The sequence below is a fragment of the Pristiophorus japonicus genome, chromosome 1, assembly GCF_044704955.1.
Source record: "Pristiophorus japonicus isolate sPriJap1 chromosome 1, sPriJap1.hap1, whole genome shotgun sequence".
Classification (NCBI taxonomy): domain Eukaryota; kingdom Metazoa; phylum Chordata; class Chondrichthyes; family Pristiophoridae; genus Pristiophorus; species Pristiophorus japonicus.
In genome coordinates this window covers 258,759,342-258,831,430 of record NC_091977.1, presented here as the reverse complement: position 1 = coordinate 258,831,430, position 72,089 = coordinate 258,759,342, and positions in this window count along the sequence as shown.

The window sequence follows — 72,089 nt, the reverse complement described above, 5'->3', positions numbered from 1 at the left end:
AATTTGTTTCCTTTGAGTACTCGACACCTCCCCCCGCCCACCCCCCGACTCCCTTACCCTCTCCCATTACTGATAGAAAAGTGCGAGTGCCTACCATTGAATGAGACTGTGTGTGTGTGTGTGTGTGTGTGTATAAGTGTGTGTATGTATATTTATGTTTGTGTGTGTATGTGCTTCTGTACCAAGGGCGTAGCCGGGGGGGGGGGGGGGGGCACTTGGACCATGGCCACCCCCAATCCAAAATAATAGTATTAAATTGTTCATGTGAAAAGCTTAAAATGTGATTATTAATTTAGATGAAAGAAATGAAAGACGAGTCTAACACATATGCAGTAAAAAGTATAGTTTTACTAGTCAAAATAGTCAAAAATTATTGAATTACATTTAACCACGTTCTTATTTATATTTTGTTATTTTTGTTTATTGATCTGCAGCTTGATGTGTGGCTGGGACTGGCGGCATCTTTGACACTTTGACCTGATACAGCACCAATTAGTGGCTCCTTTGATGTATGCGGCATCCAATTTGACCCGGCCTAGCCGCCCTAGCGGTTCCTTTGATTTTTGAGAATTGGCTTTTAACATATTTTGACCATAGTCAAAACCAAAACTTCCTGTTCAACTCTAGGTTCATTTCTGTCTGGACTCTCTGGAGTTTGGAAATTGGAAGACTCAGTTCGTGTCTGTCTGGCGTTTGGATCACTCAGACAAATAAAGTTTGTCCCCCCCAAAGGACAAATTCATCATAAGAAAACATAAAAATGAGCAAGGGGATATCAATGACAGTGGCACTAGTAGGCCTACAACCAACGCCAGTACAAGCGGTGCCGAACCAAATCCTAAAAAATCCAAACTGCATCGTCAATATATGGAGGATTATTTGAGGTTCGGTTTTTCATGGACAGAAGAAGAAGAATGCCCCATTCCACTGTGTGTTGTGTGCGTCAAAAAACTGTCGAACAGTGCAATGGTTTCCAGTAAATTGAAACGTCATTTTACTACGAAACAGACACATTTTGCAACAAAAGATCAGAGTTATTTTAGGAGATTGATGGCAACGCAATCAAAACAAGTGAAATATTTTGAAAAAAATGTTAAGGTGTCAGATAAGGTTCAAATAGCTTCTTATGAATTAATCACGCAGAAAATGAAGCCTCACACAATAGCCGAGTCACTTATTTTGCCTGCATGTCATAAAATTGTCAAAATAATGCTTGGTGATGAAGCGGAACAAGAAATTGCAAAAATTCCGCTGTCTGACGATACAATTCGGAGAAGGATAAATGATATGTCATCTAACATTGAAGAAAATGTAGCCGAGAAATTTACAAACTCGAATTTTGCTTTGAAAATCGACGAGTCCAACGACATTAGTGGTAAAGCACAATTATTAGCATTTGTTCGCTTCATTCATGAAAACGAGATGTTGAACCAATTTCTGTGCTGTAGAGAACTTCCAGAAAATACTAGAGGTCAAAACATATTTGATTCTGTGAATTCATATTTAGAAGACTTGAAAATTTAATGGGGCTCATGTTGGAATTTGCACGGACGGTGTTCTATCTATGGTGGGATGTGTCAAAGGATTCATTACGCTTGCAAAAATACATAATCCAAATATATTATTCACCCATTGCTTTTTGCATAGAGAAGCACTTGTTGCAAAGACATTACCGCTGGAATTAAAATCTGTGTTGGATCAAGTTGTTAATATTGTAAATTATATAAAATCAAGACCTTTAAAAACTCGCATGTTTAAACAGCTCTGCAAAGCTATGGATGCACAGCACAAATGTTTACTTTTGCATACAGAGGTAAGATGGCTTTCAAGGGGAAAAGTCTTATGTCGTGTATTTGAACTTAAAGAAGAATTGTCAGTATTTTTTGAAAGAGAAGAAAATGATGCCTTTTGCAAATGCCTGAAGAGTGAAATGTGGTGTGCTAAGTTAGCATATTTGGCAGATATATTTAATTGTCTTAACAGAGTTAATACCAGTATGCATGGTTGAAATGAAAACATTCTTACCTCTACAGACAAACTATTAGCTTTTCAGAAAAAAAATTCGATCTGGAAAAAAAGAGCAACAGAAAAAAGTCTTGAAATGTTCCCTTTGATACCAAATCACAGTATTAAAAAGGTTGCTCCTATCGTGATAGAGCATTTGGCATCACTGGAAGACAACATCCAAAAATACGTTCCATCTTTGGATGTAGAGAAGTATGATTGGGTAAGAAACCCATTTTCTCCAATTAGTACGTCAGATTTTGATTTTACATTGCAAGAAGAAGAAGAATTGACTTCTATTTCTACAGACCACGGTCTTAAAATGAAACATTCAGATATGTTTCTTGATTTGTTCTGGATTTATATTAAAGAAGAATATCCTGCAATATCAAAAAAAGCCATGATAATTCTGACGCGGTTTTCAACATCATATCTCTGCGAGTTAGGATTCTCAACTCTTACGAACATCAAATGCAAAAAACGGGACAAACTTAGCGAACTTGAACATGAAATGAGAGTCGTCTTATCGGTTATACGCCCTAATATAGTGACATAACTAAAAAAGGTGAGGCTCAAGTATCACATTAAACTACTAATTAATCTATAATTAATGTGAGGAATTTATTATTATAGTTTATTATTTTATTGTTACTTTCAGAATAAAAAATTATTAATAACATACACGTGTACAATGTTGTATGTCTTCATGTAATGTGATTAATAAAATGTTTTTTAAATTTTCTGAAACTTGCTTTTTTTTCCAACCTGTGTTCACCTTGTAATCCCTTCAATTGTGCCGCCAAAAATTCTAGTATTCGAAAGTGTGCCATGAACACAAAAAGGTTGAAAACCACTGGTCTAAACCTAGCCATCATAAGTAACTGTGTGCAAAACTCTTGGTCAAGCACATTCCCAGGTGTTAGTCATGAAGATATCATAACAATTTGGACCTGAACTTATTTGGAATAACTACTCTTGCACCCCACAAGTTAAAATCTTTATCCATTTGCTATGTAATTGGAGATCGGAAGAGGCCAGCATCGCGTAAATTGGTGGCGCAGGAAGATAAAGGGCAGCGGCAGCAAGTGGGAGAGGCGGCAGATCGGAGGAGGCCAGCATCGCGAAAGTGGGCGGCGTAGGAGGATAAAGGGTGGTGGCAGCGAGTGGGAGTGAAGGCAGATCGGAGGAGGCCAGCTGGTGCAGGGGCAGAAGGTAAACAAAGAAGTAAAAAGAAATTGAAGTGTGATATCACAGCAAAGCGGGTAAGTGATTGGCTGGTGGATTGGTGAGTATTTAATCTTTTTCATTTCCTTTTTATTTCCTTAGCAGTAAGAAACCTTGTCATTGTTGCCAAATTAAATTAATTCAAGGGTTAAGTCATGGCAGGAGAGCCCAGACCTGTGTTATACTCCTCCTGTGCTCTGTGGGAACTCAGGGACGCTTCCGGTGTCCCTGACTACTATGTGTACAGGAAGTGTATCCAGCTACAGCTCCTGACAGACCACATTACAGCACTGGAACTACGCATGGATTCACTCAGAGTAGAAATAGCAGGATAGTTAAGATGAATACATGGCTTGAGGAATGGTGCAAGAGGGAGGGATTAAAATTCCGCGATGCTGAGGATGCTGAGGATGTCGTGAATAGCATGTTTAGTGAGTTGGTCACACCGCAGGTAAAGGTTACTCAGGCAGATAGGGAATGGGTGACCATCAGGCAGAGCAGTGGAACGAAGGTAGTGCAGGGTTCCCCTGCAGTCATCTCCCTCCAAAACAGATACACCATTTTGGGTACTGTTGGGGGAGATGACTCATCAGCGGAAGGCAGCAGCAGCCAAGTTCATGGCACCATGGGTGGCTCTGCTGCATAGGAGGGCAGGAAAAAGAGTGGGAGAGCTATAGTGGTAGGGGATTCTATTGTAAGGGGAATAGCTAGGCGTTTCTGTGGCCGCAATCGAGACTCCAGGATGGTATGTTGCATTCCTGATACAAGGATCAAAGATGTCTCAGAGTGGCTGCAAGGCATGTTAGAGGGGAAGGGTGAACAGCCAGCTGTCGTGGTGCATATAGGTACCAACGATATCGGTAAAAAATGGGATGAGGTCCTACAAGCTGAATTTAGTGAGCTAGGAGTTAAATTAAAAAGTAGGACCTCAAAGGTAGTAATCTCAGGATTGCTACCAGTGCCACATGCTAATCATAGTAGAAATAGCAGGATAGTTAAGATGAATACGTGGCTTGAGGAATGGTGCAAGAGGGAGGGATTCAAATTCCTGGGACATTGGAACCAGTTCTGGGGGAACTGGGACCAGTGCAAACCAGACAGTCTGCACCTGGGCAAGACTGGAACTGATGTCCTAGGTGGAGTGTTTGTTAATGCTGTTGGGGAGGGTTTAAACTAATATGGCAGGGGGATGGGAGTCTATACAGGGAGTCAGAGGGAAGTAAAATGGGGGTGGAAGCAAAAGGTAGAAAGTAGATAAGGAAAAGTGGAGGGCAGAGTAATCAAGGGCAAAAATCAAAAAGGGCCACATTACAACAAAATTCTAAAAGGACAAATAGTGTTAAAAAAAACAAGCCTGAAGGCTCTGTGTCTCAATGCGAGGAGCATTCTTAATGAGTTGGATGAATTAACTGTGCAGATAGCTGTTAACACCTATGATGTAATTGGGATCATGGAAACATGGCTCCAAGGCGACCAAGGCTGGGAACTCAACATCCAGAGGTATTCAATATTCAGTAAGGATGTACAGAAATGAAAAGGAGGTGGCGTAGCGTTACTGGTTAAAGGAGAGATTCACACAATAGTAAGGAAAGACATTAGCTTGGATAATGTGGAATCTGTATGGGTAAAGCTGCGGAACACCAAAGGGCTGATAACCCTAGTGGGAGTTGTGTACAGACCACCAAACAGTGGTAGTGAGGTTGGGGATGGCATCAAACAGGAAATTAGGGATGCGTGCAATAAAGGTACAGCAGTTGCTGAGGCTTTCGGGCCCAACTGCCTTTTACTTTTAGTCTTCAAGCGATTGATCTCAGTTGGCTGATGACTGGAAAAGGTACGAAATTCTCAGGAATATTGGTCGGCCATATCCATTGACATAGCTGCATGTCAAGCTAAATCAAAAGTCAAGTTAGGAGTTGTCAACAATTTCCTTCTGATTGTTTCATTTTTCTTCCCACAAACAAAGCGGTCACGCAATGCTCGGTCCTGAAAATTTCTGAAATGACAGTGAATGGATAGCTTCTTTAAAGCAACAATGTACTCACTGATACTCTCATCAATCAATTGGTATCATATTTCAAAATGATAACTTTCAGTAATTTTCAGGGGCTCAGCACTATAGTGCTGAATTTCTGTCAGTGGCGTGGCCTTCAGCTTGACTGGAACAAGTACATTTTTCAGGGTTTCATATACCTAGGGGCCTGCTTCAGTCAGGATAATAGCTCACTTTCTTTCCAACACTACCTGGTTACAGTTTTCTTCATCGGGGACTTGGATGATACTATTTGCTATGAAAAACATTTCTAGCACTGTGCAATTTCTAGCCTTTTATATTTGAATGAAACTTTTCAGTCCCTGAAACACAATTCTAAGAAATAAGCAAAAATGCACACATCAGAACTGAATGTTGGCTGAGTTTTCCCCTGAAAAACGTAGTCATTTGGAGGGAATGATATGGTTAACTTTTGGTTGTTTTATTGTCCTCTGACTTTACCATGTGACTGTGCTGCTGATATGTACAGAGTCACTTCAGTTTTCTTATCTTTTTCTATTCGACTGAAATATTAATGACAAAATGCAATTTGTTTTTCAACTTTCCAACAGATCTTCTACGCAAATCACTTTTAACTTTAAATGCAATAAATTATTAGAATATTCTTAGCGGCGATATTACAAAATGGATGGATGGCAGTCTCATCTAAAACAACAGCACCACCAGCAGTAAAAAGCACACTTAAAGACTATACTATGTTTTTAGGGACATTGCTTCGACAGGATTTTACACAGAGAACAATGAATAATTCAATGTTCAGTGCTACCCAGAACTTGAGCACTTTAGTAAGAGAGCTGAATTAGTATTACTTCACCCTAGACCCTAAAAATATATGAAGGTACAAGTCGATTACTTCAAAATGTTGCTTCATTGTTAATTACCAAGCCATATATTAATGGGACAATAAGCAAACATTCATGGTAAAGCTGTATGCATTCCAAATCTTAATTGAAGATATGATAATGCTAAATAAACACAAAATATATCAGTTTTAAGTTAGTAAAAATATTATTTCACCACATGAAATGCATATTTGCAGTGCATATTATCCAGGATATAGCTACTTATAGGAGGTCTGTAGTCAAATCACTGGTTTTCAAAAGCATGTATTTAATAATAAATGGTTCTGAATTTTCTACAGCATGTAAGAAATTGGATACAACATCGCTTCAAAATTCAGACTCAATCAATTGTGAAATATGTATATTGCTAATGGTACTGCAATAAAGCCCTCAGGGCAGACACTTGGGGGTGGGGCGGGGGAGTGGGGGGGGGTTGGAGGGGGTTGGGGGGAGAATTGGCCTCTGCCCAGTTTCAGGCAGATAATTCAAGTTATTTGAATTATTACCGCCCGGCGGGAGATGGGGGGATGAGACGGGAAATGGGATCTTTAAATCAAAAAAAGGCGCTGTTAGAGATGATAGTGGGGTGGTATCAGGGTGGTGTCCATCAGCGTGATGCGGTGTGCAGCGTTGCGCTGACATGTCGTCACGTATCTCCCCTTCATTAAAGGAGAGGGTCGCTGCGATGTTTAGAGAGGCCACCGTGCCACCCACTGGACCACCAGGGAAGGGTTCGACTGGACCAGCAGCTCAGCATCCATGAGTGGGCACTGGGCTGCCTGTTGGTGGCCCGGCCGAACCAGCGGCCACCATTGTTGTGCAGACTCAGGAGTCGTCCGACAATTAAAATAAAATGGCAGCCGCAGCGGTACGCCCTCCCCTTTGAGTGCGGCCACAGTGCCCAGCCACTGTCAGGGTCACCAGCTGGCACCGACTGCGTTCCCGTGGGGTAATTCCCCCTGTGGCGTACAAAAGGGGTTGGGGCTGGGCAGTAAAGGATTGGCATGCTGGGCGGGGCGGGAAAGACGGAGCGTGGAGAATATTTGTCTTCCCTGGGTCGCACCCACCACCTGCCTCCGGGCAGAAAAGGCTTACCGACCCATTACCTCCTCTCAGGGGCAGTAACAGGACTTTAAAAAGGGGCAATTGCGGCCCCCAATGTTATCCATATGGAAATGGTGAATAATTTTTTATTTGTTCCTAGGATGTGGGTGTCACCATCAAGGCCAGCATTTATTGCCCATCCCTAATAGCCCTTGAGAAAATGGTGCTGAGCCACTGCCTTGAACCGCTGCAGTCCGTGTGGTGGAGGTATTCCCATAGCGCTGTTAGGGATGGACTCCCAGGATTTTGACCCAGCAAAGATGAAGGAATGGCAATATATTCCAAGTCGGGATGGTGTGTGACTTGGAAGGAACTTGGAGAAAATGCTGTTCCCATGCGCCTACTGCCCTTGTCCTTCTAGGTGGTAGAGGTCACAGGTTTAGGAGGTGCTGCCAAAGAAGCTTTGGCGATTTGTTGCAGTGCATCTTGTAGATGGTACACACTGCAGCCGCGATGCCAGTGGTTGAGGAAGTGATTGTTTAAGGTGATGGATGGGGTGCCAATCAAGTGGGCTGCTTTGTCTTGGATGGTATCGTGCTTCAGGCAAGTGGAGAGTATTCCATCACACTCCTGACTTGTGCTTTATAGAAGGTGGAAAGTCAGGAGGTAAGGCACTCACCGCAGAATACTCAGCCTCTAACCTGCTCTTGTAGCCATAATATTTATGTGGCTGGTCCAGTTAAATTTCTGGTCTATGCTATTAAATTTCATGGGGCGGTGGTTAGACTTTCGCTTGTTAGAGATAGTCATTGCCTGGCACTTGTGTGGTGCGAATGTTACTTGTCACTTATCAGCCCAAGCCTGAATGTCATTGAGGACCTGCTGCATGCAGGCATGGACAGCTTTATCAACTCAGGATTTGTGAATGGCAGTGAACACTGTGCAGTCATCCGCACTTCTGACTTTATGATGGATGGAAGTTCATTGATGATGTAGCTGAAGATGGTTGGGCCGAGGAAACTGCTCTGAGGAACTGCTGCAGTGATGTTCTGGGGCAGTGATGATTGACCTCCAACCACCACTGTAATATATTCTTTATTAAATCACAAACACACACTCACAAGATGGCTCCATTACATGGGAATTTGTCAGATGACCTTGACACTTGATGCTTTTATTGTACTTACATGAGCAGTTGCATTACCACAGTAATCCACTAGGTGTAGCAGTAGACTACTAGATGGAGCTATATTACACTTCTCCCTCCTTAATGAAGAAGTAATTATAACAAAATAATCATCATACATAACTTACATGGTTATACACAACAAAATATATGGACTTTTTTGTCATATTTGCAAATCAAACTTAACTACTGTTTTCCTGTTTTGAAGAGGATACCATCATTCTCAAACAGAACTTTCCAAACTTGGTGTCGAACTTAGACTCATTCTAGGTTGGGCCAAAGGAGAGTTTTCCTCCAATGAATGCCCTTGATCTTCATTTGAACTCTCTACAACTTCAGACTGTTTGTGTGCCTGACCCTGACTCAGATTTAAATTCTGATGTTCTCTTGGATTTGTTTCTAGTATGTCTGATTTAGATTTACAACTGGTACTCTACTTGAAACAAGACTATCTGACTCATCAGAAATAATTGAATCATTCCAACTTTCAACTCCTTCCACATCTGTAGGTAAAATATGAATGATGAGAACAAACCTAACCTGTCCATGATCAAACATCTTGACCAAATATGTGTGAGTACCACATATCTTCACTATTCTTCCTGGTAACAAGTTTAACCATTTATGGTGATGGTTCTTCACTCTAACCTTCTGATTCAATTTCATACTTCTCTATCTTATTCTATCGCGATCATGATTCTCTTTCTGTCTAAAGTATTTCTCTTCTACTGACTGTGCCAAGTTTGGTTTAACATCAATAACCTGGTTTGTGCCTGTCATTTGAAAAACAACTCTGCTGGTGTTTTACCAATAATTGTATGAGGAGTATTACAATAAGTAATTAGACAAGTTGCCAATTTGTGGTCTAGTGACAACTGCTGTATCTTTGAATTTATATCCAACATTTGTTTGATGAGTGCACATTTTACAATTTGTACTGTGCGCTCTGCTGCACCATTTGAAGCAGGGAGGTACGGTGGAACTCTGCTATGTTTCACACCATTTCTGCTCATGAACTTTGCAAATTCTTCTGAACAAAATTCTGGCACATTATCAGACACAATCTCTTCTGGGAGGCCATATGAAGAAATAATTTTCGCAATTGGTCTAGTGTTTTATTTGTTGCTATTTTGTTCATTGGAATCACCTGTACCCACTTTGAATGACTATCAATCACAACGAACAATTGTTATCCTTCTAGCTCAGCAAAATTAATATGTAACCTTTGCCTCCACCGGTACGCTCGCGGCCTTCCGCGAGAGGTGGGCACCAGAGGGACTGGAGTGCATTACTAAAACCGGCATCAAATTTTAATTTGATTTTATTTGTTTTAAAGTCTAATTTATTTGAAATGCCGGTTTTAGTATCCCCCTCCCCTTTTATAGGGGGCACTTGGAAAAAATTATGATTTTAGTGCCCAAAAAAACCACAAAAAACCCCACAAAAATCACCATAAAAATAAAACAAAAAAAAAAGGGCACCTGGAAAGTGTTTGGAGTGTCCCCCAGATCGGGGGGGCACTTGATTTAATGTTGATTTGGTTTACTCCAAAAGAGTTGTAACATTTGCCACACCCTGGGAAGCCTTATCCATGGCTGTAATGGACTGATAGAGGTTTCTTGCTTACTGGTTGACATGTTGTGCACTGACTAACGATGTACTCTATATCTTTATCTAGACCTGGCCACCATAAGTAACTGTGAGCAAAACTCTTGGTCAAACACATTCCCAGGTGCTGGTCATGAAGATCTCCTAATAAATTGGACCTGAACTTATTTGAAATAAATATTCTTGCACCCCACATGATAAAATCTTTATCCACTGATAATTAATTCCTATGAACGAAGTATGGATGAATATCTTCTTCTGAGACTTGGTTTGGTCAGCCATTTGTGATGTAATCATACACCTTCGACATAACTGGGCCGTATTTGATTGCTCTACCCATCTCTTCAGCTGTGACTCACAGTTCATCAATGTATGAAAATTAAAACCTTTCTTCCCTATTGGGTATAACTTGTGATGGGGATGGCAACCTGGACATAGCAGCAGCAATACCATCTAACTTGGTACAACAACAATGGGTGCAGCCCAATTATTTAGATCTGTCTTAGAGATAATGTTCTTAGTTTCTAGTCTTTTGAGTTCTTGCTCAACCTTCGTATGGTACAGGACGTGGTTTGCAGTAAACTGGTTTTGCTTCCTTCTGTACTCTGACACTCGTCTTGAAACTTTGGATCGGACTGCCTGTTTAGAGGAACACCTTCAGATGTTGCTTGATGACATCATCCTTCAATGCAAATTGCATTTCAACACGAAAAATCTCATTCCAATCCAGCTTCAGTGATCTCAACCATTTTCTACCTATCAAGGCAGATTTGTCTCCTGCCTTTCCTAAGAGAGGCAAGCTCTGAAACTGATCTTTGTATTTCACCATTACGGTGATATGTCCTACCACAGGAATTTGCTCCCCTGAGCAGCCTCACAGCTTTACCTTCGACTTCTCCAGTGAAAAGCCACGCAACTTGTCGAGATATAGCGATTCCGGTACTACGCTCACAGATGCTATCCTGATGGCTATCCCAATCCCTGCTATTCAATAGCTATCCCGATCCCTGCAACATCGACTTGGATGACAATATTTCGCAACTCGCTGTTAGATATCCTCATGCTCCTGATGATATATATCTCCAGAACCTGTTGTTTCTCTGCAATGCTATGTAGTCTCTGGCAATTTCTACTTATAGCATTGAAAGTTGGCATGCCTTTTCAAGATGCCCAGTTTTCTTGCATCAGAATTACTCTGCCTTCACATATGGACAGCTTTGAGCAAACTGTTGTCTCAGATGCCAATAGCACGACTTCAATGTGCTGTTTCCTTGGTCAGTTGCTGAGACCTTGAGACCTAACTGCCTTTTATTTCTAACCTGTAGGCAATTTACCTCAGTTGGCTGACAACTGGAAATGGTATAAAATTCTCGGGAAGATTGATCAGCCATATCCATTGATAAACAAAATCAAAAGTTTAGTTAGGGGTTTCCAACAACTTTCTTCTAATTGCTTCATTTTTCATCCCACAAACAAAACGGTCACGCAATGCTCGGTCCTGAAAGTTTCCAAAATGACAGTGAGTTGATAGGTTCTTTAAATGTCCAGGGGCTCAGGACTGTAGTGTTGATCTAGTGTGGTTAGAATCTCCATCAGTGGAGTGCCCTTTGGCTTGACAGGAACAAGCAGATATTTCAAGGTTTCATACACCTCGGGGCCTGCTTCAGTCAGGAAAATAGCTTGTTTCCTTTCTAACACCACCCGGTTACGGTTTTTATCATCGGGGAATTTGATGATACCATTTGCAGTGAAAAACATTTCTCGCCACTCCACATATGCTCTGAAAGTCTCTCGGTCATGATAGAACTCAACCAATCGCCCTATTATTTCCAATGACACGGACATCTGGACTCTTCAGTTCAGCCAAGTGTGCTTGTAATTTCATTTGGATTTTTAGCTGTGCTGCAAAACCAATAACCTTTCCAAGTCTCTCTGTTGTTTGGCAGGATTCAACCGCCAACACAAATTTCAGCTAGGGAATCCAAAAATCCTATCCTCGTTCGATATTGTAATATATTCTTTACGGCATTACAAACACACTCTTACAAGATGGCTCCATTACACAAGCACTTAAGAACATTACAACATAAGAAATAGGAGCAGGAGTAGGCCATTTGGCCCCTCGAGCCTGCTCCGCCATTCATTATCATGGCTGAACTGATCATGGACTCAGCTCCACCTCCCTGCCCGCTCTCCATAACCCTTTACTCTCTTATCGCTCAAAAATCAGTCTATCTCCACCTTAAATATATTCAATGACCCAGCCTCCACAGTTCTCTGGGGCAGAGAATTCCATAGATTTGCAACCCTCTGAGAGAAGGCATTTCTCCTCGTCTCATTTTTAAATGGACGGCCCCTTATTCTAAGACTATGCCCCCTAGTTTTAATTTCCCCATGAGTGGAAATATCCTCTCTGCATCCACCTTGTTGAGCACGCTCATTATCTTACAAGTTTCAATAAGATCACCTATCATTCTTCTGAACGCTAATGTACTCAACATACTTAACTTATCCTCATAAGTCAATCCCCTCATTTCCGGAAACAACCTCGTGAACCTTCTCTGAATAGCCTCAATGCAAGTATATCCTTCCTTAAATATGGAGAACAAAACTGTGCGCAGTACTCTACGTCGGGCCACATCAATACCCTGCACAGTTGCAGCAGGACTTCTTTGCTTTTATACTCTATCCCCCTTGCAATAAAGGCCAACATTACATTTGCCTTCCTGATTTGCCTTCCTGAGCGTGCAGCTTTGCTTTCCATATTTACGAAAGGATATACTTGCTTTGGAGGCAGTTCAGAGAAGGTTCACAAGGTTGATTCCAGAGATGAGGGGGTTGACTTATGAGGAAAGGTTGAGTAGGTTGGCCCTCTACTCATTGGAATTCAGAAGAATGAGAGGTGATCTTAGCGAAACATATAAGATTATGAGGGGGCTTGACAAAATGGATGCAGAGAGGATGTTTCCACTGATAGGGGCGACTAGAACTAGAGGGCATAATCTTAGAATAAGGGACCGCCCATTTAAAACTGAGATGAGGAGAAATTTCTTCTCTCAGAGAGTTGTAAATCTGTGAAATTCGCTGCTTCAGAGAGCTGTGGAAGCTGGGACATTGAATAAATTTAAGACAGAAATAAATAGTTTCTTAAACAATATGGGAATAAGGGGTTATGGGGAGCGGGCAGGGATGTGGACCTGAGTCCATGATCAGATCAGCCATGATCGTATTAAATGCTGGAGCAGGCTCGAGGGGCCGTTTGGCCTTTACTGCTCCTATTTCTTATGATCTTATGTTCTTATTACTTGCTGTACCTGCATACTAACTTTTTGTCTTTCATGCACAAGGAGCCCCAGGTCTCTTTGTACTGCAGCAGTTTGCAATTTTTCTCCATTTAAATTATTATTTTGCTTTTCTATTATTTCTGCCAAAGTGGATAACCTTACATTTTCCCACATTATACTCCATTTGCCAGATGTTTGCCCACTCACTTAGCCTGTCTATATCGCTTTGCAGATTTTTTGTGTCCTCCTCATAATTTGCTTTCCCACCCATCTTTGTGTTATCAACAAACTTGGCTACATTACACTCGGTCCCTTCATCCAAGTCATTTATATAGATTGTAAATAGTTGAGAAGCCAGCACCAATCTCTGTAGCTCACTAGTCACTGTTTGCCAACCGGAAAATGACCCATTTATCCTGACTCCCTGTTTTGTTAGTTCACCAATCCTCTATCCATGCTAATATATTACCCCCAGCCCCATGAGCTTTTATCTTGTGCAGTAACCTCTTATGTGCACCTTATCGAGTGCCTTCTGGAAATCCAAATACACCACATCCACTGGTTCCCCCTTATCCACCCTGCTCATTACATCCTCAAAGAACTCCAGCAAATTTGTCAAACCTGATTTCTCTTTCATAAAACCATGCTGACTCTGCTTGATTGAATCATGCTTTTCCAAATGTCTCTCTACTGCTTCCTTAACTTGTCAGGGGACCTTTGCACCTGTTGCTTCTATTGTATTTAAATGAGCAGTTGCATTACCACAGTTGTCCATTCTGTGGAGCAGTAGACCACTAGGTGGTGCTATATTAAAACCACAACCATCTTCCTTTGTGCTTGGTATGACTTCATCCAGTGGAGAGTTTTTTCCCTGATTCCCATTGACTTCAGTTTTACTAGGGCACCTCGATGCCACAGGTCCAATGCTGCCTTGATGTCAAGTGCAGTCACCTCTGGAATTCAGCTCATTTATCCATGTTTGGACCCAGGCTGTAATGAGGTCTGGAGCCTAGTGGTCTTGGCGGAAACCAAACTGAGCATCGGGGAGCAGGTTATTGGTGAGTAAGTGCTGCTTGTTAGCACTATTGATGACACCTTCCATCACTTTGCTGATGATTGAGAGTAGATAGATGACTGTTAATTGGCCAGATTGGATTTGTCCTGCTTTTTGTGGACAGGACATACCTGGCCAGTTTTCCACATTGTTGGATAGATGCCAGTGTTGTCGATGCATTGGAACAGCTTGGCTAGAAGCGCGGCTAGTTCTGGAGCACAAGTTTTCAGCACTACAGCCAGGATGTTGTCGGGGTCTATAGCCTTTGTTGTATCCAGTGTGCTCAGCCGCTTCATGAAATCATGTGGAGTGAATCGAATTGTCTGAAGACTAGCTTCTGTGATGGTGGGGACTTCAGAAGGAGGCTGATATGTATTATGCACTTGGCACTTCTGCCTGAAGATGGTTGCAAGCATTATTTGAGTTTCAAGGAAGCTAAAAAAAAACATCCCTTATTTCCTAATTTATGGTGGATAATCTGTGGGATAAGGGATTGCTATACTGAACATAGCTCAATGGAAAGATAAGTATGCCACTTATTTATAAAGTGCCTGCTGCCCAACAGATGGTTAAATCTGAGTGGACTAAATGAGAGCCGACTGCCAAACCAGCTCAGTTCCTCAGTAACCCCAGCACCACATGCAAACTTACTTAAATCCTAACAACATCTAATTGGCCAGTTCCATGAAGATAAAAGAAAATGAGATGTTCCCTAGTTTAAGTTAAATGAGTAGAGTAATAAGTGGGACCGTGCAGGCTAAGTTACACAAATACAATTAAGATATAGTATACTTGAGGCTATAATTTACTGACAAAGATTTGAAAAATTCTTCACAGTTTCATTTAAATTACTAATGAAATTTGCTTTAGGGCATCTGAGAGACAATGTTAATAACTGCATTGTCAATTTGAAGGAAATAAAGGTGATACTGTTTCACCTTTTTTTCTGGCATCCTATTTTATGTTTCGTTCTATTTTTACTTCAGAAAAATTTTATCTCACCAATATACCAATTGCACCACAAAGACATCTATTTTTCATTGTCTTTATAGTATTGATTGAAGCAGCATCATTGAAATTATATGAACTCTTCCTGGAGTGTTATTTGGGAACAAAGGAATATTTCTCAGTTTATAAACATGCCGACTAGCACAGGGATGCCAGTCTGCTTTGTCAGGAAAGAAAGAAAAAGAAAGACTTGCATTTATATAGTGCCTTTCACAACCACCGGGCATCTCAAAGTGCTTTAAAGCCAATGAAGAACTTTTGGAGTATAGTCAGTGTTGTAATGTAGGAGACACAGTGCCAAGTTGTGCACAGCAAGTTCCCACAATAACAATGTGAAAATTACCAGATCATCTGTTTTTGTTATGTTGATTGAGGGATAAATATTGGACAGGACATCGGGAATAAGCTCCCTGCTGTTCTTCGAAATAGTGCCATGGGATCTTTTACGTTCACCTGAGAGAGCAGACGGGGCCTCGGTTATTGTTTCATCCGAAAGACAGCACCTCTGACAGAGCAATGCTCCCTCAGCACTGCACCAGAATGTCAGCCTAGATTTACAAGCTCAAGTTCTTGGAGTGGGACTTGAAACCACAACCTTCTGACTCAGAAATGCTGAGCTAGGTTTTACGAGTTTTGTTCATACTCTTCAAAGGTATTCATTTCTGCTGCAGGTAGTGGGTTCCTCCTTGTTAAAATCTTAAATAAGAAGATAAGAACACAAGCACATAAGAAATAGGAGCAGGAGTAGGCCATTGGCCCCTCAAGCCTGCTCCGCTATTCAATAACATCATGGCTGATATGATCTGGCCTCAGCTCCACTTCTCTGCTCACCCTCCATAATCCTTGACTCCCTTATCATTCAAAAATCTGTCTATCTCCGCCTTAAATATATTCAATGATCCAGCCTCCACAGCTCTCTGGGGTTGAAAATTCCACAGATTTACAACCCTCTGAGAGAAGAAATTCCTCCTCATCTCAGTTCTAAATGGGTGACCCCTTATTCTGAAACTGTGCCCGCTAGTTCTAGATTCCTCTATGAGGGGAAACATCCTCTCTGCATCTACCTTGTCAAGCCCACTCAGAATCTTATAAGTTTCAATAAGATCACCTCTCATTCTTCTAAACTACAATGAGTATAGGCCAACCTGCTCAACCTTTCTTCGTATTATTTATCTGATAATTCCATCTTCGCAGTCAAACATTGAGGGATTATAGGCCCAAATTTGCCCAGGAGTTGCTCTGTTTTTTTTGGAGCAACTTGATATTTCTGGAGTATCTTAAAAATCCCCAGTCTGCACATTTAACTTGCGCCAGTGCAAGTGAATTAGTTAGGATTTTTTTAGTTTAGTTTAGTCTTGTTCAAAAGGGGGCGTTACCAGCCACCTACACCTGTTTTGGCCATTAAAGCCAGTTTGGACAGCTAATAGTTGCTATTAGCGCAGGTAGCCAGAGACAGGGGGCGGGCGGGCGGAGGGGAAGGGAAGCACAGAGTACCTTGCAAAGCACTAAACACTTTCTCAACAACATTCATAAAGCATAAAAACCATCAATAATAAATAATAAATAAATAAATAAATAATAAAAAATAAAACTTAAGTCCTCCCTTCATACTCGGCCCGGGAAGTCAGCGGGCCAGCTGGTGCGAAAGGCCACTCGGCCGGGGACAGGTGCGGATGGTGGGAAGCCCAGGTGGGAGAGCAGTGAACTGGCCACACACGCAAGAAGCAGCAGGCTGGGCTCGCAGAAGGAGGCTGCAGGAGAGAACTTAAAGGAGGGCTGGCAGGAGGGCTATACGTTGCGGGCTGGGATGAGCCGAAGATAATTCACACCGTTCCCTTCACCGAGGTTTGCTCTGCTTTTACCTTTACATCTAGTGACAACATCGAGCACCTCCATGCCAAGTATCACTCGATCAACCTACATAATTGTCCCAACAATGCACTTCAACTACATCTTCAAGCAGGTTTCATCGCAGTGCATGTTTCCACGTCCCACGTTCGCAGTCCTGATAGTTGCTAAATGAGTCTGGCAGTTAGCTCTATTTAGGATAAATGAGCTCATTTTATGCTGTAAGCTAATCTCCACTGAGAATAGGACTGAAACGATCCGTGAGCCTTTCACTTGACTTCCTTCATAACTGACAGAGAGTCAAAGAAACATAGAAACATAGAAAATAGGTGCAGGAGTAGGCCATTTGGCCCTTCGAGCCTGCACCACCATTCAATAAGATCACGGCTGATCATTCCCTCAGTACCCCTTTTTCCTGCTTTCTCTCCATACCCCTTGATCCCTTTAGCTGTAAGAGCCATATCTAACTCTCTCTTGAATATATACAATGAACTTGCATCAACAACTCTCTGCGTAGGGAATTCCACAGGTTAACAACTCTCTGAGTGAAGAAGTTTCTCCTCATCTCAGTCCTAAATGGCTTACCTCTTATCCTTAGACTGCATCCTCTGGTTCTGGACTTCCCCAACATCGGGAACATTCTTCCAGCATCTAACCTGTCCAGTCCCGTCAGAATTTTATATGTCTCTATGAGATCCCCTCTCATTCTTCTAAACTCCAGTGAATACAGGCCCAGTCGATCCTGGCTCTCCTCATATGTCAGTCCTGCCATCCCGGGAATCAGTCTGGTGAACCTTCGCTGCACTTCCTCAATAGCAAGAACATCCTTCCTCAGATTAGGAGACCAAAACTGAACACAATATTCCAGGTGAGGCCTCACCAAGGCACTGTACAACTCTTTTTGTTGCAAAACAAAACAATAAATAAACATTAAATCAAGTGCCCCCTTATTAAAGGGGGGCACATTCCAAACAGTTTACAAGTGCCTTTTTGTTGGTTTTTTTTGTGGGTTTTTTTTGGGGGGGGGGGTTTGGTACTAAAACCACAAATTATACAAGTGTCTCCTACAAAAGGGGAGGGGGCACTAAAACCTGGCAATAAAACAAATTAAACTTTAAAACATATAAAACCAAATTAAAATTTGGTTGTCGGGGGTGATGATTCACTCCAGTCCCTCCTGCACCCACCTCTTGCGGAAGGCCGCGAGCGTACCGGTGGACACCGCATGCTCCATCTCCAGGCACACCCTGGCTCGGATGTACGCGCGGAAGAGAGGAAGGCAGTCGGGCTGAACGACCCCCTCGACCGCCCGCTGCCTGGACAGGCTGATGGCACCCTTGGCCGTGCCCAGGAGCAGTCCTATGAGGAGGCCTTCGGACCTACCTGCTCCTCTCCGCACAGGGTGCCCAAAGTTCAGGAGTGTGGGACTGAAGTGCAACCAGAAATTGAGGAGCAGCCCCTTTAAATAATGGAACCTTGCACATTCTATAAAAACATGGAACACGGACTCTTCCAGACCTCAGAAATTGCAGGCGGTCTGGGATCCCATGAACCGACATAAAAATTTGTTGCACGGGACGGTTCCGTGCACCACCCTCCAGGCCAAGTCCCCAATAAATAGTGGGAGGACTCCCTCGTAGAGTGCACTCCATCGGGGACCCCCACCTCCTCCGGACAGCAAGATGGTGTGCCATGGCGTGTCCGGACAGCAGACGATGATTGTGTGATATCTTCACAGAGCACAGCACACACAGCTTCCTAACATGCAGGCTGCTCTCTCAGAACTCTTCGGAAAGCTGCCTGTTGTTTAATGATTAACTATGCAGCTACAGTACACAATACGTCCACATCCACAGTGTGGAGCAACAAACATTACAAGCTTACAGACATTACACTTCTCCCTCCTTAATGAACAAACATCATAAAAAACTTTCATTTTTATACATATTTACAAATTTAACTTTACCACTTGTTTTCTGTATCGAAGAGGATACCTTCGCTCTTGAACAGAACCTTCCAGACATGGTCTCGAATCTTAACTTATTCGAGGCTCATCCTGAGGAACATTTTCCTCTCTATCGGGTGTAATCTGTGATGGGGAAGGCAATCTAGACATTGCATCAGCATTACTGTGATCAGCTGATCGTCTGTATTCAATATCATATGTGTATGCTGATAAAATCAAAGCCCATCTCTGCATTCGGGCTGCAGCTAATGTTGGAACTGGGGACTTTGGATGGAGGATTGCTGTAAGGGGCTTATGGTCCATAACGATGGTAAATTTACGACCATACAAGTATTTGTGAAACTTCTTGACCCCCCCCAAAAATTAATGCCAAAGCTTCCCTTTCAATTTGAACATAATTACTCTCACTGGCACTGAGAGTGCATGAAGCAAAAGCAATAGGTTTCTCCTACCCACTACTTAATACATGAGAGATTACTGCCCCAACTCCATACGGAGAGGCATCACTTGCTAGCTTAATCTCCTTAGATATGTCGTAGTGAACTAACATGGTGCTCTCTACCAATTTGTTGTTACACTCCTTGAATGCTGTTTCGCATTCTTTTGACCACTTCCACTGGACCTGTTTTTTGAAAAGTTCATTCAGTGGATGTAATACTGTAGCCAAATTTGGTAGGAATGTCCCATAATAGTTCAAAAGAGCCAAGAATGAATGAAGTTCAGTGACATTCCTGGAAGTGGGTGCATTTCTAATCGCATCCATTTTTTCCATGGTTGAATGTAAACCATCTTTGTCTACTCTGTACCCTAAGTACTCCACTGAGTTTTTAAATAACTCACACTTACGAGCAGATACTCGTACTCTGTACTTCTCTAGCCATTTGAGGACTTCATTCAATATTTTATTATGAATTTGCCTATTTGGTGCTGAAATTAGTATGTCATCTAAATAACATACTACCCCTTCAATACCTTGCAAAATCTGGTTCATCACCCCTTGGAATATGGCAGGGGTGGAAAACACTGCAAACGGTAGCCTATTAAATTGATATAGGCCTAGATGAGTATTTATAGTCAAACATGACTTGGACTCCTCATCTAGTTCAAGCTGTAAGTAAGCATTCGTAAGATCCAGTTTTGAGAAGATCTGACCACCTGTCAGTGTTGTGAACAAATCTTCTATATTCGACAATGTATTTGGGACATTACCCTCTAGAACCTGGTTTACAGTTACCTATTAATCACCACACAATCTTACCTTACCATCGGACTTAGGTACAACAGCAATGGGTGTAGCCCAATTACATCGATCTATCTTACAAATAATGTTCTCAGTCTCTAGTCTTTTGAGTTCTTGCTCAACTTTCTCCTTGAGTGCATATGGTACAGAACGTGGCTTGTAGTAAACCGATCTAGCGTCCTTCTGTACCCTGACACTCACCTTGAAGCCTTGGATCGGACTGCCCGTTTCGCAGAACACCTTCGGATACTGTTTGATAACCTCATCCGTTGATGAAAATCTCGCTTCCACAGAGAAAATCTTACTCCAATCCAGCTTCGGTGAGCTCAACCAATTTCTTCCTAGTAAGGCAGACTTGTCTCCTTTCACTACTATTAGAGGCAAGTTCTGAAATTGATCTTTCTTTTTCACCGGTACGGTGATACGACCTACTAAAGAAATTTTCTCTCCCGAGTAGCCTTGCAGCTCTATCTTGGATTTCTCCAGTTGGAAATCACGCAATTTGTCGCGGTACAGTGACTCCGGTACTACACTCACGGAAGCACCCGTGTCAATTTCCATTGGTATCTTGAATTCCGCAACATCTATGTGGATTTTGATGCTTTCCGAATTGCTGTCCGTTAACCTCGTGCTCCTGATGACATGTAATTCTAACATCTCCTCATCCTGTTGTTGTTCTTCCATGCTATGTCGTCTCTTTGGATTTCAACTCATAGCTTTGAACGCTGGACTCATAGCTTTAAAAGCTGGTTTACCCTTCAGTCGGCATGCCTTCGCAAGATGCCCATTCTTTCTGCAGAAGAAATATTCTACCTTCACGAATAGACAACTTTGAGCAATGTGTTGTCCCAGGCACCTATAGCACGACTTTGACGCTCGGTTAGAATTTCCAGTTTCTGAGACTTTTGGCCATGGCCGTCTTTTACTTTGAACCTGCAGGTGATTTACCTCAGTTGACTGATGACCGTAATCATTATTTAATTCTCGGGAATATTGTTCAGCCATGCCCATCGATCTCGCTGTCTGACAAGCAATCTCAAAAGTTAAGTCATCTGTCGTCAATAACTTCCTTCTGATCGCATCATTTTTCACCCCACAAACAAAACAATCCCGTAATGCTCGGTTTTGAAAGTTTCCAAAATTACAGTGCACGATAGCTTTTTTAATGCTATGATGTAATCAGCGATACTTTCATCCACCTTTTGATTCCGAATCCCGAAACGATAGCTTTCAGCAATTTCTAATGATTTGGGGTTATAGTGCTGCTCCAGCTTCATTAAAATCTCTTTAAGCATTGTGTCCTTTGGCTCGTCTGGTACACGCAGATTTACAAGGGTTTTGTATAATGCCGGACCTGCCACTGATAAAAAGATCACTTTCTTGCATTCCAACACAGCCTGATTCTGGACTGCATTGTCTGGAACTTCGATTATGTTATTTGCAGTGAAATACATTTCTAGCCGATCCACATACGCTTTAAAATGTTCCCGGTCGTATCTATATTCACCCAAATATCCGATTACACTTGCCATTTTAATCTCTAGCTGTTCACACCGTGTGCTGTTTTTTAACCTCGGATTTTGTAGCTTTTTTTTCAAAGACAGAAACTTCCAAAGTCTTCTGTCGGCTGACTGAATCCTTCACCAAGAAAATTTAAGCTTTAAACATCCGAAAAATCCCATCCTCGGTCGGCAACTGTGATATCTTCACAGAGCACAACACACACAGCTTCCTAACATGCAGGCTGCTCTCTCGGAACTTTCCGGAAAGCTGCCTGTTGTTTAATGATTAACTGTGCAGCTGCAGTACACAATACGTCCACATCCACAGTGTGGAGCTACAAGCATTACAAGCTTTCAGACATTACAGATGGCAAGGTGGAGAGTGTGCAGGAGCAGCCCGTACAGGAAACCCCTCCGCGTAGAACTGAAAGGCATGGAGGGGATTTCCCCGAGGCGGTTGAAGTTGTGAGGCGCCGGCTCCCGAGGGAGGTTTCGGAGCTTGGCGCTGATGAGGAATTCCGTCTGGTCGGGGGTCAGTTCGGACGGGATCTCCCCACGTGCTTGAGCCTCCTCGATACACCTAACGGAGTCAGGGCCCAGCGCTGTTTTTAGCGACTCGATGGCATTGGCCACACGTCGGACATCGGTCCTGTTTAGGCGCCGTGTCAGCATGTCTGACGCCATCCATCCCGCTCCTCTGCCATCGAGCAGGTCCTGACCCTTGTCACCACGCCAGCCACAGACCTCTCGTCTGCCTGCCACCTAAAACCATGTTCGTGGAAGTACGGTTTCCTGAGCAGCGGCTCCTGCAGGACAGCCACCACTCCAGACGGTGGAGAGCTGCGCTTGATGGCGACTCTGTTCCAGACCCTGATGAGTTCCTGGTAAAAGACAGGCAGCCCCCGCATGGCGGTCCTGACGCCCTCCCAGGCTCACAAATAGGAGCTGCGTGTCGTAGTTGAGGCTGTACTGTTGGCGGAAGAAATACGTCGCCAGAGCACGCCACCTAGGAGGGGGCTCGACGTAAAGGTATCTCTGCAGGGTCTGAAGACAGAAAGTCGCTAGCTGGGTGCTGACGCACACCAACGACTGACCGCCCTAGGTTCACTGTTCTAGCTCTTCATATCATCACTGATAGGGGCACAAGCTGTCTTTGTTCAGATGATGCCCTGATTCTGATAGCCTGATGCTTTGAATACTCCAATATCGAGACTAGCAAGAAATGTGAGCAAAGAAGTTTTACTCAGCTATGTATTGCTCTATGCAGGTTCTCACATTAGAATAAGACTTTTAGATGTGTCAACTGTGGCTCAGTTGGTAGCACACTTGCCTCTGAATCAGAGATTTGTGGGTTCAAATTCCACTCCAGGGACTTGAGCACAAAAAAATCTAGGCTGACATTCTAGTGCAACACTATCAGAAGTGCTGTCTTTTGGATGAGATTTTAAACCGAGACCCGGTCTGCTCTCTCAGGTGAATGTAATAGATCCTATGGCACTATTTTGAAAAAGAGCAGGGGAGTTATCCCTGGCATCCTGGCTAATATTTATCCTTTCATCCACATAACAAAAAAACAGATTATCTGATCATTATCACATTGCTGTTTGTCGGAGCTTGCTTGTATGCAAATTGGATGCTGCGTTTCCTACATTACAACAGTGACTTCACATCAAAAGTACTTGACTGGCTGTAAATCGCATTTAGATGTCCAGTGGTCAGAAGTGCCGTTATATAAATCCAAGTCTTTCTTTCTTTTTCTTATCATACAATAGGCAATTTGTGAATGAGGGTTACTCTATGCTACTACATATGCGCAGAGGCACATTGAGTGGTTTCCAGACAGCAGTAAAATTTTTAATGTTAACGCAGAACCAAGGGCATGAAATTGGGATCGAAAGTGCTCATTGTCTAGGTACCACGTTTGCCATTTGGGTAACAAATAGCATTTGATGCACGTGCGCACTTCTGCCCAAAATCATGCCAGACGCCATATTGGTGACGGCATTAGCGCGCGCCCTTCTAACTTCCTCAGGAAGTATCCAGAGTAGGCAGATCATGATGCCAATCAGAGTGCAACACTGATTTGATGTCAGCACCGCCATTTTTGCGCTCAATGTTTCAGCTAACCCCCTCTCTTAATCTCACATGGCTGAACACGTATTCAGCAGCAAGAAGGACAACCCACCAGCGCTATTTAAAGGGATCATCAACTACCTACAGGTTAGTTGCTGGTTGATTTCTTCTGGCTGTCGGTATGGTTCTGTAAGTGTTTGATGCTTTTTAAAATTCTTTCAAATGCAAAAGTCTGCAGAGAGTGGTGCAGTAGGTGCTGAAGGACTAATCCTGACTTCAAGGCTTCTGCACAAACCAATTGCTGCTACACATGGGTGTATTAGTCAGCCTTCCACCTGACATACAGCATGACAGGGAGAATCAGCAGAGGCCACGCAGAGCAGGACAAGCTGCTAGAAGTGGGAGGGGTAGGAGAGTGAGAGAGCTCTCAGCAGGAGGCCATTTCCACCCAGCAATTCTACTACCTGAACCTCAATGAGGAACAGTGTGTCAGACATCTCCGCTTCACTAAGGAGGTCCTCACTGAAACTTGCCACCTCCTGCAGCCACAACTCCAACCTTAGAGCATGACAAAGACTGCATTGCCAATGGCTGTAAAGGTGACTGTGTCTAGGAGCTTTTATGCGTCGGGCTCCTTTCAGGCTGTAGCTGGAGATATTTGCAACATCTCGCAATTTGCCATGCATTGTTGCGTAAGGAAGGTCACTGAGGCTCTCTATTCAAAGAGAGCTGACTACATTTCATTCTCTCTTGTCAGAGAGCAACAGGTGGAGCGAGCATGTGGTTTCGCTAGGATTGCAGGCTTCCCCATGGCACAGGGTACCGTTGACTGCATGCACTGTAAGTGGTTTTTCGCTTGGTGGTTTCGAATCAGTTCTCGACCCGGGAATTATAGCAGTGAACAGAAATACACAGTTATAGCCAGATCTTTCGGTCTCAACCATCACAATGCTTTTATTCAAGTTAAAACACACACCTGCACCCAGTAAAACACACCCTGGTGGGGTAAAACAAACAAACACGGTACAACACACAACCCTGTCCCGTCTGAACAGCTGCTAACGACGAAGTACCCATGACTAAAACACCCCTGCTTGGTTCAATAGGGCATCACCAAATCTGTCCAACAAAATGTGCGTACGCCTATGACCCGTGCAGAAACCTCCCCACTAAACCCCAAAGACTTGGTTGGGACACACGACACCCTTTCATACTATGCACTGGTCACAAAGATGTGTGGGCTGGGATAAATGCTCACCAATTACCCCTCTGGCTTACTCGCTGCTTCTCCCGATGAGGCTTATCTTCTGGTTCTGTACCAATCTGTGGTATTCAAGTCCAGTCTCAAGATCAGCTTCCCAGTCGAAGTAGCGAGGCTCTCTTTGCTCGTAGATGGTGTTTCTTCTCTTCATCCCAGACGGAGTGCTTTGTCTTTGAGTGCATTGAACAAAGCAAGCAAGCATAGGAGACAGCGAGAGAGAGGTGGCAGCCAAACTGCTTGTCTTATACCTGCAAAAATGCTTCTTCTCGCGCCAAAAGTTAGTCCTTCACCTGAGGCAGTACAACTAAAAGCAATTTATTACTGGGCTCTTCTGGGGATAAGACTCCAACAATTCTGGGTGGTCGAAAAGCTTCCTTTGTGTCTTGAGCACCGACCAATCTTTTTGAGCTCTCATTGATCGGTTCCCATTACCTGACAAAGGGCCCCCCATCAGCAATCTTCCTGCTATTTCAGCCATTGATCCATTTCTGCCCACCTGATGTGTATTCCTATCGGACATGTTTGGACGTGTCCCATGTCATTCTGTCTGCCCTTCTGCAGTAACAGCCAAGTTAAAAACAATGCCCAAAGCTTAAAGTCCAAAAGTTTAAGTCCAAAGGTTTATGCTTTTGCTGTCGATGTTTTTGACGAATCCTTACAGTGCCCTGATATGTCCTTACTATACAGTATAAATGCACATGAGGCCCATACTTGAGAGAAGGTCACTCTGTGACCAGTTACCTTTATGACCAAGACCTCAAGTGATGAAGGTGGGTGGAGCTTCCCCTTTTATGCCTGAAAGTCCAGGTTAGGAGTGTCTCCCACAAGTGCACCCCTTGTGGTCAATGTTCTCACGGTGTACAACTTAGGTCAGCTTATACATGGGTTACAATGATAGTTGAATACATGACATCACCTCCCCCCAAAGTCTTATTGGGATCACAGGTTAAGTCTCTCTGGTGGTTTACGCTCCCTTGTAGAGCGCCTGAGTTGGGGCTTCGGTTGTTGGGCGTTGGCCTGAGTGTCTCTGTTTGCGGTGCCTCAGGCCTGTCCGGACTGCCCACAGTGACTGGGCTCTCCTTCACTTGGTTCCAGTGTTCGGTCACCTGTGGTGGAGTAAACTCTACATCGTGTTCTTCCTCTGCTTCTTCTATGGGGTTGCTGAACCTCCTTTTAGTTTGATCCACGTGTTTGTGGCAGATTTGTCCATTGGTAAATTTAACTACCAAAACCCTATTCCCCTCTTTGGCTGTCACAGTGCCTGCAAGCCATTTGGGCCCTGCAGCATAATTAAGGACAAAAACAGGGTCATTAACATCAATATATCGCGCCCTCGCATTCCTGTCACGATCGTCACATTGTGACTGATGCCTGCTCTCAACAATTTCTTTCATAGTAGGGTGTATAAGGGATAACCTGGTTTTGAACGTCCTTTTCATTAGCAGCTCTGTGGGTGGAACCCATGTGAGCGAGTGTGGTCGGGATCTATTGGCCAACAGGAGGCATGATAAGCGGCTTTGTAGGGAACCCCCTTGGATTCTGAGCATCCCCTGTTTGATTATCTGCACTGCTCGTTCTGCCTGGCCATATGAGGCCGGCTTGAACGGTGCCGTTCTGACATGGTTGATTCCATTCCTGCCATGAAGTCCTGGAATTCAATGCTTGTGAAGCACGGGCCATTGTCACTGACCAAGATGTCCGGTAGACCGTGGGCAGCGAACATTGCCCGTAGACTTTCTACCGTGGCAGAGGATGTGCTTGAATTTTAAATGGCACACTCAATCCATTTGGAGTAGGCGTCTACTACAACCAAAAACATTTTTCCCATGAAAGGACCTGCGTAGTCGACATGGATGCATGACCATGGCTTGGCGGGCCAGGACCAGGGGCTAAGGGGGGCTTCCCTGGCTGCGTTGCCCAGCTGAGCACACGTGTTGCACCTGCGAACACAAAGTTCCAGGTCTGCATTTGTCCCTGGCCACCAAACGTGTGACCTGGCAATTGCCTTCATCATGACAATGCCCGGGTGCCCATTGTGAAGTTCTCTGATAAACACCTCTCTGCCCATCTGGGGCATGACTACTCGGTTTCTCCACAGTAGGCAATCGGCCTGAATCGAGAGTTCATCCTTGCGCCTACGAAACGGTTTAAATTCCGCAGGGCATGCCCCATACGTGGCACCATTCAGGACACATTTCTTAACTAAAGACAGTAGCGGGTCTTTATTTGTCCAGACTTTAATCTGAAGGGCTGTCACAGGTGAACCTTTGCTTTCGAAAGCTTCAACAGCCATGACCATCTCAGCATCATGCTCAGTTGCCCTCTCAGTGGTGGCTAGTGGGAGCCTGCTGAGTGCATCGGCGCAGTTTTCAGTGCCCGGTCTGTGCAGTCATAGACGGCTAACGTGAGTGCTCACCTCTGTAAGCGGGCTGTGCATTCACATTTATGGCCTTGTTGTCGGCCAAAAGGGGCGTTAGGGGTTTGTGATCTGTCTCCAGCTCAAATTTCCTGCCAAACAGGGACTGGTGCATTATTTTTACTGCATATACACATGCTAGTGCTTCCTTTTCTACCATCCCGTGGCCCCTTTCTGTCTGGGACAGACTTCTGGAGGCATAAGCTACCGGCTGTAACTGACCATTGGCATTCACTTGCTGCAACACACACCCGACCCCATAGGACGATGCATCGCACGTTAAAACAAGTTTCTTATACGGGTCATATAACATTAACAATTTGTTGGAGCATAACAAATTGTGTGCTCTATCAAAAGCCCTTTCCTGGCTGTCCCCCCAGACCCAATCACGACCTTTGCGTAGGAGCACGTGTAGCGGCTCGAACAGCGTGCTCAATTTGGAAAGAAAGTTACCAAAATAGTTCAGGAGCCCCAGGAACGATCGCAGCTCCGTTGTGTTATGGGGTCTGGGTGCTCTCTGGATCGCTTCCGTTTTGGACGCAGTAGGTCTGATCCCATCTGCTGCTACCCTCCTCCCCAGGAATTCTACCTCTGGAGCTAAGAAGACGCACTTCGCCTTTTTCAGTCGTAGCCCTACCCGGTCTAGTCTGCGTAGCACCTCCTCCAGTTTGTGGAGGTGTTCTTCAGTATCGTAACCCGTGATGAGGATGTCGTCCTGAAAACCACCGTTCTTGGAATCGACTTGAGGAGGCTTTCCATATTTTGCTGAAAGATCGCGGCGGCCGAACGAATCCCGAATGGACATCTGTTATACTCAAAAAATCCTTGTGTGTCGTGATGGTGGTCAGCTTCTTCGACTCACTCGCCAGCTCCTGGGTCATGTAAGCTGAGGCCAGGTCCAATTTTGAAATTTTTTTTTCACCAGATAGCATCGCAAAGAGGTCCTCCGCTCTCGGTAGTGGGCATTGGTCTTGGAGTGACACCCAATTGATGGTGGCCTTGTAATCACCACATATCCTGACCGACCTATCCGCCTTGAGCACCGGCACAATCGGGCTTGCCCAGTCACTGTATTCGACTGGCAAGGTGATGCCTTCCCTCAGCAGGCGGTCCAATTCGCATTCTATCTTTTCACGCATCATGTACAGCACCGCTCTGACCTTGTGGTGTACTGGCCTGGCGTCCGGGTTTATGTGAATCACTACCTTGGCACCCATGAAAGTGCTGATGCCAAGTTGAAATAATGAGTCAAATTTGTCCAGGACCTGTGAGCATGATACTCGCTCCACAGAAGAAATTGCATTGACATTGCCCCATTTCCAGTTCATGACAGTGAGCCAACTCCTCCCCAGTAGTGCGGGACCATCCCCCGGGACAATCCAGAGTGGCAACCTGTTCTCCGAATCTTTGTGGGTCATGACTACCATGGCGCTGCCTAGTACCGGAATGATCTCCTTTGTATATGTTTGTAGCTGTGCGTCAATCGGCAATAATTTTGGCCTTCTGGCCTTGGACTCCCACAACCTTTCGAACTATTTGATACTCATCAGGGACTGGCTGGCCCCCGTGTCGAGCTCCATTAATACTGGGATGCCATTGAGGAGCACTTTCATCATTATCGATGGCGTCCTGGTATATGAACTGTATTTGTGCTCCACATGAACTCGCTGAACTTCAGCTTCCAGCGATTTCCCCCAGTGTTCATTTGGCCTCGTAGGGCTTACATCGGGCCTGTCCTCCTCGTACATCAACCTGGCTGCAGGCTTCCTGCACATACGTGCCAAGTGACCGCTGACGTTGCAGTTTCTGCAGGTATATTGCTGATACCTGCAAGCTCTGGCTGGGTGTTTGCCTCCACAACTCCAGTATGAGCTGGAGGCCCTGTTGTTGGAAACAAAAGGTCCATTACCAGTCAATTGTCTCTGACTGTCTCTGTAACAGTCCTTAACCACACTATTAACAGGTGTTGATGGCCCCTTAACTGGCTGCATTGTCCATTGCGATGGCATGAATCGCCATTCAGCTAGCCATTGTCTCTGTTGAATTCCCCCTTTGGGTTCGACTACATGCTGGGGCATGTCCGATTGCCCTTGTCTGCCTAGAGAACTGTGTGCCATGTTAACAATGTTGACTCCCTGGTCATTTGCTGCATTTGAGCCAAGATTTTTGTCATACATCATTCTGGTCTCTTCCTCCCCTGAGATAAATGTCTGGGTTATCAGAGCCGCCGCTTCCAAGGTCAAGTCTTTGGTCTCAATCAGTTTCCTGAAAACCCCAGCGTGCCCGATGCCCTCAATAAAAAAGTCTTGCAGCATCTCCACTCTGCATGCATCTGGGAACTTATATAGGCTCGCCAGTCGCTGGAGATCTGCCACGAAGTCTGGAACGCTTTGCCCTTCTCGCCGCCAGTATATGTAAAACCAGTGTCTCGTCATGTGCATGCTGCTCACCAGTTTAAGGTGTTCCCCGATCAACTTACTGAGCTCTTCAAATGTCTTGTCCGCCGGCTTCTCTGGCGCTAGAAGGTCCTTCATCAGGGAGTACGTTCTGGATCCACAAACCGTCAGGAGATGAGCCCTGCGTTTGTCGGCCGAATCCTGTCCCAACCATTCCTTAGTGACAAAACTTTGCTGCAGTCTTTCAATAAAGTCGTCCCAGTCATCACCAACACAGTACCTCTCTTCTGTGCTGCTAGTGGCCATACTCGCGTGGTTTAAATCCCAGTTTCTCGTCGCCAATGATATGTCCCTACTGTACAGTATAAATGCACACGAGGCCCATACTTGAGTGAAGGTCACTCTGTGACCAGTTACCTTTATTACCAAGACCTCAAGTGATGAAGGTGGGTGGAGCTTCCCCTTTTAGGCCTGAAAATCCAGGTTAGAAGGGTCTCCCACAAGTTCACCCCTTGTGGTCAATGTTCTCACGGTGTACAACTTAGGTCAGCTTAAACATGGGTTACAATGATAGTTGAATACATGACACCCCCTCTATGATACTTCAAGAATCATTCTGGAATACCAAACGTTCGCTGATGAAAAAACATTGTAGCCTCCAACCAACCCTGTATAAACACCCCGAATACATCCCTTAAAATACAACACGAACATATTTGTACAACATATTTCCAGAGGAAAACATTCAGGTTCAATCTTTAACCAAGGCCTCACACCGGCTTCGGAGCGCCTTACTTCACCTTTTGCAAAATAGCCGCCACAAATACATTACAATGAGAAATAGTATAATTACAAGAGTGTGCGAGCAAATCCGGATCCACAGAGGAACTTCTACATTCAAACCAATGTCCCACCAGGGCGGGGAATTTATCCCTTTAATTTCCTCCCCTGTGTGTCTGTTCCAATGTAAAATAATGTTTCGGCGAGAGCTCAATGGCTTATATTAACGTTGTGAGGTGTTCGGGCAGAAAAGGAGTCTGATATCCAAACTGTGTGATGTGCTGCTGCAGATTATGGATTGTGTCGTTCACTGTGATGTGTGTCGTGGATGGCTCTGGGATTGGAAGGATGCGCTCTTGGGCCACTTGAACTTCGGTGTGGGGTTTGAAGCAGAAAGTCGTGTCGGTGACCGGACACTAAATGTCACGGTGCACCCGGTACTGGTCCACGCTCGACGTGACGCAGTATGTCCCGTTACCCGCATATGCTACCTGAGGTGGAACGTGGTTCTGGGCTGTCACCTCCATGGTGCACTCTCTGATTCAAACCCGCACTCTGGCCGATCGAACGTGTTCAACTGCTGGGGACACCATATGACATGTGTGTCCCTGCTCTGACACCCCTTGAGGTCAGTGCCGGTCATGCCATGCTCCCACTTTATTACAAATGGTGGGGCCCCATGGTACCACATGTGCACCCCCTCCCGCAAGACGCCAATGTTTTCCACTTGGTATACCGGCGCTGGCTGTGGTGTCCCGCCCATCACTGGCATACGCAACACAATCCCCATAACCGAATGGTTGGACCGACCGCAATCCACTGGGACTGGGTTGTCTTCGGAAACGGAGCTGACACAGACTCATCAAATTATGATACTGGCTGAGCGCTGCGAGGTGCCAGTTACTGACCCATGATGGGACACGACCTTGCTGGAGGTCTTCCAAATTACTGCGGTCCTTGCTTAGCAACCAGGCACCGTTCAACACGCACACTTCATTCGTGCTGCCTGTGCCGAGTCATTCCTATCCTCCCATATTAATTAATTAACCGTTTTAACATGTGTCTCCAGCTCCGCGGTGACCTCTTTTAAGTGAATAGTCATCGTCTGGTCCTCCTTTAGCTCCGACCCTACCACTTCGTTCCCTTCCCCCAGGATCTTCCGCAGCTGGTCCTTTAAACCGCTAATCTGCATCTGCAGCTGCACATCGTCCATACTATTGACGAGAGGTGTACCCACGCTAAACGCCGTAGCGACATTGTGCACCCATCGCCTCTGCCTCCCCGGACGAATGTTATCGTACACTGCCATGTTGTCTAACATTTTCTGACTCACATCCCTGTAACTGAGTTCAATGAACTGGCGGAACATTTCTTTAATGAGGGCCTCATACAGCTGCTCAGTTTCTTTTGGACACCACTCGGGCAGGTGCATCCCGGTTAAGTTTAAAATGACTGACGCGACCGCGTAATGCACCCCCTGGAATAAAACCTTCCCAGTCGGGACTAAAACTAAATCATTCCCTGGGCCTGGTGTGGTGGTGGGACACCTAACTTCTGTCACCTGTACCGGTGGGGCTGTGGGCAGGGGCTTCCTCTTGTGTGCTACAAGTTCAGTGACATTTATTGTGTTGGGAGGGTCTGGGATCACACAGGAGTCCACACTCTGATCCCATCTGATCCCAGCCCCGGCATCCTGCCATTGCCTCGAAAAGGCAATTGACACACCCGCTGGGCAGATCCGTTCCGACTCCCACATACACAGATAAATTCCCTGTTCCTCCCTCCACCACTTGTCCCAGCACACTTCCACTCCCCCCGTGTCCCCGTAATCTGTCGGTACGTATTGTTCCCTAGTCCCTCCCAGTCCACTGTCTGGTTCCCTGAGTCCTAACTCAATTACCTGAGCCACCACCACCGTCCCAGGGGAATGTGTCCCTTGCACTTTAAGCATACGCGCTTGCCCTTGGTCACCCCAACCCATGTGGCTGTGATCTTTAGTCTATGACACAGTATGGAAGCCTCCCCGTATGTGAACCTAGCGTCGCTGGAGTATTTCTTCGAATTTAACCCCGGCTACCCTGGCCACCTTCACTCGTGGAAGTAGGCTGCCATCCCATCCGTGTCCCCTATCCTACCCCCCTGTGTCATGGTGGGTCCGTTCTCACGAGTACAGCCGTAGAGAAAGGATAACTCGGTGTCTCCTCTCCTGCTGTGCCCCATTCCGGCCAAGCTCCAAATACAGCTCAGTCTCAGGGCTATCTCCATTCTGTCCTTGGCTTGCTGCAAAACAAAACTAATAAGAACCTTGCTGTGAGTGGGTCTACCTCCACAGGTTCATTACAACTAAGCAAAACACTTTAAGAGAAAACTATGTACAATACCACCAACGCTGTCGGTTGGCCCCGCTAGGGCACCTCTTGTCTGGGCCTTTTATGGCTTCTGGTCGGCATGTAAGGAGGCATCAACAGCACCCTTGGCCGTGGGATCCTGCTGCTCTTTCTTACAGCCCCAACCACGGGGTCCTCACTGTCCTGAACCATGGGAGGAAGACCTGTGTCCATGTGAGATATTCACAGAACACAGCACACACAGCTTTCTATAATGGCAGACAGCATCTCAGAAGTTCCAGAAGTTTCTGGTCAGCTGACACATTTATTCACCTTTAGTTGCAGTAACACAATACATCCACATCCACAGTGTGGAGCTACAACATTACAAGCTAACAGACATTATACTTCTCCCTCCTTAATGAAGAAGTTATTATAACAAACGTCATACATAACTTGCATGTTTATACATAACAAAGGATATGGATTTATTTTGCCATATTTACAAATTAAGCTTAACCACTTGTTTTCTGTTTCGAAGAGGATACCTTTGCTCTCGAACAGAACCTTCCAAACATGGTGTCGAATCTAAACTCATTCGAGGCTGATCCTGAGGAATGTTTTCCTCCAAGGGATTGCCTTGATTTTCATTTGAACTCACTCTAACTTCAGACTGTTTCTTTCCCTGACTCGGACTCAGACTTTCATTCTGATTTTCTCTTGGATTTGGTTCCAGTACATTGGATGTAGGATTTGCTACTGGTGTATAAAAACTATCTGATGAGTCAGAAATAATTGAATCATTCCCACTTTCAACTCCTTCCATGTCTGTCGGTAATATATGATTAATGTGAACAAACCTAACCTGTCCATTATCAAACATCTTGACCAAGTATGTGCGAGGACCACATATCTTCACCACTCTTCCTGGTAACCACTTTACCCATTTATGGTGATGGTTCTTCACTCTCACCTTCTGATTTAATTTCACACTTCTCTCTTTTACTCTACCTCTATCATGATTCTTTTTCTGTCTCAGTTGTGTCTCTTCTACGGACTGTGCCAAGTTTGGTTTCAACAACAAGAATCTGGTTCATGCTTGTCATTTGAGAAACAACTCTGCTGGCGTTCTACTAGTAATTGTGTGAGGAGTATTACGATACGTAATCAAAAAATTAGCCAATCTGTGATCCAATGACAAATGTCGTTTCTTTGAATTTGGATCCAATATTTGTTTTATGAGGGCACGTTATACTATTTGCACATTGCGCTCTGCTGCACCATTCGAAGCAAGGTGGTATAGTGGAACATTGGTATTTTCACACCATTTTTGCTCGTGAACTGTGCAAATTCTTCTGAATGAAATTGTGGTCCATTATCAGAAACAATTTCTTCTGGGAGGCCAAATAATGAAAATAAACTTGGCAAAATGCCTAATGTTTTACTTGTTTTTATTTTCCACATTGGAAACACCTCGATCCACTTCAATTGCCTATCAATCACAATGAACAATTGTTGTCCTTCTAGCTCAACAAAATCGATATGTAGCCTTTGCCACACCATGGGAGGCCATTTCTGTCATGTATTCAACCAGCATTGTAACCCATGTATAATCTGACCTAAGTTGTACACTGTGAGAACAATGACGACTCAAGTGATGGAAGTGGGTGGAGCTTCCCCTTTTATACCTGAAGGTCCAGGTTAGGAGTGTCTCCCACAAATTCACCACCTAGTGGTCATTGTAATGGTACTGATGGTGGTTCTTTGCTTACCGATTGACATGTCGTGCACTGACTCACGATGTACTCTATGTCTTTATCAAGATCTGGCCACCATAAATAACTGTTTACAATATACATTAATGAATTAGATGAAGGAATTGAGTGTACTATCTCCAAGTTTGCAGATGACCCTAAACTGGGTGGCGGTGTGAGCTGTGAGGAGGATGCTAAGAGGCTGCAGGGTGACTTGGACAGGTTGGTGAGTGGGCAAACGCATGGCAGATGCAGTATAATGTGGATAAATGCGAGGTTATCCACTTTGGGGGCAAAAACACGAAAGCAGAATACTTTCTGCATGGCGGCAGATTACAGAAAGGGGAGGTGCAACGAGACCTGGGTGTCATGGTTCATCAGTCATTGAAAGTTGGTATGCAGGTATAGCAGGCAGTGAAGAAGGCAAATGGTATGTTGGCCTTCATAGCTAGGGGATTTGAGTGAAGGAGCAGGGAGGTCTTACTACAGCTGTACAGGGCCTTGGTGAGGCCTCACCTGGAATATTGTGTTCAGCTTTGGTCTCCTAATCTGAGGAAGGACGTTTTTGCTATTGAGGGAGTGCAGCAAAGGTTCACCAGACTGATTCCCGGGATGGCTGGACTGACATATGAGGAGAGACTGGATCGACTGGGCCTTTATACACTGGAGTTTAGAAGGATGAGACGGGATCTCATAGAAACATAAAGATTCTGACGGGACAGGACAGGTTAAATGCGGGGAGAATGTTCCAGATGTTGGGGAAGTCCAGAACCAGAGGGGACAGTCTAAGGATAAGGGGTAGGCCATTTAGGACTGAGATGAGGAGAAACTTCTTCACTCAGAGAGTGGTTAACCTGTGGAATTCCCTACCGCTGAGAGTTGTTGATGCCAGTTCATTGGATATATTCAAGGGGGAGTTAGATATGGCCCTTATGGCTAAAGGGATCAAGGGGTATGGAGAGAAAGCAGGAAAGGGGTACTGAGGGAATGATCACCATGAGCTTATTGAATGGTGGTGCAGGCCCGAAGGGCTGAATGGCCTACTTGTGCACCTATTTTCTATGTTTCTATATTCCTATGTTTCTACATGCAAAACTCTTGGTCAAGCATATTCCCAGCTGTTGGTCATGAAGATCTGCTAATAATTTGAATCTGAATTTATTTGGTACAACCACTTCTGCACCCCACATGATACAATCTTTATCGGCTGATAATTCATTCCTACGAATGAAGAATGGATGAATATCTTTGTCTATTACCTAGTTTGGCCATCCATTTGCAATATAATCATACATCATTTGACATCACTGGGTCAAGTTTGGTTGCTCGACCAATCTCTTCAGCTGTGACTGCCAGTTCATCAATGTATGAAAAATAGAACACTTCTTCCCTATTGGGTGTAACTTATAAGAACATAAGAACATAAGAATTAGGAACAGGAGTAGGCCATCTAGCCCCTCGAGCCTGCTCTGCCATTCAAAAAGATCATGGCTGATCTGGCCGTGGACTCAGCTCCACTTACCTGCCCGCTCCCCATAACCCTTAATTACCTTATTGGTTAAAAATCTATCTATCTATGATTTGAATACATTCATTGAGCTAACCTCAACTGCTTCCTTGTGCAGAGAATTCCACAGATTCACAACCCTCTGGGAGAAGAAATTCCTTCACAACTCGGTTTTAAATTGGCCCCCCCCGTATTTTGAGGCTGTGCCCCCAAGTTCTAGTCTCCCCGACCAGTGGAAACAACCTCTCTGCCTCTATCTTGTCTATCCCTTTCATTATTTTAAATGTTTCGATAAGATCACCCCTCATCCTTATGAACTCCAACGAGTAAAGACCCAGTCTACTCAATCTATCATCATAAGGTAACCCCCTCATCTCCGGAATCAGCCTAGTCTCTGTACCCCCTCCAAGGCTAGTATATCCTTCCTTAAGTAAGGTGACCAAAACTGCACGCAGTACTCCAGGTGCGGCCTCACCAATACCCTGTACAATTGCAGCAGGACCTCCCTGCTTTTGTACTCCATCCCTCTCGCAATGAAGGCCAACATTCCATTCACCTTCCTGATTACCTGCTGCACCTGCAAACTAACTTTTTGGGATTCATGCACAAGGACCCCTTTTATAGGGGGCACTTGCAAAAAAAAAATTTGATTCTGTGCCAAAAAGAAAAGTGGCATTGTAAATGTTGATGTTTCCCCCAGATCGGGGGGCACGGTTTAATGTTTTTCTGTTAACTCCTAAAAGAGTTTCATGCACAAGGACCCAGGTCCCTCTGCACCGCAGCATGTTGTAATTTCTCCCCATTCAAGTAATATTGCCTTTTACTGTTTTTTTTCCAAGGTGGATGACCTCACATTTTCCGACATTGTATTCCATCTGCCAAACCTTAGCCCATTCGCTTAACCTATCTAAATCTCTTTGCAGCCTCTTTGTGTCCTCTACACAACCCGCTTTCCCACTAATCTTTGTGTCATCTGCAAATTTTGTTACACTACACTCTGTCCCCTCTTCCAGGTCATCTGTGTATATTGTAAACAGTTGTGGTCCCAGCTTTGATCACTGTAGCACACCACTAACCATCGATTTCCAACCCAAAAAGGACCCATTTATCCCGACCCTCTGCTTTCTGTTAGCCAGCCAATTCTCGATCCATGCAAATACATTTCCTCTGACTCCATGATGGGGAAGGCAGTCTAGACATAGCATCAGCATTACTGTGATCAGCTGATCGTCTGTATTCAATATCATATGTATATGCTGACAAAATCAAAGCCCATCTCTGCATTCGGGCTGCAGCAAATGTTGGAACTGGGGACTTTGGATAGAGGATTTCTGTTAGGGGCTTATGGTCCATAACGATGGTAAACTTATGACCATACAAATATTTGTGGAACTTCTTGACCCCAAAAATTAATGCCAAAGCTTCCCTTTCGATTTGCGCATAACTACTCTCACTGGCACTGAGAATGCGTGAAGCAAAAGCAATTGGTCTCTCCTCCCACTATGTAATACATGACAGATTACTGCCCCAACTCCATACAGAGAGGCATCATATGCTAGCTTAATCTCCTTAGATATGTCACAGTGAACTAACATGGTGCTCTCTACCAACTGGCTTTTACACTCCTTGAATGCTGTATCGCATTCTTTTGACCACTTCCAATGGACTTGTTTTTTCAATAGTTAATTCAGTGGATGTAATACTGTAGCCAAATTTGGTAGGAACTCCCCATAATAGGTCAAAAGACCCAAGAATGAACGAAGTTCAGTGACATTCCTGGGAGTGGGTGCATTCCTGATTGCATCCAGTTTTCCCTTGGTTGGATGTAAACTATCTTTGCCTACTCTGTACCCTAAGTACTCCAGTGAGTTTTGAAATAACTCACACTTACGAGCAGACACTCGTACTCTGTGCTTCTCTAGCCATTTGAGGACTTCATTCAATATGTTATTATGAATTTGTCTATTTGGTGTTGAAATTAGCATGTCATCTAAGCAACATACGACCCCTTCAATACCTTGTAAAATCTGGTTCATCACCCCTTGAAATATGGGAAGGGCGGAAGACACTCCAAACGGCAGCCTATTAAATTGGTATCGGCCTAGATGAGTATTTATAGTCAAGCATGACTTGGACTCCTTATCTAGTTCAAGCTGTAATTAAGCATTTGTAAGATCCAGTTTTGAGAAAATCTGACCACCTGTCAGTGTTGTGAACAAATCTCCTGTATTCGGCAATGTATTGGGGACATTACCATCATTACCTGGGTTACGGTTACTTTATAATCACCGCATAATCTTACCTTACCATCAGACTTAGGTGCAACAACAATGGGTGTAGCCCAATTACATCGATGTATCTTACAAATAATGTTGTCAGACTCTAGTCTTTTGAGTTCTTGCTCAACTTTCTCCTTGATTGCATATGGTATGGAACGTGGCTTGCAGTAAACTGATCTAGCGTCCTTCTATACCCTGACTCTCACCTTGAAGCCTTGGATCAGATTGCCCGTTTCGCAGAACACCTTCGGATAACTCTTGATAACATCATCCGTTGATGGAAATCTCATTTCAACATGGAAAATCTTATTCCAATGTAGCTTCAGTGATCTCAACCAATTTCTTCCTAGTAAGGCAGGCTTGTCTCCTTTCATTACTATTAGAGGCAAGTTCTGAAATTGACCTTGTATTTCACTGGTACGGTGATATGACCTACCACAGGAATTTTCTCTCTCACGTAGCCTTGCAGCTCCATCTGGGATTTCTCCAATGGGAAATCACGCAATTTGTTGAGGTCGGTAGTACACTCACGGATGCACCCGTGTCGAATTCCATTGATATCTTGAATCCCACAACCTCTATGTGGCTTTTGATACTTTTCGAATCGCTGTCTGTTTACCTCGTGCTCCTAATGACGCGGAACTCTAACATCTTCTGTTGTAGTTCTTCCATGCTATGTAGTCTCCAGGGATTTCTACTCATAGTTTTGAAAGCTAGACTCATAGCTTTGAAAGCTGGTTTACCCTTCGGTCAGCATGCCTTCGCAAGATGCCCAGTTTTTCTGCAGAAGAAACACTCTGCCTTCACATATGGACAACTTTGAGCAATGTGTTGTCCCAGGCACCTATAACACGATTTTGGTGCTCTGTTAGAATTCACAGTGTGGAGCTACAACATTACAAGCTTACAGACATTACAGCCCCACCATGGGGTCCTCGCTGTCCCAAACTATGGGAGGAGGACCCGCGTCCACCATGCTGTTTATAGTGCCTTGGTGCTACTTCCGTTTCCTCACCCTTTCCCCCGGGTTAAACAACTTGCACTGGTTCACGTGGAACCACTGTGCGCTTTGGAAGTTTAACCATGTAAACCATGGGGCTTGCCTTATCCACTATACTGTAAGGTCCCATATATAGTGGCTCAAACGTCCCTACGCGAGAGTAGTTTCGGAACATCACCTGGTCCCCTACCTTCCACTCGTGCGTTCTCTGGGGTTCAAGCAGAAACCGATTACTCCGGTGCTGCTTCCCCATGTTACTGGCTGCCTACCAATGAATCTGCTTCAACCTCTCGTACAGATTCTTGACAAACTTATCCCGGTTTACTTCTCTCATTTGACCTTCGGCGAGAACCGGTGCCAGAACATGGGTGGGCATGCGCATGAACCTCCAGTTATGAACTCATGCGGGGAGTACCCTGTGCTCCTGGAGAGGATGGCTCGGACCCCCACTAAAACTAACGGCAGGACCTCATCCCACCTTTTCGGGGACGGCCCTGTTTCCTTCCGCAGCCTTTCATTGATGATCCGATTAAGTCGCTCCACAACCCATGATGGTTGTGAGCCACACGCCATTTACCCTCTATCCCCAGAAACTTCATGACTTGCCCCGTGAAGTAGCTCCCTTGGTCAGACTCCACATTCTGTGACAGTCCCCACCTGGAGAACACTTCCCTTACCAAAATCCTTGTCGTCGCTAACGCCGTGGCTGATCGAGAAGGGAAGGCTTCAACCCACTTGGAGAACACGTTTACTAGGACCAAGCAGTACTTGTAACCCCCTTTTGTGGTGGGCAATGACCCGATGTAATCGACCTGTACCAAATTCCATGGTCCCTCTCCCCTTCTTGTGTGCCCCATGGAACCTTCCTACGTTGCAGATCGGGGTTGTTCGCCGTGCACACCCGACAGTCCACACAAAAATCGCGGACAGCATACATAGAAATATAGGGCCCAAGTTTCCACAGGATAAAAAACGGGCGCCCCTCCGAGCTGGTCGCCTGTTTTTCGCGCCTAAAACGGTGCCTAAAAAAAAACTCGCGATTCTGGAGCGTTCTGCAGCTCCTTGTCTGTCTGGCGCGGCGCCCAGGGGGGCGGAACCTACACTCGCGCCGATTTTGTAAGTGGGAGAGGGCGGGTACTATTTAAATTAGTTTTTTTCCTGCCGGCAACGCTGCGCGTGCACGTTGGAGCGTTCGCGCACGCGCAGTGTTAAAAAAACATTGGCACTCGGCCATTTTTGTAGTTCTTTGTAGCTGTTTAATTTTTGAACATTTTTTTAATAAAAGCACATTGCCATCAGCACATCAGCACTTGCAGCCTTCTCACTGTCTCCTTCCCCCCCCCCCCCCGCGGGAAGAACGGGCGCCTCCTCCCCCCCCCGCGAGAAAGAACGGGTGCCTCCTATCCCCCCCGCGGGAAGAACGGGCGCCTCTTCCCCCCCCCGCTGGAAAGAACAGGCGCCTCCTCTCCCCCCACCCCCCCCCGCGGGAAGAACGGGCACCTCCTCCCCACCCCCACCCCCCCGCGGGAAAGAACGGGCGCCTCCTCCCCCCCACCACGGGAAGAACGGGCGCCTCCTCCCCTCCCCGCGGGAAAGAACGGGCGCCTCCTCTCCCCCCCCCCCCCCACCACCGCCGCGGGAAGAACGGGTGCCTCAGGCTGACTGCAGAATTTTCCGTGCCTGAAGCACTTTCACACAGGTAGGAAGATGATTTATTTAATCTTTTCTTTGCTTATAAATGTTTATTCAGGTTGGATTTATTTGTATAATATTTGTAGAAGTATAAGTAAGGATTTATTGTAGAAGTTAATGACTTCCCTTCCTCCCCCCCCACCTGGTTCTGGATGCCTAATTTGTAACCTGCGCCTGATTTTTTAATGTGTGGAACAGGTTTTTTCAGTTCGACAAAAATCTTCACTTGCTCCATTCTAACTTAGTTTGGAGTGTGTTTTCACTGTGGAAACTTTGAAATCAGGTGTCAGTGGCCGGACTCGCCCCCTTTTGAAGAAAAATTCTGTTCCAAAGTAGAACTGTTCTACCTGACTAGAACTGCAGAAAAAAAAATGTGGAGAATTGCGATTTCTAAGATAGTCCGTTCTCCACCAGTTGCTCCTAAAAATCAGGCGCAAATCATGTGGAAACTTGGGCCCATGGAAACATAGAAAATAGGTGCTAGAGTAGACCATTCAGCCCTTTGAGCCTGCATCACCATTCAATATGATCATGGCTGATCATACAACTTCAGTACCCCATTCCTGCTTTCTCTCGGTACCCCTTGATCTCTTTAGCCGTAAGAGCCACATCGAACTCTCTTTTCAATATATCTAACAAACTGGCCTCAACAGCTTTCTGTGGTAGAGAATTCCACAGGTTCATAATTCTCTGAGTGAAGAAGTTTCTCCTCATCTCGGTCCTAAATGGCTTACCCCTTATCCTTAGACTGTGACCCCTGGTTCTGGACTTCCCCAACATCGGGAGCATTCTTCCTGCATCTAACCTGTCCAAACCCGTCAGAATTTTATATGTTTCTATGAGATCCCCTCTCATTCTTCTAAATTCCAGTGAATATAAGCCTAGTCGATCAGTCTTTCTTCATATGTCAGTCCTGCCATCCCGGGAATCAGTCTGGTGAACCTTCGCTGCACTCCCTGAATAACAAGAATGTCCTTCCTCAGATTAGGAGACCAAAACTGTACACAATATTCAAGGTGTGGCCTCACCAAGGCCCTGTACAACTGCAGTAAGACCTCCCTGCTCCTATACTCAAATTCTGTCGCTATGAAGGCCAACATGCCATTTGCCTTCTTCACCGCCTGCTGTACATGCATGCCAACTTTCAATGACTGATGTACCATGACACCCAGGTCTCATTGCACCTCCACTTTTCCGAATCTGTCACCATTCATATAATATTCTGCCTTCGTGCTTTTACCACCAAAGTGGATAACCTCACATTTATCTACATTATACTGCATCTGCCATGCATTTGCCCACTCACCTAACCTGTCCAAGTCACCCTGCAGCCTCTTAGCATCCTCCTCAAAGCTCACACTGCCACCCAGCTTAAAGTCATCTGCAAACTTGGAAAAATTACATTCAATTCCTTCGTCTAAATCATTCATGTATATTGTAAATAGCTGGGGTCCCAGCACTGAATCTTGTGGTCCCACACTAGTCACTGCCTGCTATTCTGAAAAAGACCCGTTTATTCCTACTCTTTGCTTCCTGTCTGCCAACCAGTTCTCTATCCACGTCAATACATTACCCCCAATACCATGTGCTTCAATTTTGCACACTAATCTCTTGTGTGGGACCTTGTCAAAAGCCTTTTGAAAGTCCAAATACACCACATCCACTGGTTCTCCCATGTCCACTCTATTAGTTACATCCTCAAAAATTTCGAGAAGATTTGTCAAGCATGATTTCCCTTTCATAAATCCATGCTTAATGGACTGATCCTATCACTGCTTTCCAAATGTGCTGCTTTCTTTTTTAATAATTGATTTCAACATTTTCCCCACTACTGATGTCAGGCTAACCTGTTTTCTCTCTCCCTCCTTTTTTAAAAAGTGGGGTTACATTAGCTACCCTCCAATCCATAGGAACTGATCCAGAATCTATAGAATGTTGGAAAATGACCACCAATGCATCCACTATTTCTAGGGCCACATCCTTAAGTACTCTGGAATGCAGACTAGGGGATTTATCGACCTTTAATCCCATCAATTTCCCCAACACAATTTCCTGACTAATAACGATTTCCTTCAATTCCTCCTGCTCGCTAGACCCACTGTCCCCTCGTATTTCTGGAAGGTTATTTGTGTCTTCCTTTGTGAAGACAGAACCAATGTATTTGTTCAATTGGTCTGCCACTTCTTTGTTCCCCATTATAAATTCATGTGATTCTGACTGCAAGGGACCTATATTTGTCTTCACTAATCTTTTTCTCTGCACATATCTATAGAAGCTTTTGCAGTCATTTTTTTGTCCCCTGTAAGCTTACATCGTGGCCCCCGACCTGCGACAGAAGAGCTCCGCAGGTCGGCAAGTATAAGAGCTGGCGCGGCATACCACTTCAACCTTCAGCGTGAGCTGCTCCAAGTGTGCGATGATTTTGAGATGGGCGACTTGGTGATGTCATCAAAACACTGGTCGCCGTTTTGGAGCATGGGCAGGAACATCAGCAGGGCCTAGGGACAGAGGAGTGGAAAGGTTGGGGCGGATGAGTGGCGAGTGTTTGTGGCGAGATGCGGTGAATGTTTATGGTGGAGGAACGGTGAGAGATCGTGGCGGAGGTGCGGTGAATAAGGGTACGGGGCCCAGAAGAGTCGAGGGCCCAGGGGCTGCACGGGCCAGCCCACACTACGATATGTGCACACACTAGGTCCGTGCATAAGAGCAGGTCTCCAGCCATCCTGGTTAACCCTTGCCACTGAAGAAAGGCCTAGCTCTGTCAAGCCTGTGTGGTGGCTGATGTGCAATGGCCACCACACGTTAAAAAAAATCCACGCACAGGTATCTTCCACCCTGCAATTGGAGTTCAGGACCAGAACATCAGGTCCTTCATCAAAATACCTGTGAACTCGTGGAAGCAAGTCATCCTCGTTCGATGGATCGCCTATGATGATGATAACTCTCATACTCTATTTTCCTCCTCCGAATTAAACCCTTTGTCCTCCTCTGCTGAATTCTAAATTTCTCCCACTCCTCAGGTTTGCTGCTTTTTCTGGCCAATTTATATAACTCTTCCTTGGATTTAACACTGTCCCTAATTTCCCTTGTTAGCCACAGTTGAGCCACCTTCCCCGTTTTATTTTTACGCCAGACAGGGATGTACAATTGTTGAAGTTCATCCATGTGATCTTTAAATGTCTGCCATTGCCGATCCACTGTCAACCCTTTAAGTATCATTCACCAGTCTATCCAAGCCAGTTCACGTCTCATACCATTGAAGTTACCTTTCTTTAAGTTCAGGACCCTAGTCTCTGAATTAACTGTGTCTCTCTCCATCTTAATGAAGAATTCTACCATATTATGGTCATTCTTCCCCAAGGGGCCTCGCACAACAAGATTGCTAATTAATCCTCTCTCATTACACAACACCCAGTCTAGGATGGCTAGGTCTCTAGTTGGTTCCTCAACATATTGGTCCAGAAAACCATCCCGAATACACTCCAGGAAATCCTCCTCCACCGTATTGCTACCAGTTTGGTTAGCCGAATCCATATGTAGAGTAAAGTCACCCATGATAACTGCTGTACCTATTATTGTACCCATCCCTAATTTCCATCCCCAACCTCACTACTACTGTTTGGTGGTCTGTACACAACTCCCACTAAGGTTTTCTGACCTTTGATGTTTTGCAGCTCTACCCATCCAGATTCTACATCATCCAAGCTAATGTCCTTCTTTACGATTGCGTTAACCTCCTCTTTAACCAGTAACGCTACCCCACCTCCTTTTCCTTTCTTTCTATCCTTCCTGAATATTGAATACCCCTGGATGTTGAGTTCCCAGCCTTGGTCACCCTGGAGTCATGTCTCCGTAATCCCAATTACATCATATCCGTTAACAGCCATCTGCGCAGTTAACTCATCCAACTTATCACGAATGCTGCTCGCATTGAGACACAGAGCCTTCAGGCTTGTTTTTTTAATACTCTTTGTCCTTTTAGAATTATGTTGTAATGTGGCCCATTTTGATTTTTGCCCTTGATTTTTCTGCCTTCCACTTTTCCTGATCTCCTTTCTACCTTTTGCTTCTGCCCCCATTTTACTTCCCTCTGTCTCCCTGCATAGATTCCCATCCCACTGCCATATTAGTTTAAACCCTTCCCAACAGCACTAGCAAACACTCCCCCTAGGACATTTGGTTCCCGTCCTGCCCAGGTGCAGACCGTCCAGTTTGTACTGGTCACACCTCCCCCAGAACCGGTTAAAATGTCCCAGGAATTTGAATCCCTCCCTCTTGCACCATTCCTCAAGATACGTATTCCTCTTAACTATCCTACTATTTTTACTCTGACTAGCACGTGGCACTGGTTGCAATCCTGAGATTACTACCTTTGAGGTCCTGCTTTTTAATTTAACTCCTAGCTCCCTAAATTCAGCTTGTAGGACCTCATCTAATTTTTTACCTCGATCGTTGGTACCTATATGCACCCACGACAGCTGGCTGTTCACCCTCCCCCTCCTGAATGCCCTGCAGCCACTCTGAGACATCCTTCAACCTTGCATCTGGGAGGCAACATACCATCCTGGAGTCTCGATTGCAGCCGCAGAAAAGCCTATCTATTCCCCTTACAATAGAATCCCCTACCACTATAGCTCTCCCACTCTTTTTCCTGCCCTCCTGTGCAGCAGAGCCACCCATGGTGCCATGAACTTAGCTGCTGTTGCCTTCCTCTGATGAGTCATATCCCCAACAGTACCCAAAAGCGGTGTATCTGTTTTGGAGGTGGTTGACCGCAGGGGACCCTTCCTTCCACTGCTCTTTCTGTTGGTCACCCATTCCCTATCTGCCTTTGTAATCTTTACCTGCGGTGTGACCAACTCACTAAATGAGCTATTCATGACATCCTCAGCATCGCGGATGCTCCAGATTAAACCTATGCGCAGCTTCACTGCCGCGACGCGGTCTGACAGGAGCTGCAACTGGATACACTTCCTGCACACATAAAGTCTCCCTGATTTCCCACATAGCACAGGAGGAGCATGACACAGGTCTGGGCTCTACTGCCATGACTTAACCCTTAAATTAACTTAATTTGGCAACAATGGTAAAAGGTTTCTTACTGATACGAAATAGAAAAAGAAAAAGAAAAAAGAAAAACTACTCACCAATCCACTAGCCAATCACTTACCCTCTTGGCTATGACGTCCCACTTCAATTAATTTTTACTTCTTTGTTTTACCTTCGGCCTCGATCTCCAAAACTGCTGCTCCTCCTCCTGAGCTCCGTACCTTTTATCAGGACCTCAATCTCCCTCAGTTGCAGCCACCACCCTGCCTGTTCTACCCTTTGCCAGGTAGTCTCTGGCCCAAGGTGTCCTGGTCCTGGGCCCCCATGGGCCAACTGGAGGAATTCCCTCAGGTGCACCTTGCGAACTATCCACCGATCCCCCTTGAAGAGCATCCCCTCCTTTAAGGTAATGTCCGCTACCCTGAATGGACCTTCTCCCTTCTCGCCCTTAGCCAGCTGCTCCAGGACGATCTTGAGGATGGGTTCCTGTGACTGGACTTGCCTCAAGTCTGGGGCCAATGCTACCCCTGCACTCCCTGGTGTCCCCACTTTGTCCTAGATTGCTGTTATTGGGTTGGACCTGTATGGATCCCAAAAAACTCCTTCCCTGGCTCCCTCCTTTGCTAACTCGTCTGCCCTTTGGTTGCCTTCCCCTCTGGGCTCTGTCTTAGAATGAGCCTTTTCTTTGTGGAAGTAATGACATCCCGGGGTCCCCATGGCCTCTAAGACCTTTCTCAGCAATGGTACTATTGTTAATGGCTTCCCGTCTGCTAATGTGAAACCGCGATGAGCCCAGATGGCCAAGTATTCAGTACACGAATTGCACCTCAACATGAAATCTGAGCAGATGTTATATGGGGCCGGGAACTCATCGGCGTGGGTAACGACTTACACCACTGCTGACAGTTAAGCGTGCTGGGTGTTCAGGGTGCTCGGGAGTTTAATGGCCCTTGCTATCCCAACCATAGAGTCATAAATCCCGGACCCGGTGAAACGCTGCCCGTTCATCACCAAACTAGACCTGTTAACGTAGATCTCATGGCCCATTGGGTGTAACCAAGCCCGGAATCCGACGTCCATGTCCCATACCCCTTCCACGGTACTCTTGTGGGCCATCCCTGGGTAGATTATGTTGGCGGCCAACTTGGGCTCACTCAAGCCTTGCACTCTCAGATGCATTTGTGAGAGCAATAAAGTCCAGCGGGCAGTGCGAGCACTGCTCACCGTGCCGTCCTTTATCCTCCCATCTAATAACATCTGAGTGGGGGTATGGTGGGTTAGTAGAATAATCAGGGACAATCCAGTAAAGAGCTGTGAGCGCTTTACGGCCCCATGCGTGACTAGGAAATGCCTCTCATAATTGGAATATCCCCGTTCTACATCCGTGAGAACTCTTGATGAGTACACCACGGGCTTCAGTTTGCTGTGCCGCTCCTGGAGCAGCACTGCGCTCAAACTGTCCCCGCTGGCAGCAACTTTCAAAAAGAAGTCCTCCCCACCATTAATCTAATGCGGGTGCTGTCTGCAGGTCTCCCTTGAGGCGATTAAACCCTGCCGTGCAGTCCCCATCCCACTCCCATCCAACTCCCTTGCAGAATAGCCGATGCAGAGGGGCTGCCGTGGAGGTATAATCATCAATAAAATCCCTGCAGGAAGGATCTCACACCTGTCACGGGGTCGTGGGGGCTGGTAACTCCTGTACCGCCTTCCGTTTGGCCTCGTCGATAGCCCTTTCCCTAGCTCTCATGGTCAGCCCGAGGCATTTTACTTCCCTCTGATCAATCTGAGCTTTCTTAGGATTGATCTTGAAACCTGTCTCTCTCAGCAGCTTCAGCAACTCGGCCAGCAGTGGATCATGCTCCTCCCCGTCATCGGAGAACAACAGCAAATCATCCACATACTGCACCAACTGCTGGGGTCTGCTGAATCCCTTTAAGGCATTTGCCATACACTGGTGGAATATGGAGGATGTTATATATGTATACTTGTATTTATTCTGTACAGCCACCAGAGGGCTCATCCCCTGGAGTCCCAAGTGATCCCATAATCCCGGGGGAGCACAGGTATTCAAGGAGGCTTCACAGGTTGGAGAGGCACTCTGGAGACCTGCAATAAAAGACTAAGATCACACATAACTTTGAGCTCACAGTGTTCAGTCTGACCCTTTCTCCATACACAACAACTGGCGACGAGAGATAGATAGGGAACCCAAAGATTCAGAGAACAGTGGCATCCTGGAGAAATTCTTGGAGGGAGATGATTGGGAAACTGGTGGATCGACTCGACCAATACTTCGTGGCCAATGAGCTAGATGGGGAAGAGAGCGCTGCCAAATGGAGGGCGATTCTCCTCACCGTCTGTGGGGCACCAACATATGGCCTCATGAAGAATCTGCTCACTCCAACGAAACCCATGGAGAAATCATACGATGATTTGTGCACACTGATCCGAGAGCATTTGAACCCGAAGGAAAGCGTTCTGATGGCGAGGTACCGGTTCTACACCTACAAAAGGTCTGAAGGTCATAAAGTGGTGAGTTATGCCGCTGAGCTAAGAAGCCTTGCAGGACATTGCAAATTTGAAGGACATCTGGTGCACATGCTCAGAGACTTTTTCTTACTTGGCATTGGCCACGAAACCATACTTCTCAAACTTTTGACTGTAGAAACCCCAACCTTGAGTAAGGCCATAGCGATAGCCCAGGTGTTCATTGCCATCAGTGACGATATGAAGCAAATCTCTCAGCACACAAGTGCTGCTACAACTACTGTGAACAAAGTGCTGTTATTTTCGAATCGTAATGTACAGAACATGTCACACATACCTGCAGCTAAACGTCCGCAGATATCTCAGAAACCACCATCAAGGGTGATAATGCAAGGCCATTAACACCTTGTTGGCACTGCGGGGGTGATCATCGTTTCCATTCATGCCAATTCCAAGAGTACATTTGCAAGGGCTGTGGAACAATGGGACACCTCCAACGAGTGTGCAGGTGAGCTGCAAAGCCTGTTAAACCTGCAAACCACCATGTTGCAGAGGAGGACAGATCCACGGAGGATCACGACGAACCAGAGCCTCAGATTGAGGAGGCAGAGGTACATGGGTTGCACATATTCACCACGAATTGTCCCCCGATAATGCTGAATGTTGAACTAAATGGACTCCTGGTGTCAATGAAGCTGGACATGGGTGCGAGCCAGTCCATCATAGGCAAAACACATTCGAAAGGTTGTGGTGCAAAAAAGCATCAAGGCCAATCTTAATTCCAGTTCGCATGAAACTAAGAATTTACACGAAAGAACTGATTCCTGTAATCGGCAGTGCTACCGTAAAGGTCTCCTATGATGGAGCGGTGCACAAGCTACCACTCTGGGTGATATCTGGCGATGGTCCCACACTGCTCGGCAGGAGCTGACTGGGAAAGATAAGCTGGAACTGGGACGACGTCCGAGTAATATCGCCCGCTGATGACACTTTGTGTGCCCAGAACTTAAACAAATTTCCTTCGCTGTTCGAACCAGGCATCGGGAAATTCCAAGGAGCAAAAGTGTAGATCCACCTAATTCCGGGGGCGCGAACCATCTATCACAAGGCGAGAGCAGTACCGTATATGATGAGAGGGTAGAGATCGAGCTAGACCAGCTGCAAATAGAGGGCATCATTTTCCCGATCGAGTTCAACGAGTGGGCCAGTCCTATCGTCCCAGTCCTCAAGGGAGACGGCACCGTCAGAATCTGTGGTGATTACAAAGTAACTATCAATCCTTTCTCCCTGTAGGACCAATACCCACTACCAAAAGCCGACGACCTCTTTGCAACGCTGTCGTGAGGAAAGACATTCACGAAGCTGGATCTGACTTCAGCCTACATGACGCAGGAATTGGAGGAATCATCGAAGGCCCTCACCTGCATCAACACGCACAAAGGTCTTTTTGTTTATAACAGATGCCCATTTGGAATCCGATCAACGGCGGCGATATTCCAGAGAAACACGGAAAGCTTACTAAAGTCGGTCCCGCACACCGTGGTCTTCCAGGACGACATCTTGGTCACAGGTCGGAACACAGTCGAGCATCTGCAGAACCTGGAGGAGGTTCTTAGTCGACTCAACCGTGTGGGGCTCAGGATAAAACGCTTGAAGTGCATTGTCCTAGTGCCTGAAGTGAGTTCCTGGGAAGGAGGATTGAGGCGGACGGCATCAGGCCCACCAACACGAAGACGGATGCAATCGAGAACTCACCGAGGCCACAGAACGTGACGGAGCTGCGGTCGTTTCTGGGACGCTTGAACTACTTTGGTAACTTCTTACCGGGTCTCAGCAACCTGCTAGAACCACGACCTGTCTTATTACGAAAAGTGGGCGAATGGGTTTGGGGCAAAAGCCAAGAAAATGCTTTTGTAAAAGTGAGAAAATTGTTATGCTCAAACAAATTGCTTGTGTTGTATGATCCATGTAAGCGTTTGGTACTAGCATGTGATGCGTCGTTGTATGGCGTTGGGTGTGTATTGCAACAAGCTAATGATTTCGGGAAATGGCCACCAATTGCTTATGTATCCAAGAGTCTGTCTAAGGCTGTGAGAGCCTACAGCATGATTGAAAAAGAAGGGTTAGCTTGTGTCTATGGGGTAAAGAAAATGCATCGATACCTGTTTGGGCTAAAATTCGAATTGGAAACTGACCATAAGCCACTTATATCCCGGTTCTCCGAGAGTAAAAGGATAAATACCAACGCATCAGCCTGCATCCAGAGATGGGCGCTTACGTTATCTGCATACAACGACGCCATCTGCCAGAGGCCAGGCACAGAAAACTGCGCCGATGCTCTCAGTAGTCTGCCATTGCCCACCACGGGGGTGGAAATGGCGCAACCCGCAGATCTAGCCATGGTTATGGAAGCATTTGAGAGTGAGCAATCACTCATCAATGCCCGGCAGATCAAAACCTGGACAAGCCAGGACCCCTTATTATCTCTAGTCAAAAGCTGTGTGCTTCAGGGGAGTTGGTCCAGTGCCCCAGTGGAAATACAAGAAGAGATAAAGCCGTTCCAGCGGTGCAAAGATGAAACGTCTATACAGGCAGACTGCCTTCTGTGTGGCAATCGAGTAGTGGTCTCCAAAAAGGGCAAAGACACCTTCATCAGTACCCACCCAGACATCGTAATGATGAAAGCGATAGCCAGATCCCACGTCTGATGGCCTGGTATCGATGCGGACTTAGAGTCCTGCGTTCAAAGATATAATACATGCTCGCAGTTAAGCAATGTACCCAGGGAGGCGCCGCTAAGTTTATGGTCTTGGCCCTCCAAACTGTGGTCTATGGTACACGTCGACTATGCCGGCCCGTTCTTGGGTAAAATGTTCCTTGTGGTTGTAGACGAGTACTCCAAGTAGATTGAACATGAGATAATGTCGGCAACCACTACTGAAAGCCTGCGGGCCATGTTTGCCATACACGGCCTACCCAATGTCCTGGTGAGCGACACTGGGCCGTGTTTTACCAGTGCTGAGTTCAAAGAATTCATGACCTGTAACGGGATCAAACATGTCACATCTGCCACGTTTAAACCACCGTCCAATGCTCAGGCAGAGTGAGCAGTGCAAACCATCAAGCAAGGCTTGAAGAGGGTAACTGAGGGCTCACTGCAGACTCGCCTATCCCGAGTCCCGCTTAGCTACCGCACGAGACCCCACTCACTCACTGGGATCCCACCTGCTGAACTGCTCATGAAAAGAACACTTAAGACAAGGCTCTCGTTAGTTCACCCTGATCTACATGAACAGATAGAGAGCAGGCGGCTTCAACAAAGTGCATACCATGATAACATAGAAACATAGAAAATAGATGCAGGAGTAGGCCATTCGGCCCTTGGTGCCCGCACCGCCATTCAATAAGATCATGGCTGATCATTCCCTCAGTACCCCTTTCCTGCTTTCTCTCCATACCCCTTGATCCCCTTTGCCATAAGGGCCCTATCTAACTCCCTCTTGAATATATCCAATGAACTGGCATCAACAACTCTCTGCGGCATGGAATTCCATTGGTTGACCACTCTCTAAATGAAGTAGTTTCTCCTCATCTCAGTCCTAAATGGCCTACCCCTTACCCTAAGACTATGTCCCCTGGTTTGGACTTCCCCAACATCATGAACATTCTTCCCGCATTTAACCTGTCCAGTTCCGTCAGAATCTTATATGTTTCTATGAGATCCCCTCTGATCCTTCTAAACTCCTGTGAGTAAAGGCCCAGTTGATCCAGTCTCTCTTCATATGACAGTCTATCTATCCCTGGAATCAGTCTGGTGAACATTCGCTGCACTCGCTCAATAGCAAGAACATCCTTCCTCAGATTAGGAGACCAAAACTGAACACAATATTCCAGGTGAGACCTCACTAAGGCCCTGTACAACTGCAGTAAACCACCCTGCTCCTATACTCAAATCCCCTAGCTATGAAGGCCAACATACCATTTGCCTTCTTCACCGCCTGCTGTACCTGCATGCCAACTTTCAATGACTGATGAACCATGACACCCAGGTCTCGTTGCACCTCCCCTTTTCCGAATCTGCCACCATTCAGATAATATTCTGCCTTCGTGTTTTTGCCACCAAAGTGGATAACCTCAGATTTATCCACATTATATTGCATCTGCCATGCATTTGCCCACTCACCTAACCTGTCCAAATCGCCCTGCAGCCTCTTAGCATCCTCCTCACGGCTTACACCGCCACCCAGTTTAGTGTCATCCGCAAACTTAGAGATATTACACTCAATTCCATCATCTAAATTGTTAATGTATATTGAAAAGAGCTGGGTCCCAGCACTGAGCCCTGCGGCACTCCACTAGTCACTGCCTACCATTCTGAAAAGGACCCGTTTATCCCGACTCTCTGCTTCCTGTCTGCCAACCAGTTCTCTATCCACGTCAGTACATTACCCCCAATACCATGCGCTTTGATTTTGCACAACAACCTCTTGTGTGGGATCTTGTCAAAGGTCCCACACAAGAGATAGCGCAAATATGTCATGCGAGATTGAAATCAATGATCCTGCATTTGTATTAAATTATGGACAAGGTCCCAAGTGGCTTCCCGGCACTGTCGTGGCCAAAGAGGGGAGCAGGGTGTTTCGGGTCAAACTTTCAAATGGACTCGTTCACCGGAAACATTTGGACCAAATCAAACTCAGATTCACAGACTATCCTGAGCAACCCACCTTGGACCCTACCTTTTTTGATCCCCCAACATACACACCAGTGGCAACCAGCACCACGGTTGACCACAAAGCAGAACCCATCATCGACAGCAGCCCAGCAGGACCCAACAAATGATTCAACAACACCAGCTTTCACAGTGAGACAATCAAACAGGGCAAGAAAGTCCCCAGATCAACTCACATTGTAAATAGTTACACTATTGACTTTGGGCGGCGGGGAGTGTTGTTATATATGTATACTTGTATTTACTTTGTACAGCCACCAGAGGGCTCATCCCCTGGAGTCCCAAGGGATCCCATAAACCCTTGGGAGCACAGGTATTTAAGGAGGCTTCACAGGTTGGAGAGGCACTCTGGAGACCTGCAATAAAAGACTGTCACACTTTACTTTGAGCTCACAGTGTTCAGTCTGACTCTTTCTCCATGCACAACAGAGGAGCTGTTGTGAAATGCCTGGGGAAGGAATGTCCATGTATACTACTGTCCCTTAAAAGTAAAGGCAAGCTTGTAATGGTCTTCACGTTTCAGGGGAATTGACTAAAGCCTGTTTGAAATGTCCAGCACCGTAAATATGGTTGCGGTTGCTGGAATATTCCCTATTAGATCAACTAATGTTGCGACTGTGGGTGTGCAGGCTGGGATGTTTTTGTTGAGCACCCGATAGTCCATGGTGGCTCTCCACGACTGGTCCGGTTTATTAACCAGCCAAAGTGGTGAGTTCACGTGTGTGGCTATGGGCCTCAACACTTCCTGTGCTACCAGGGATCCCAGTGCTATTTCCACGTCGGCCTCTGTTTCTCTGGGGAAACTGCTTCTGTGGCCGTGACATGGGGTCCCCTGTACTCGGACTTCCACCCCCGTCACCCTACCACAGTCGTGTTTGTGTGTGGTGAACGATGCAAGGTTGTCCCGCACGTATGCCTGGTACTCGGCCGGGGTAGTATTGACCAATTGCTCTAGGTCGTAACTCCATGGTACACATGTTGCCTTTTCCTTCCCCTTTCCTTGGGATCACTGCAACTTCTTTCTCCTCATCGGAACCCACTGTTCCCCAAAGGCAGTGTTTTCTCAACTCCACTATAATCCTGTGGGCTAACATAAAGTCAGCCCCTAGGACTCCGAACCCTGGCTGTTCCCACTTTATTAGAACGCATTCCCACCGCAGGTGGGTGAGGATGCTAGTTTCAGAGTGAGCGGACTGTGTCCAGGTTGTCTGATGGCAGCGCTGCGCTCCCTGCCAGCTGGGTGGGCTCGGATCACTCACCTGACTGAGTCTCAGGGCCTTTGCCGTTGCCTAGTGGTGGGCAGTGCCACAGGAGTGTGTGGCCTTCCTCTCCTCCTTTGAGGGCTGCGGTGTCTCCCTGCTGCCCTTCAGCGATAATGGGAGCCTGGTCATCCCTGGGAGAGCTGGAGGGTGCTAGCCTCTTGCTCCCGATACTGGCCCTGATGGCCAGAGAGGTAGAGCCGATCAGGGGCAGGGTTACCGGTGGTGGTGCCTTTGCCGTTCGCTGATCGCTGGCCCTGCAGCTGGTATGCTCCTTCTGTGTGTGGCCACGCTCCCTGGGGCATCACATTTGTCCCGGAGGCGCAGGCTACATGATCTGATAGCCCGCTGGACCTGGGTACTTCCCACGGGAGATTGCCCTTGGTTTTGTCAGCGTACATGCAGAACCCAGAATCGCACATCATTACTTCATTTACTGTCTTAATACTTTGGTTCCGACCGCAATCGCCCGAATTAACACGGTTAGTTACATTTACATACCTGCATTTGTTAATTACGTCACTTACATATGTATCACCGGCATCACTGTATAAAAAGTAGAACTGTCCCTTTAATTGTGATAGGTTGCAGGTCTCCTTTAAGAGGGCCTTGCAATCTTTACCCCAATCCGGTTCGCTGCTCGGCATCGCGTGTTGCTCCAACAACACTGCCTCTCGTGGTCTGGCCACCGCCATCTTTACTTCAGGCGCTTCACCTCATGGTTCAGGCGCCATCTTCTTTGTCTCCACGAGTTAGGCTGCAGTGATTCTTTTCTCCCCAGGTTCTGCCACAGAAGCAGGGAAGTTGCCTTCTGCACTGATTTTCTTCCTTCGGAGTCCTGCCACTGGAGCCTGGAAGGTGAGGTCGGGTCGTTTCGGCTGGATCATCTCGCAGTTGGGTTGAGCAGTCTGGGATGTCTCCACGCAGTCGAGTTGGGCGGTTGGTTTTTCAGATGCTATGCTGGATTCAACTTCAGGGCCGCAGAGGGCGTCGATCGCTAGAGGTTGGAGGTTTTCCCAGCTCCAACGGATCTTTTTCATCCATCTTCTTCCTAATAGTGTTGGACCATCACCAGCAATGATCCACAAAGGTAACTTGTGCATCGCGTCGTCATAGGACACCTGGACATCCACGCTGCCAATGACTGGGATGGTGTCATTTGTATAGGTGAGCAGCTTCACTTGGATTGGGATCATTTTAGGTTGTTCAATTGGATTATCCCTGAGTTTCTCAAAGGCCGCCTGATTCATCAGTGACTGGTTCGCCCCTGTGTCCACCTCCATCGTGACTGGAACACCGTTGATTTCAACTTCTATTTTCAACGGGGAACTCTCGGTGATGCAGGTAAACACTCCGTACACCTCATCGTGGGGCTGAGCTGCCTCACGGACCCTCTCTTCATTGTCACTGGAGTCCGGATGATCAGCCAACTCTTCATCGGCTCCATGAGTACGATTTCTCTTGCACATTCGTTGGAGGTGGCCCTTCGTGTTACAGCCTTTGCATGTATAGTCTTTATAGCGGCATTGGTGGGCCCTGTGATTTCCTCCACAGCGCCAGCATGGGGTTAGTCGGTTGGCCCCACATGGCGGACTCGGGTTTGCAGGACTTGGGGTTCTGTCCTCTCGCCCCTGAGAGAGACTGCATTCAGCAGCCCTGCCTCTAAAAGGCACCAGTCGGTTCACAGTACTTGCCTGGTTAGAGTCCTGGAGGTGAGTCATCCGCTTGGAATCGCAGGCCGAGATCATGAACACCTGGCTCACGTTAATTGCCTTCTGCAGAGTGACCATGGTGTCCGCAGACAGCAGCCTGTGGAGAAGGCCCTCAAGGCCGATTCCAATAACGAAGAAGTCCCACAGCAGTTCGATGAGGTGGTCGCCAAAATCACACAGTGCAGCCTGAGGTCTGCAGCATATTTTGCGATTTCTTGGCCTTCGGGCCACCAGTGGGTGTAGAACCGGTGTCTGGCTGTGAGGATGCACTCTTTAGGTTTGAGTTGTTCCTGTATCAGCATTATGAGCTCCTCATATGTTTTGGTAATTTTCTTTGCTGGAACTAGTAAGTCCCTGACGAGGCCATAGACGGTGGGCTCACAACTGCTGAGCAGGATAGCTCTGCGCTTATCAGCCAGCGAGGTCGGTGTGTCACCCGCCAGGTCGTTCGCAATAAAGAAGTGTTCGAGCTTTTCCACAAAGGTCTCCCAATCGTCCCATCAGCGAATTGTTGAAACGTGCCAAGGTTAGCCATTTTCGCATGGAAATTCGTAATCTCGTCAGCAGTTATTGTGTCTATAAACATTCTAGTAATGTCTCCACGAGGCAAGGTATTGTACTTGAACTGTGGTGACCTTAATCCATTTATTACAGCTCCTGAGTGAGGGTACAGTAAGGTGAGCACTCTTTTATACTTGGTTACCTGTCGTGTACAGGTGACCCCTAGGTCTCCACCAGTTGCACCCTCTGGTGGTTCAAGCACAGTGTATACAGTGTGAAGGTACATCCAGTAGTCTTATATAACTGTACATTGATTATACATAAACAACACCGGGAGCGCTCTGAGAGACACGCGGGAAGGAAAAAAAACGCGCACAAAAACATTCCCAAAACATTGGGGCGGATTTCTTCTGCGCTCCATTTTATGACCCAGAGCAGCAGCAATGGCAGCAGTGAGGTCTTCTGGTCAGACGGTCAGCCTCCAGCGGTGTGGGGTTTAGCGGTTCAGCGCCCCGCAGTGATCCTCGGGTCTGGTTCAGCGGTGGCGGAGAGCAGCACTGCCCGGAAGAGCTGCGCCAGTGTGCAACACTCCTGGTTGCGTACGGAGTTTGTACGGACCCGGGAAGGCATCGCAAAATCCGGTGCACAATGCGCATGTGCTGAAAACCGGCTTTTCCGATCTGTCAAGTTCTGGATTGACAGTTCGTCCATATCCCGCAGCCAGGACATTGGGATGGCAAGATTGCGGTATTTACCCATATCTTGCCCAGCGTATGTCCTGAAAACTCTAGCACTTGATAAAAGCAGGCGCATTGCTTACTTTTACAGGAATAAGAGTTTTAAAACATACAAAAATATAGTAAAATAAAATTAAAAAAACACATTTTAAAGTTAAAAACCATGCCCACTAAGGTAAGTTTAATTTAAACCATAATTAAAAAAAACTTTTTTAAAAATCGGAAAAATATATTTTTTTATAAGATATTAATAACTTTAATTTAAATAATCTTAAATATGTGGTCTATTTTTTCTATTTTTTATTTGTCTTTGGGTGTTTGGGGGGGGTGTTTCTCAATCATAATAATGAGAACGCCTACTTATGGAGTCCCATTATTATGAATGAGAAAATACTGTACCTGGATTGGCTGCCCAGTGCCATGTGACTCCAGCTCCAGCATACAGATGTCCAGACGTGCACGCGCTCCAATGCACAGGGGGAGGAGGCCTCAGAACCGGGATCTCCGGTGGGCACAGGAGAGAAGATAGGTGCGCATCTTTTCTACCTTTTTCTGTTGAGTGCCCGCGGGAAGCCCTCGACCGGGATTTCTAGGCCATTTACATTGCAACCATGGGCTATCCTTTATCAAGTTTCATGGAACATTTTGTAAAGTCCTTAATAACTATGGTATTTCTCAAAGCAATAAATATTGTTATTAAATAACTAAAAGCCCACCATCATAATAGGCAATCCCTCAAAATCGAGGAAGACTTGCTTCCACTCTCAAAGTGAGTTCTCAGGTTACTGTGCAGTCCAATACGGGAATTGCAGTCTCTGTCACAGGTGGGACAGACAGTCATTGAAGGAAAGGGTGGGTGGGGAGTCTGGTTTGCCGCACGCTCCTTCCGTTGCCTGCGCTTGTTTTCTGCATGCTCTTGGCGACAAGACTCGAGGTGCTCAGCGCCCTCCCGGATGCTCCTCCTCCACTTAGGGTGGTCTTTGGCCAGAGATTCCCAGGTGTTGATGGGGATGTTGCACTTTATCAAGGAGACTTTGAGGGTGTCCTTGAAACATTTCCTCTGCCCACCTGGGGATCACTTGCCGTGTAGGAGTTCCGAGTAGAATGCTTGCTTTGGGAGTCTTGTGTTGGGCATGCGGACAATGTGACCCGCCCAACGGAGCTGGTTGAGTGTGGTCAGTGCTTCAATGCTGGGGATGTTGGCCTGATCGAGAACACTGAGATTGGTGCGCCTATCCTCCATGGGGATTTTCAGGATCTTGCGGCGACATCGTTGGTAGTATTTCTCCAGTGATTTGAGGTGTCTATTTTATAAGGTCCACGTCTCTGAGCCATACAGAAGGGCGGGTATCACTACAGCCCTGAAGACCATAAGCTTGGTGCCAGATTTGAGGGCCTGGTCTTCGAACACTCTCTTCCTTTGTTGCCTGCAGGCTAGATCCAAGACCATCCCATCCTCTGTCATCAAACTACAGCACGCGGATGACACTTGCGTCTGCGCACATTCAGAGGTTGAACTCCAAGCCATCGTCAACATCTTCACCGAGGTGTATGAAAGCATGGGCCTTACACTAAACATCCATTGGTCCTCCACCAACCTGACCCCGCCACACAGCATTATCCCCCGGTCATCAAAATCCATGGCGCGACCTTGGACAACGTAGACCACTTTCCTCGGGAGCCTACTATCAGCCTACTATCATCGATGACGAGGTCCAACACCGCCTCCAGTGCGCCAGCGCAGCCTTCAGCCGCCTGAGGAAGAGCTCACCAGAGCACATGTGAAAGAGAATTCTTCCAGTGAATTGGAGAATTGCAATCCCATAAACCTGTTTCAAGAGATCCTGCAATTAAATCACTGAACTGATTCCCTTTACTTTCCTGTAACAAGTAGCAGAGGTGCGCGCACTTTGATGTGTTAACATTGCCGTAGCTGAAAATGCCACTCAATAAAGAACTTTGAGAATTGGTCATCTAACTAAAAGATTGAATGTAGACATGACCAGAAGAGAGAGTAACCGCTGACCTAATTTATAGGTCAATTTAATCTGACCTTTATGTTTCATTGAAGTCTTCTGATGCCTGAAATATCAAAACTCACAGAAAAAAGTGAATAAGTGATGAATGTGCTGTCAATCTTAACCTATTCTATAATCTTCTTTTGTGAGTTTCAATGAGATCACCTCTCATTCTTCTAAACTCAAGAGAATATCGGCCTAATCTACTCAATCGCTCCTCATAGTACAACCCCCCATCCCAGGAATCAGGCTGGTGAACCTTGGTTGCACTCCCTCTATGGCAAGTATATCCTTCTTTAGGTAAGGAGATCAAATCTGTAGACAATGAGGTCCAGGTTGTTCTGCGAATGAGCTGATGATAATGTGATTTTGTAGTTTAAGAATCTGAATTTTGCTAAGTCACAATTCTAACTACATTCTGTCAGAAATACCACTACTGAAACATTATTAGTAATTTAAACCGATGGACAAATAGCCATTAAGAATCTACCCAGGAAAAATGACAGAAAACGTGCATACGTATTCTTAAATTGGTGGAGAGAATATGTTGCAAAAATGAGAAAAAAATTAAGCATTCTAGAATCATAGAAGGGTTACAACATATAAGGATGCCGTTCGGCCCGTTGAGCCTGTGCCAACTCTCTACAAGAGCACTTTACCAAGTTCCGCTCCCCCGCCCTTACCCCGTAGCCCTGCCAAGATTTATCCTTCAGATATTTATCCAACACCCTTTTGAAAGCCACAATTGAGCCTGGCTCCACCACCCTTTCAGGCTGTGCATTATCCTTTTTTCATTAATTATTAGCCAAAAACATTAAGAACTAAAACTATCAGCTATTGGATCTCTAGAACAGGAAAATTGCGGTCGGAGGCTTTCCTCAGGCGGATGCCTCTGATCCAAATTTTTTTTACGAAAGAACATGGTGGACCCGAAGGAATTAACATTTCGGCTCCGAGGCTGAGATGCACAGTGGCCCACTCATTCCAGGAGCTCCGAGCTCCCATGACTATCAATGAGAATACCCCTAAAAAAAAATGCTCACATATGTAAAAAAAGCATTTCACTTTTTTAAAAGTAATAGAAATTAAATTAAATTCAATGTTTTATTAAAAACATAGAAACGTAGAAAATAGGTGCAGGAGTAGGCCATTCAGCCCTTCGAGACTGCACCACCATTCAATAAGATCATGGCTGATCATTCATCTCAGTACCCCTTTCCTGCATTCTCTCCATACCCCTTGATCCCTTTAGCCGTGAGAGCCATATCGAACTCCCTCTTGAATATATCCAATGAACTGGCAACAACAACTCTCTACGGCAGGGAATTCCACAGGTTAACAACGCTCTGAGTGAAGAAGTTTCTCCTCATCTCAGTCCTAAATGGCCTACCCCTTATCCTAAGACTGTGTCCCCTGGTTCTGGACTTCCCCAACATCGGGAACATTCTTCCCGCATTTAAGCTGTCCCGTCCCGTCAGAATCTTATATGTTTCTATGAGATCCCCTCTCATCCTTCTAAACTCCAGTGTATAAAGACCAAGTTGATCCAGTCTCTCCTCATATGAAATCCAGGCACCCCTGGAATCAGTCTGCTGAACCTTCGCTGCACTCCCTCAATAGCAAGAATGTCCTTCCTCAGATTAGGAGAGCAAAACTGAACACAATATTCCAGGTGAGGCCTCACCAAGGCCCCGTACAATTGCAGCAAGACCTCCCTGCTCCTATACTCAAATCCCCTAGCTATGAAGGCCAACATGCCATTTGCCTTCTTCATCGCCTGCTGTACCTGCATGCCAACTTTCAATGACTGATGAACCATGACACCCAGGTCTCGTTGCACCTCCCCTTTTCCTAATCTGCCACCATTCAGATAATATTCTGCCTTCGTGTTTTTGCCACCAAAGTGGATAACCTCACATTTATCCACATTATACTGCATCTGCCATGCATTTGCCCACTCACCTAACCTATCCAAATCACCCTGCAGCCTCTTAGCTCACACTGCTACCCAGCCTAGTGTCATCTGCAAACTTGGAGATATCATTGAATGGCGGTGCAGCCTCGAAGGGCCGAATGGCCTACTCCTTCACCTATTTTCTATGTTTCTATGTTACACTCAATTCCTTCATCCAAATCATTAATCTATATTGTAAAGAGCTGGGGTCCCAGCACTGAGCCCTACGGCACTCTATTAGTTACTGCCTCCCATTCCGAAAAGGACCCGTTTATCCTGACTCTCTGCTTCCGATCTGCCAACCAGTTCTCTATCCACACCAGTACATTACTCCCAATACCATGTGCTTTGATTTTGCACACCAATCTCTTATGTGAGACCTTGTCAAAGGCCTTTTGAAAGTCCAAATACACCATATCCACTGGTTCTCCGTTGTCCACTCTACGAGTTACATTCTCAAAAAATTGCAGAAGATTTGTCAAGCATGATTTCCCTTTCATAAATCCATGCTGACTTGGACCTATCCTGTCACTGCTTTCCAAATGCACTGCTATTTCATCCTTAATAATTGATTCCAACATTTTCCCCACGACTGATGTCAGGCTAATTACCCATTTTCTCTCCCCCTCCTTTTTTAAAAAGTGGTGTTACATTAGCAACCCTCCAGTCCATAGGAACTGATCCAGAGTGGATAAACTGTTGGAAAATGATCACTAATGCATCCACTATTTCTAGGGCTACTTCCTTAAGTACTCTCGGATGCAGACAATCAGGCCCCGGGGATTTATCGGCCTTCAATCCCATCAATTTCCCCAACACAATTTCCCGCCTAATAAGGGTATCCTTCAGTTCCTCCTTCTCACTAGACCCTCGGTCCCCGAGTACATCGGAAGGTTATTTGTGTCTTCGTTCGTGAAGACAGAACCAAAGTATTTGTTCAATTGGTCTGCCATTTCTTTGCTCCCCATTATAAATTCACCTGAGTCCAACTGCAAGGGACCTACGTTTGTCTTCACTAATCCTTTTCTCTTCACATATCTATAGAAGCTTTTGCAGTCAGTTTTTATGTTCCCGGCAAGCTTCCTCTCGTACACTACTTTCCCCCTCCTAATTAAACCCTTTGTCCTCCTCTGCTGAATTCTAAATTTCTCCCAGTCCTCAGGTTTGCTGCTTTTTCTGGCCAATTTATATGCCATTTCCTTGGATCTAATGCTATCCCTAATTTCCCTTGTTAGCCATGGTTGAGATACCTTCCCTGTTTTATTTTTACTCCAGACAGGGATTTACAACTGTTGAAGTTCATCCATGTGTTCTATAAATGTTTTCCATTGCCTATCCACCATCAAACCTTTAAGTGTCATTTGCCAGTCTATTCCAGCCAATTCATGCCTCATGCCGTCAAAGTTAGCTTTCCTTAAGTTCAGGACCCTAGTTTCTGAATTAACTGTGTCACTCTCCATCTTAATAATGAATTCTACAATATTATGGTCACTCTTCCCCAAGGGGCCTCGCATAACAAGATTGCTAATTAGTCCCTTCTCATTACACATCACCCAGTCTAGGATGGCCAGCTCTCGAGTTGTTTTCTCGACATATTGGTCAAGAAAACCATCCCTAATACACTCCAGGAAATCCTCCTCCACCGCATTGCTACCAGTTTGGTTAGCCCAATCTATTTGTAAATTAAAGTCACCCATGATAACTGCTGTACTTTTATTGCACGCATCCCTCATTTCTTGTTTGATGCTGTCCCCAACCTCACTACTACTGTTTGGGGGCCTGTACACAACTCCCACTAGCGTTTTCTGCCCTTTGGTATTCCGTAGCTTCACCCATACCAATTCCACATCATCCAAGCCAATATCCTTCCTTACTATTGCATTAATTTCCTCTTTAACCAGCAACACCACCCCGTCTCGTTTTTCTTTCTGTCTATCCTTCCTAAATGTTGAATACCCCTGGATGTTGAGTTCCCAGCCTTGGTCACCGTGGAGCCATGTCTCTGAGATACCAATTACATCATATCCATTAACTGCTATCTGCACAGTTAATTCTTCCAACGTATTCCGAATACTCCTTGCATTGAGGCACAGAACCTTCAGGCTTGTCTTTTTAATACACTTTGCCCCTTTAGAATTTTGCTGTAATGTGGCCCTTTTTGTTTTTTGCCTTGGGTTTCTCTGCCCTCCACTTTTACTATTCTCCTTTCTATCTTTTGTCTCTGTCTCCCTTTTATTTCTCTCTGCGTCCCTGCATAGGTTCCCATCCCCCTGCCATATTATTTTAACTCCTCCCCAACAGCACGAGCAAACACTCCCCCTAGGACATTGGTTCCGGTCCGGCCCAGGTGCAGACCTCCGGTTTGTCAGAGGAAATGTATTAGCATGGATCGAGAATTGGCTGGCTAACAGAAAGCAGAGTGTCTGGATAAATGGGTCATTTTCGGGTTGGAAATCGGTGGTTAGTGGTGTGCCACAGGGATCGGTGCTGGGACCACAACTGTTTACAATATACATAGATGACCTGGAAGAGGGGACAAAGTGTTGTGTAACAAAATTTGCAGATAACACAAAGATTAGTGGGAAAGCAGGTTGTGTAGAGGACACAGAGAGGCTGCAAAGAGATTTAGATAGGTTAAGCGAATGGGCTAAGGTTTGGCAGATGGAATACAATGTCGGAAAAAGTGAGGTCATCCACCTGGGGGAAAAAAAAGAGTAAAAGGGAATATTATTTGAATGGGGAGAAATTACAACATGCTGCGGTGCAGAGGGACCTGGGGGTCCTTGTGCATGAACTCTTTTTGGGAGAAAATTAAAACATTAAATCATAAAATGGTGTCCCCCCGATCTGGGGGGCGCACCAAACATTTCCAAGGCCCTTTTATTTGTGTTTTTTTTTTAAAGTTTTTTTTTGGGCACTAAAATCTTATTTTTTTCTCCAAGTGCCCCCTATAAAAGGGGAGGGGGAATCCCAAAAAGTTAGTTTGCAGGTGCAGCAGGTAATCAGGAAGGTGAATGGAATGTTGGCCTTCATTGTGAGAGGGATGGAGTACAAAAGCAGGGAGGTCTGCTGCAACTGTACAGGGTATTAGTGAGGCCGCACCTGGAGTACTGCGTGCAGTTGTGGTCACCTCACTTAAGGAAGGATATACTAGCCTTGGAGGGGGTACAGAGACGATTCACTAGGCTGATACTGGAGATGAGGGGATTACCTTATGATGATAGATTGAGTAGTCTTGATCTTTACTCGTTGGAGTTCAGAAGGATAAGGGGGTGATCTTATAGAAACATTTAAAATAATTAAAGGGATAGACAAGATAGAGGCAGAGAGGTTGTTTCCACTGGTCAGGGAGACTAGAACTAGGGGGCACAGCCTCAAAATACTGGGGAGCCAATTTAAAACCGAGTTGAGAAGGAATTTCTTCTCCCAGAGGGTTGTGAATCTGTGGAATTCTCTGCCCAAGGAAGCAGTTGAGGCTAGCTCATTGAATGTATTCAAATCACAGATAGATAGATTTTTAACCAATAAGGGAATTAAGGGTTATGGGGAGCGGACGGGTAAGTGGAGCTGAGTCCACGGCCAGATCAGCCATGATCTTTTTGAATGGCGGAGCAGGCTCGAGGGGCTAGATGGCCTATTCCTGTTCCTAATTCTTATGTTCTTATGTTCTTATGTACTGGTCCCACCTCCCCCAGAACCAGTTCCAATGCCCCAGGAATTTGAATCCCTCCCTTCTGCACCACTCCTCAAGCCACGTATTCATCTGAGCTATCCTGCGATTCCTACTCTGACAAGCACGTGGCACTGGCAGCAATCCTGAGATTACTACTTTTGAGGTCCTACTTTTCAATTTAGCTCCTAGCTCCCTAAATTCGTCTCGTAGGACCTCATCCTATTTTTTACCTATATCGTTGGTACCTATATGCACCACGACAACTGGCTGTTCACCCTCTCTTTTCAGAATGTGCTGCACCTGCTCCGAGATATCCTTGACCCTTGCACCAGGGAGGCAACATACCATCCTGGAGTCTCTGTTGCGGCCGCAGAAATGCCTATCTATTCCCCTCACCATTGAATCCCCTATCACTATCGCTGTCCCACTCTTTTTCCTGCCTTCCTGTGCAGCAGAGCCACCCACGGTGCCATGAACTTGGCTGCTGCTGCCCTCCCCTGATGAGTCATCCCCCTCAACAATACTCAAAGTGGTATATCTGTTTTGCAGATGGATGACCACAGGGGATCCCTGCACTACCTTCCTTGCACTGCTCTTCCTGTTGTTCACCCGTTCCCTATCTGGCTGTGTTCCCTTTACCTGCAGTGTGACCAACTCGCTCAATGTGCTATTCACATCATTCTCAGCCTCGTGGATGCTCCAGAGTTCATCCACCCGCAGCTCCAGTGCCACAATGCAGTCTGTCAGGATCTGCAGGTGGTTGCACTTACCGCACACGTAATCGTCAGGGACACCGGAAGCTTCCCTGAGTTCCCACATAGTACAGGAGGAGTGTAACACGTGTCCAAGCTCTCCTGCCATGACTTTACCCTTGGATTAACTTAATTGGGCAACAACAATGCTAAAAGGTTACTTACTGATAAAGAAAGAAAAAGAAAAACTACTTACCAATCACCAGCCAATCACTTACCCCCTTGGCTGTGACGTAACCTTTCGATTTCTTTCTACTTCTTTTTTGCCTTCTCCCTGTAGCTGCTGAAGCACGCCTCTCCGACGCATCTCCTGAGCCTCTCTGACTCACCAGGATCTCCCGAGCCTCAGTGACGCGTTGGGCCTTTTTATAGGCCTCTCTGACACACCTCCCAAGCCTCTCCGACTCACCATGAACTCCCGAGCCTCAGCGACGCGTTGGGCCTTTTTATAAGCCTCTCCAATGCACCTCCCGAGCCTCTCCGACTCACCATAAACTCCCGAAAAAAAAAATGTTGTTGAATTTATTTTAAAATTGGCTTAATAGTGTTAAACATAAACTTACCTTAATGGGCAGGGTTTTTAATATAAAAATAAATAATAAAATGCTTTTACCAGGCATAAGAGTTTGAAGGACATTTGTTGGGCAAGAGTTGGGCAAATAGCTCAAATCTCCGCCGGCGAAGGCCCCTCACCCAGGGAGGCGTGTGATCACCCTTTCAGGCTGCGCATTCCAGATCATAACAACTCACTGAGTAAAAAAAATGTTTTTCATCTCTCCTCTGGCTCTTTTGCCAATTATTATCGATGTGTGTCCTCTGGTTAATGAGCTCCCTGCCCATGGAATCAGTTTCTCCCTAAATACTCTATCAAAACCCCTCATAATTTTGATCACCTCGATTAAATCTCCCCTTAAGCTTCTCTACCCTAAGGATAACAATTCCAGCTTCTCCAGTCTCTCCACATAACTGAAATCCCTAATCCCTGATACCATTCTAATAAATCTGCTCTGCCCCCTCGCTAAGGCCTTGACATCCCTCCTAAAGTGTGGTGCCCAGAATTGGACACAATACTCCAGCTGAGATCTAACCAGCGATTTATAAAGGTTTAGCATAACTTTTGTGCTTAAGCACTCTATGGGTCCAATCTTCACTGGGGTAGGATTTCCAAGCTGGGGGCGGGGGTGGGTGAGGCGTTCTAAATACTGTTGAGGTTTTCTTCAACATGTTCTGCACCTGGAAGCCAGCCTGCTTGACAGAAGCAGGCTCCAGAAGAGCCCATAGCCAGAGAGCAGGTAGGTATTCTGCTGCTTGGGTAAAGATTGGACTGTAGGGTTGGGAGTGATCATGGGGACTCTGAGAAAAATTGTGGGTCGAGATGGGGGTTTGGTAATTGTGGAGGTGGTCCAATCGTGGGGTGGGTTGGGGTGGTTGGTAATAGCATGGAGAGAGTTGATGATCATGGAGGGTGTGGGGGGGGTCAATGATCGTGGGAAGTGTCGGTGATAACATCAGTGGGTCTAATCGGGAGGGGGCGGGGTGAAGTAGGTTAGCTTGGGGGGGCTGGGAAAAAACACTCCTGCTACTGCTCCTCCTGTCTCACGACCAATGCTGTAAAGGCATTCACCTGTTCCATGCAGCAGTCCTCACCTTCCTTTAGCTGCCAGGTTTCCTGAGGCCCAGAAAACACGGCTGGGCCAGAGTTAAACCTGGAAGAGAAATAAAATCTGAGGCACACAGCCTCATTATAATATTAAATGAGCAGCCTGCCTCCTGGGAGTCACCAAAATAGTATTTCAGCACCAGCCAGAACTCTTCCTGTAGAACATTGAAACTATAGACAAGTATGGAAAAGTTCAACAAAACAGCCAGAGAAAGAACCCAGCAACTAACCTGCAAGTAGTACATGATCCCTTTAAATAGCACTGGTGGGGATCCTTCATGCTGTTTAATGGTGTGTTCAGCTGTGCAAGGTTAAGAGAGGGTGTAGGGTGCAGCATGGAGCTTGAAATGGCAGCTCTAGCGTCAAATCAGCATTACTCTCTTTTATATTGGAAAAGAACAAAGTATACTTGTCTTCTTAACTCAAAGAAAGGTTGAGTAGCGTGGATGTGTCTCTAGGTTTTGATGAAATCTAAAATGCAGAACTTCAAGGCAAAGTTTAGATAAACACTGGAATTTTCTTTTTCAGGGTGGAGCTCTGATAGGGTAAGATGTTTGCCAGCCCCGCCAATTCTGCTTCAATACTAACCTGCTTCCCTGGGCTGGCATTTAGTATTGGTGCCAGATGAACTCCAGGCAAGATTTCCGTGGCAGAGAGGGAGCCACCATCGGCCCTATGGGGAATGCCAATGATGCTGCAGCAGGACTGCCACTGCTGATGTACGCTGATAACACCCAGCTCTACCTGTCCTCCACCTCTCTCGAACCCTCCACCGTCTCTATACTATCAGACTGCTTGTCCGACATCCAGCACTGGGTGAGTAGAAATTTCCATCAATTAAATATCAGGAAGACCGAAGCCAGGCACTACACAGCCCAAAGTCTCCCCCAATTAATGTTAACAAATGAGGTGGTCGTTATTAGGTGGTCTTCATTTGTAGAGATAGTCAATTTGACAATGTCAAGCAGAAGTCTTTCAAATATATCCAGCATACAGACAACATTATATGACAAATGACTTAGCAATATTGCAGTTACACTCATGTTCCTGGGTACAATGCTTAATCTACATTGTAAAGATTCTACAACAACAACTTAGATTTATAAAGTGTCTTTAATGTAATAAAATGTCCCAAGGTGCTTCACAGGAGTGTTATCAAAGAAATCAAATTGACACCGAGCCATATAAGCAGATGTTAGGGCAGGTGAGCAAAAGCTTGGTCCAAGAGGTTGGTTTTAAGGAGTGTCTGAAAGGAGGAAAGAGAAGTAGAGAGATGGAGAGGTTTAGGGAGGGAATTCCAGAGCTCAGGACCTGGGCAGCTGAAGGCACGGCCACCAATGGTGGAGCATTTAACATCAGGGATGTTCAAATGGCCAGAATAGGCGGAGCGCAGAGGTGTAGGGGGATTATAGGGCTGGAGAAGATTACAGAGATAGGGAGAGGGTGGGGCTATGAGGCAATTTGAAAACAAGGATGAGAATTTTGAAATTGAGGCATTGCTTAATTGGGAGCTGTGATATAGGGACCAAGTTTCCGCCCTTTGTAAGAACGGCGCAGCTTATTTTCTGCAACAAAAAGGACGCCGAAAACATACCTTGTGATTCTGCGAGCTCCACAGGACGTCTTTGTGCTCGGCGTGGTGCAGCATAAGGGGTCAGGGGCGGAGCCAGGTCCTGGCACTGAAAAGAGTGCCGGGACCTCTGCATGTGCGCGCGAGTGTGTGCGCGCATGTACAGTGGCTCCTCGCCCCCGAGGCTGCGTGGGAGGAGCCCGTCCCTAGCCCTGGCTGAATGGGCACCCCGGGTGAAGATTGGACTAGGACCTCCCTCCCTCCCGTTCAGCTCCCGCTCCCCCCTCCCTCCCATTCAGCTCCCGCTCCCCCGATCCCGTTCAGCTATTCCCCCTCCTCCCCCCCGCCTCTCCCCCCTTCCCTCCCTCCACGTCGTCAGCGGGGCCCGCCTGCCTGGCATCTTGCTGGGGGTGGGCCCCATCCGAAGTCTTCAACAGCCCGGCTTCCAGTCATCGGCGGGGTCCGTTCACGCCTCCCCTTCCTCTCCCACCCTCCTCTCCCCTCTCCTCTCCCCGCCCTCTCCCTCTCCCCTCTCTCCCCCCTTCCTATCCCCCTTCCTCTCTCCCTCCCTCCTCTCCCTCTTCTCCCTCCTCTCCCCCCTCCACTCCAACCTCCTCTTCCCCCTCCCTTCCTCCCCCTCCTCTCCCCCCCTCCATAGAAACATAGAAACATAGAAAATAGGTGCAGGAGTAGGCCATTCTGCCCTTCAAGCCTGCACCGCCGTTCAATAAGATCATGGCTGATCATTCTCTCAGTACCCCTTTCCTGCTTTCTCTCCCTACCCCTTGATCCCCTTAGCCATAAGGGCCATATCAAACTCCCTCTTGAATATATCCAATGAACTGGCATCAACAACTCTCTGCAGCAGGGAATTCCATAGGTTAACAACGCTCTGAGTGAAGAAGTTTCTCCTCATCTCATTCCTAAATGGCCTACACCTTATCCTAAGACTACGTCCCCTGGTTCTGGACTTCCCCAACATCGGGAACATTCTTCCTGCATCTAACCTGTCCAGTCCCATCAGAATCTTATACGTTTCTAAGAGATCCCCTCTCATTCTTCCAAACTCCAGTGACTAAAGGCCCAGTTGATCCAGTCTCTCCTCAAATGACAGTCCAGCCATCCTTGGAATCAGTCTGGTGAACCTTCGCTGCACTCCTTCAATAGCAAGAATGTCCTTCTTCAGATTAGGAGACCAAAACTGAACACAATATTCCAGGTGAGGCCTCACTCAGGCCCTGTACAACTGCAGTAAGACCTCCCATAGAAACATAGAAACATAGAAAATAGGTGCAGGAGTAGGCCATTCGGCCCTTCTAGCCTGCACCGCCATTCGATGAGTTCATGGCTGAACATTCAACTTCAGTACCCCATTCCTGCTTTCTCGCCATACCCCTTGATTCCCCTAGTAGTAAGGACCTCATCTAACTCCTTTTTGAATATATTTAGTGAATTGGCCTCAACAACTTTCTGTGGTAGAGAATTCCACAGGTTCACCACTCTCTGGGTGAAGAAGTTCCTCCGCATCTCGGTCCTAAATGGCTTACCCCTTATCCTTAGACTGTGACCTCTGGTTCTGGACTTCCCCAACATTGGGAACATTCTTCCTGCATCTAACCTGTCTAACCCCGTCAGAATTTTAAATGTTTCTATGAGGTCCCCTCTCATTCTTCTGAACTCCAGTGAATACAAGCCCAGTTGATCCAGTCTTTCTTGATAGGTCAGTCCCGCCATCCCGGGAATCAGTCTGGTGAACCTTCGCTGCACTCCCTCAATAGCAAGAATGTCCTTCCTCAGGTTAGGAGACCAAAACTGTACACAATACTCCAGGTGTGGCCTCACCAATGCCCTGTACAACTGTAGCAACACCTCCCTGCCCCTGTACTCAAATCCCCTTGCTATGAAGGCCAACATGCCATTTGCTTTCTTAACCGCCTGCTGCACCTGCAAGCCAACCTTCAATGACTGATGTACCATGACACCCAGGTCTCTTTGCACCTCCCCTTTTCCTAATCTGTCACCATTCAGATAATAGTCTGTCTCTCTGTTTTTACCACCAAAGTGGATAACCTCACATTTATCCACATTATACTTCATCTGCCATGCATTTGCCCACTCACCTAACCTATCCAAGTCGCTCTGCAGCCTCACAGCATCCTCCTCGCAGCTCACACTGCCACCCAACTTAGTGTCATCCGCAAATTTGGAGATACTACATTTAATCCCCTCATCTAAATCATTAATGTACAGTGTAAACAGCTGGGGCCCCAGCACAGAACCTTGCGGTACCCCACTAGTCACTGCCTGCCATTCTGAAAAGTACCCATTTACTCCTACTCTTTGCTTCCTGTCTGACAACCAGTTCTCAATCCATGTCAGTACACTACCCCCAATCCCATGTGCTCTAACTTTGCACATCAATCTCTTGTGTGGGACCTTGTCGAACGCCTTCTGAAAGTCCAAATATACCACATCAACTGGTTCTCCCTTATCCACTCCACTGGAAACATCCTCAAAAAATTCCAGAAGATTTGTCAAGCATGATTTCCCTTTCACAAATCCATGCTGACTTGGACCTATCATGTCACCTCTTTCCAAATGCACTGCTATGACATCCTTAATAATTGATTCCATCAT